This window comes from Zonotrichia leucophrys, chromosome 8 (assembly GCF_028769735.1).
Source record: "Zonotrichia leucophrys gambelii isolate GWCS_2022_RI chromosome 8, RI_Zleu_2.0, whole genome shotgun sequence".
In the NCBI taxonomy this organism is placed as follows: domain Eukaryota; kingdom Metazoa; phylum Chordata; class Aves; order Passeriformes; family Passerellidae; genus Zonotrichia; species Zonotrichia leucophrys.
In genome coordinates this window covers 21,919,628-21,988,572 of record NC_088178.1, presented here as the reverse complement: position 1 = coordinate 21,988,572, position 68,945 = coordinate 21,919,628, and the positions used below count along the sequence as shown (strand labels likewise).

The window sequence follows — 68,945 nt, the reverse complement described above, 5'->3', positions numbered from 1 at the left end:
CATTACTGAGGCAAATAATCTGTTTTAGTAGGAGGAGGGGCATTTCTCTTGCTACTTTACATGCTGCTTGTTGAAAGCAAAGTTGTCCTGATATTAGTCTGAGTGAGGCAGACTGAGGCCTCCATAACTGCCCTTTTTCTAGTAAAATCTCAATTGTTCTGCCATGACTGAAGTTCTCCTGTCCCCTCAGTGGTGGCAGGAAGGAACAACCTCCCCCTGCCCAGCAGTTTAATTCCTGACCCACACCAAATTGTTGTGCACAAAAAACATTGTTCAAGAGGTGATCAACTTCCTTATAGTGAGAGACCCCAAGGGCCTAAATCACCTCTGGGGTGAAGCAGGTCTCAGCACCAGGCTGTTTGGACTGGCAATAAGCAACTGTAAAGAAAAAGAAGGAGTGGGAACTAAAGGTCAGTCTACACCAAGGGCTTATAATGGAGCTGAACTTCTGGCCAGGGTTTAAGCTGCACAGCAGCACACCCTTGGAGTAAAGCAGCAAAATAAATGAAGTCACCGAAACAATCACACTCTGCAGCTTTAAGGTCAGGCTTTTCACACCACCCTCTCTCCTGTGTTTTGGCTTTCAGAGTCTGTTCACAGGTACAGAGAGTCGCAAACCTGCAAGGGGGGGAAAAATCCACAACAAAGCCAACAAAGCAGGGAAGTGACTTTTCCCGTTGCCATCTTCCCTGTCTCCCAGCAACAACCGTGTCTTCTCCACCTTGCTCCCCTTGCAGCACCTCACAGCTGGCAGAGATCTTAGGAACAAACAAGGCTCCCTGCAGCGAGGGCTGCCTGGCAGGGGCTGATGCTTCAGTCTAGCATGAGGACGATCTTTTCACCTGCAGAGGTGACAGCTCTTGGTTTGTGTCTAACCATCAGCCCTCATCCTCCATCTGCGAAGATTCCCCACCTCATTCCAGAGTTGAACAGATGGTGACAGTGTCTGGGCTGGTGCCCAAGTGTCAACAAGACAGCTTCTTGTTTCCACACAGACTTATCCCTGGGAAGTGGAAAAAAAGTGTGGGATAAGACACTGCCACCTCACTCTGTCTAAACAGTCACACTAACCCCAGGACAAGTTCTCTGGGTTTGTATCATTAATGTTCCTCCTCTTAGGCTGAGAGAGAGCTCCCTAGGGGGTGGATTTTGCTCCAAGAGACCTTTCTGTGCCTGTCTCAGGAGGGAAATTAGCAATCGGAGCCTCCTCCAGAGCTTGTCTTTTTTCCAATTAATACATGAATAATCAGCATAATTTCATGCCAATTGTTTTGTATTTTGACACCACAGATATTCTGTGCTCCTCTGCTACCCAACTCCTCTGCTCCTTTTAATGGAATTGATTAAGTGCTGAACCACGACTTCCACATCCTGAGAATCATTCACACAACTGGTGTTGTGACAGAGCTGGGCACGGGCAGAAGCACATCCTCAGAAGGACTGGCACATCAAAAGTCAAGCACAGCCAGTGTTTGAGGACTCTGAGGGCAAAGTTGTTGAGAAGAGGTTGTGGCTGGGTGCCTCTTCTGGGATGGCTCTGAAAGGATCCCATCAGCTTACCCACATGTGTGGTCAGCCATGCCTGCCTGGGAACAGCAGAATTTGACACTCCTATAGATGTGCTTTCCTGACATTTTCATCATCGAACACTGATCTCAGCTTCCAGATGGCTTGGAATGACTACATGCTGGGGAAAACCTGTTGCTCTGTACAGGCTCATGAAACCCATTCTGGAAACACATCTTGGGTGTCCATCCACTGCTTACTGGTCTTAGTGGTGATAAGGGACCAGGAAGCTTTCTTTCAGAGCACTCATGAGGAATTTACGCCATCCCTTTATCCATCCCAGGCAGGAGATAGGACAGCGTGCTCTCTATGCCATGAGATTTCCTCTAGAAAATTTCAGGACAAAAATCCACAGGCAAGGGTAGAAAAATGTCCTTGAGTAGATAAAGTCCATAGGGCCATTTAGGAGCTCAAGGATCCTAGATTAATCCAATGGCAAGATGAAGCTCTGTGTCCCCGAGGGCAGATCTGTCTGAACTGCTCTTCAGACTGCCACCAACTTTGGTGCCTTTTTGTGCCATCACAGACAAATCAAAACAGAAACGATGACCAAGTGCATTCAGCACACACTGGTCAGGCAGTGTTCAGCCAGATTCAGGATCACTGGGGAGCTTGGGAGCACCAGCAAAGCTGTGTTCAAAGGAGTTGTGATCCATGCTGGATTTATCCAGGGGAGCAACAAGGATTTATGGTCCATCATGAATATAGGGCCATATTTGAGTTTGCTAACCCTGTTTCCATTCCAGTGGCACATTGTGCTTGGATTCACAATCTCCCAGGCAAAGCAGGCTGGGCCCTACTCTTATTCCATGTGGGCTACCCCTGTGAAATTCAATCTCTTCTGTGCTGTCCAGGGATGCTGGATCAAGGCTTCCTTACATGCAGGGCTGCCACGAGGAGGCCAAGGGCTGTGAGCCATGAAGGCCCTGTGGTAGCCCAGAGCCACAGGCACTTAGAGGCACCACAGGCCTCCTCCTGACCCTTTTCCTCTGAGTGCAGAGCAGCAGCAGATTAAAGCACCAGCTGGGCTGGCAAAAATAAATCTTTCCAATCTGCCTGTAAAACCAGAGTGGCACAAGAGGACTCTTGACTTCCTCTTGGGTGCCCCTCTGGGCTCTGGGGGCCCTCCTGAAGGTTGTGGGCATATCCTCAAGCTGTGTTTACAAAGGGATTTCAGGCTCCTTTAGGATAAGACAGTTGCTATAGAAACAGCAGAAAGGAGACTGAGCTCACTGGGAGAAGGCCTGGACTATTGGTTTAAACAACAGGAAAGCCCATGAGGGGAATGCAATCATCTGGAGACTGAGCAGGGAGCACAGCCTGATTTAATGAACACATCCTCCTTTGGGAAAAGCAGGAAACTGAGTTTCCACAGCCCTCTACAAGACCAAAAAGTTTCCAGTGCACGGATAATCGTGCCTGACACAGGGAACAGCAAGAGACATTTTCCAGCCTTGAGGTGGGATCTCGAGCTCAACCACCCTGGCAGAAAACTTCTACCCAGCTGGAGCCTGGGCTCATGCCTCAGCTCTGCTGTCATCACTGCGTGGTGCTTCTGCTGCATGGCAGATGGGAGTGTGACTGGGACAGGAAATGCAGAGGACCAGAGGCAAGATGCAGATGGAGAATTGAAACCTCTGAATAAACCTGCAACAGGATCATTAAAAAAGGAACCAACTCTGATCCAGGTGAGAGCCATTTCAAAATGCAAGGTACAAACCAAGAAAACAGTAAGTCGGCCCCAGGCTCGCATCTTCCAAAAGGAAGAATCTGACCATGGAAGTCAAGCTAAGATATTTGGCTGCGGGTCAAATATTTTTCTTGTTTCTTCCTGCAGCTTCAGACAGGAGAGGGAATAGAAAAATATATATTACATACAAGCACACACACAAAAAACCCCAAAAAAACCAAAAAAACCAAAAAACAAGAAACCCCAAAAACAAAACACCGACCCACACCACCTGGAATAAAAACCTTCCAAAGAAAAACCTCTGTGCAAAGCTGCAAAGCTCAGCCAGGGCTCATCAGCAAAGGGCCATCATTAACTGCTGAAGTAGCTGGGCGTTTCCTTTTCCAAAGGCTGAGCTACCACACAGCCCTGAGAACACCTCTTGACAATCAGCCTGTGTTGAAACAAACCCAATCAGTGAGACACTGAGAACGAGTGTCCCTCCATGGATCCCTGCGGGGAGCTGATCTGATTACAGAGCGATCTGGGGAGGGACCAGAAAGCACTCAGTGGGGGGTTGTGGAGAGGAAAATCAGAGCAAAGACTCAGAGCTGAGAGCCTGTGAGCAATAAACTCCACTGGGTGCAAATAAGAGACACTGAGGGAGAGTCTGCCTTGAAAAAGCTGCAGCTGCACAGCTGCACCAGCCTCTAAAGAGGTCAGCTGGGAACAGGAGAGCACAGATTGTGATTTCCACACTGGCCTGAGTGGCCTGAACAGCTGAGAGCCCAAGGGATGAAAGCTCCTTCCCTGTTAAAGCCTGCTGATCAGCAAGAGAAACTTTCTGCACACCACAGAGGCTGCAGAGCCCAGAAGCACTCCCTGGATGGCTGGAGCCTTGGCATGGGCACTGGGTGGAGGTGGCATTTCCTCACCCTCAGGAGTAGGCAGGGTAGGGCTAAGAGCCATTCCCTGTCCCCAGTGAGGCTGGGAGGTCACCCCACTTCCTGGTGGGTGACAGGGCTCAGATGTAGTGCCAGCAGTCCCTGCCTCATGAGCATCTCTGATGTCAGCTCCAAGGAGATGCTTTCGGAATGAATTTGAGCCCAGGATGCACAGAAACCAGCATGGCACCGGCTGCCCTAGGATGAACACCGTGGCACTTCGTGTCTGCTGTCATTTGTCATTTGACTCTCCCCAGAATTGCTTCTCAGAATTTGCCTTCCCCAACAGCTGGGTTACCTAAACCCTGCCAAAAGTCCTATTTCCCCTCCCCCAAATCAAAAACCGGCTGGCAGTGGGGTCTGAGCTCAATCACAACCCTCAGAAGATGCCTAGGTCTTCTCAAAAGCTTTTGGATGCACTGCCTAGAGCTAAGCTCCAGCCTGGGACTGGTGCTTAGGATCATCCCCCTCTTTCCCTGTGTCAGACACCCCAAACAGCAGAAGGGGCCTGGAGCTGGTGACCCTGAGCCCCCTGAGTGTCAGGTGGCACCACACAATGCACAGTCCCTCCTGTCACACTCCTGTCCCTCCTGTGAAGAACCCTCTGAGACAGGCGCCAGAGGGAAGATGTGCAAGATCATCTGCAAAGCAGATGCAAATCTAATAATATTGCCAGCTCCCCAAAGGGAACAAGGAAGTGAAGCAACCTGGAGCAACTGTCAAAATAATACACTCCCCAGTGTGAATGGGAATGGGTTTCTCACTAGGTGCCAGAGTCACTGGTTTAACCTTTCTGCTCACCTCTGTCTTCTCACTTTAAAGTAAAATGCTTATTTAACACCAAGGGAAAGGAAAAAAAAAAAAAAAAAAAAGAGTAGAAAACAGAGTCAGAGCATCCCCTGGAAGTGGGGATGAAAGGACACTGGAGGACAGAAATAGACCTGAGAGAAAGGCAGGTGCTTTTGGGAGGAATGTGTGCTCTGCTCGGGGTCAGAACACCCTCCCCTTGGCCAGATCCCATTACAGGCAGCAAGACTGGGATATACACAGAGAAATGCAAAGATACAGTGATGGCAGCTGAACAAATCCTGCTGGAGTCAGGCAGGAGCTTTTCCCCCTGTTACTTCTGGAGTCTCAGACAAAGTCCCAGCCAACAGACTCTTAAGTGGAGCAAGGGACCCTGAAACACACTGAGAAACTTTGGTATGTCTGCACCACACTCATCTTTCTACTGCTTCATCCACCCCTCCATTCATCTTTCAACTCCTTTATTCCTGCCCAGTCTCTCTGATTTACACACCCATGCAATCAGAGCAGCACCAGAGCTGTTTGGCACAGTAAGATCAAAACTCAGCAAAAATTCCTTTCTGCAGCCCCTAGACATTCAGGGAACAAGGCATTCCAATTTTTCAAGTCCTGCATTTGAGAAAAACAACTTTCTCAGAGGAGAAATCAATGTCAGGGCCCTTGGGGAAAGTGAGATGTCTGTGGCCTTCCCTAGGATCATCTGTCTGCAGGCCATGGGGGCATGATCCTGCTGTAATTAAGAATATTCTTCAATGCTAATGGCACCAACAGGACACAGATGGAAGAAGCTCTGTTACATTGACACCAGTCCACCTGGAGAATCTCTTGGCTGAGATCAGCTCAGTTTGCTTTTCACACAGGGGACAGTTTCACACAGTTTGGGAAGTTTTGTTTGAGTAAAAAGACAATTCAGGCTTGTATCAGGAGGAAGATAAAAGCACACTTGTTCTTTCAGCTCCCAAGGAAGAATAACCAGCTTTGGAGGTCAAGGTCCAGGTGCTGCTCTCAGGTGAGGGGCAGCACAGCACCCATTTAACTGGTGAGAGGGGTTTAACCAGAGCTATATCAGGTAATGGGATAGAAGTAACCAAAAAAAGAGGAGGTGGAAGGACACTTAATCCCTTCAGTAAATAGTCACGCTAACATCTATATCTGTGCATTTGCTGATCACAATTCAGCTGGAAACAAAAGCAGACTGGGTGTCAGAGAGCACCAAGAGCTCAGATGCTCCTGAGGGAAGTGAGCTGGGAGCAGAGCTGGAGGGAGCCCCAGCACCTGAGCAGGTGCTGATATCAGGTCCATTGACAACCCAGTTAAGGCAAAGTGATAACTCAGGCCCAGAGAGACAAGTAAAAATAAATCTAAAGTAGCAAGGGGTGTTCCCAGATTTTTTTATATATCCTATTGCCTGCCAGAAATAAGAGCGAGGGAAGAATTCACTTCTTATCACACCTTCTCAGAGGTGCTGAGTAGGGTAATGAAATAGAAAATCTGTTTCCAAGGTACATTCAGCCCTGAAATGTGAACATATTTCCCTGGATGGTTGGAAAGGGAAAAAGAAATAAATTTTAGCTGCAGTCTCCCAAAATCATGGCAAAAATTGAGGTGTTCACTAAAAAAAAAAAAAAGAAAAGGGGGATATGTTACTGGAAGAATACCTCAATAGAACTGGTCATTCTGATATTTGCCAGGCAAATTCAGCCTGGGGAATGCCAAGGCAATGAGTAACTAGACATTTACTGTGGCTTAGCCATTGTTTGAAACAATACACTGGATCTGGGGATTCAGGGCAACACTTTCTCTCAGCTGAAGTAAAAGCCAATGATCAGATGCTCCCAGTAGGCTCTGTCTTGGACAGCCTGTATGACAAAACACACTGCTTGTCTGCTGAGCATGGGACAAGCAGCAAAAGCAGCATCTGACCGGGACTGTCCAGGCAACTTTGCCTTCACAGCCCTCTTGGCTTACACCTCACAGCTGAGACTGTGGAGTAGGAAGCAGGTGCAGACCCTGGAACAGCACCTTATACTGCACTGCAAGGACAGTTCAGAACTGGAGCTTAAGGTGCAAGATCCTCAAAGGCACCCAGACCTGCAGGCTGGAGCAAAGCTCCCAAAGGAGCACCTGAAGGTAAGGAAGGTATTACTGAGCCCGTGTGGGAGTGAGTTAATCCCAGTCTTCTTGCTGGCTATGTAAAAAAGGTCCTAATAGCAAGAAACCAAGATATTCATGAGCAGATCTTCACACTCTGAAAATCCCCTCCTGCTACCCCTTCTGCCAAAGAGGGCAGAGAAGCTCTGTACCCCAGCCCAGAAGCACTGCCCAAACATCCTCACCCTCCTTACACAAACCTAGCTAAAATTTATCATTATTTGGGCTCCATCCAGCCCAATTCCTGCCAATCTCTTCATAAGAAGAGATCAAACAGCCTCTTTGAGCCCCCATTGACTGCATGGGCACTATGGTGCCCTGTCCCCCTTGGACAGGTCTTCACCCTTTGGTTCTTCTCTCCCCTTTCATGCCATGTAGCAGGTTGCTCTGCTGATGGAACGTGCTGAAAAGCCCATCTGTCTGCCTGCAGGACAGGCAGCTCCTGACAGATGTGTTGCCACTGCCCACACTTCTCCATCACCTCCCTGTCTGCCACTGCCTCTTGGATATTAAAAATCACCTGGAGCGATGATTCCTCACTGCTGTGTGCTCCCTCCTCCAGTCTGTCACCGTGTAAGCCACTTGACAGGTGATTATTTGGTCACTGCAGCCAGGGAAGCCGGGCTGAAGGAAATTAGTGTCTCCTTAAATAAACACGGCGGCCGATTTGGGAGCGTTCCTCACCGGACAAGAAGGCTATTTTGAGATGGCACCACTAAGCTGCATTATGGCTTTGTGAGCAGACTGGCTCGGAGCAGCTGCCCTGCTGGCCTTTTGCACCCCTTGTTCCTCCCCTGAGGTGCTGCTGAGCCTGAGCCATGGCCCATGTCCATGGTTTTTTCATGCCTCTTGGTCAGACTGGGCTCTTCTCCCTGCTCAGTCACCGACTCAGTGTCCCTCTTCCACCACTGTCCCCTCCCTTATATAAGATGAATAATAAACAGCTTAATTTCCTTGGACATGCACTGTGTTGTTCTGATTAAGGCAATGCATTTTTTGGCTTTAGGAACTGATTTGTGCAGTGTTAGTCTCTGGTGGTCTGCCATCCCAGCTGGAGACACCTCTGCTCCCTGGCTTAGGTTGAGTTCACACCTGAGCAGAAGATCCCTAGGTCAAAAAAAGTGTGTAGCCATCCCACTGAGGCTGGTGAGTACATAACCATCTTCAAAATGGCCATGAGGAGCCATGCAAAAGCTATGTTTCCCTCCACTTCTTTGTTTAATGATCCCTCCAAACAAGGCTTCAGTGGGAGACAAGTACTCATTATGCTTCATAAAGCCCCTCTACATTCCTGGCTGTCTTTGCTTTGGGGTAGGGCACCATCTTCCTAACCATCCCTCAGAGAACCAGTGGGATGAAAGTGAAAAGATTACTTATAACACCATCCATAGGCTGATTGGATTCAAATTATCATCCCTTTTGCATTCAATTTCCATCCATACTTTTACTTGGTAGTTGGAGAGCCAGCCTACACTTTTCACTAGCTGAAGCTCCCACTTCCTTGGGCTCCCATTTGCTGGGAGAACCTGGCACAACTTGAGGCATTTCCTCTCATTCTATCACTTATTACTTGGAAAGGGATAGCAACACCCACCTCACCCTCTTTCAGGAAAAAAAAAAAAGAAAAAAAAAAAGAGGATATTTTGCATGGCGTGAGTGTTAGAGCCAGGGGTTGATTTTCTTGCTTACCAACACCAACCCATTCATTTTCCTGAGACCAAACCTCCCAGGAACTGCTGGGAGATAACCTCTGTCCTTCAGCATGAGCGTAAAGCAAGCCTGGGCATGGTCAGAGCCCTGCAAGCCCCATTTGAGCTGTTTAATCTCTGCCCACCATGGCCCCCCTGCCAGGTGAGCTTAGTCTGTCATGGCCCAGCTCCTGGAATCACTGATGTGTCAGCTTTGGCACTGAACATGTACACAACACCTTCAACTGGGCCTTGAGTAATTTTGTACTTTCCCTCATATCTGCAGTTGAAGGGTTTGTTCTCCCTGCAGATACAGTCTTGTGAGCAGTTCAAAGGGAATTTGCTCTGGCCACAGGAGTTGCTCTGTGGGTGGAGTCTGGATGGATTTCTGCTCTGCCCAGAGCTGCCACTTCTGCAAAAATACATTAAAAATTACATGAAAGTGAGCTGATTTGAAAGCCCTTTCCACAGGGACACTGTGGTGTGCCACCAGGGTTCAGATCAAATGTGATCTATTTTCAAGTGGAAAAGATGGCTCTTTTGCTCATATTGCTGATCACACTGGGCTCCTATGGGTCAGGTGTCACTGAATTATGCTCATTCCCATGACCCAAATGGCTCCAAAAGTTTGTGTTTGTAAATGGAGACACTGGCACTGCAGCTGAAGCTTCTTGAACAACTGAGCTGAACATTTCCACAGCAATCACAGTCAACAACCAGTTGCTTTTCACTCACCATCTGCCTGCTCTCAACCAAGGCAAAATGGAAACAAGCCCACCCCCATTCATCACCTTAACAAAACTCATCACTTAAATCACCCCTGACACAAAGATCTTATCCCAGAGCTGATGCACTGGTCTCCACACAAGCTGCAGGAGCAATGCTATCAGCTGCAGCAGTGGGAAGTTTGAAGTTGGGTGTGAGTTGGGCATCCAGGCATGAAGCACCACAGCAAGTTCCCTGAACTCACTCTGTGTCACATCACCCCCCAATACTCTCAGCCTCCTTGAACCTGACAAGTTGGTACCCCTGGTTTCTGTGATGTTCACGTGTTTCATGCTGTTCTCATGAGCATTTCCCTGTTTGATGAAAATATTTTGCTCCTTTCCAAATGATTGGGGTTTTTGGAAATAATCACCTGTGCCTCAGACAGAAGAACTAATAGCCAGGATTAAGGAACAGGGAAGGGAAAAAAAACAAGGTCATTCACAGTTTGATACTCTGACCTGCTTCTCCTCAGCTGTCTGCCTGTCATCCACCTCCTGGCCTCCTGATTTAGATAAACTTTGCCCTGCTGCTGCTATGCAGTCAAAAAAAGTCTTTATTTCCTCTGTCAAATTTACCTCCTTGAAAACTAGTAGAAATCAGCCAGGAAATCAGAGGAAAGGAGAATAATCAGCACTGTTTTTCAGGCTGGGGAAATCAAGGCTCAGAAAATGAAAAGTGAGTTTCCAGAGGTCACAGGGACTGTCAGTGGCAGAGAGGAAAGGAACCATGGGACTGTGTCCTTCCTACACCTTGGCTGTATCTCACAGCCTCTAGAGACAGACTTAGAGCACAACACATTTCTCTGACCCTCCTACAAAGTGCTTGCCTGCCAGCAGCTCACTTCTCAGGGAGGGAGTCCCAGAGATGGACCCACAGCAGAACTGGGGAGCTGTGTGACAGCAGGGCAGGCTCATTGTCCCTGGGGACAGGCTCCCCTGAGACAGCACACAGCCCTCCCTCTCCCCCTTCATTCCTGCTCTGATCTTCCCATTCATCTTCCCTCTCCTCTTCATCCCCAGATAATCCCATTACCTAAGCTGATGTCAAGCTTCTGCTAAGCACTGTCACCTCTGCCCTTGGCTGGGCTACAAAGCTGCCCCAAGCATGGCACACTCAAGAGGATGCTCATACTGGCATGGGCATTTCTAGAGTCAATAATTTGGCTTGGAAGCTTCCCTCTGGGGCCACGAGGGTTTGGAAACATGACCTTGAGTTGTCACCTCACAGAGAGATCCCAAAACTTTGAAAGAAATTGTCTGAAAGCAACCGATGAAATACAAAGCTGTGCTTCAAGGAGAAAGCCCTCTGGGGTCAGGGCAGTTTGGTCTCAGGTGAAGAGCAGATTGATGAGGACCACAAGTTTTTAATGGGACAGGGGTCCTGTGCCAGGTTTCTGGCTGTGAGCTCCTGGCCCACAAGCTGCCCACTACCCCTCCCTAGCCAGCTGCACATCCCCAGGCCAGTGCCAATTCCCTGAGCAGACCTGGAAGAGAAGAGGCACTACATAAAAGGCAGAAAGGGCTACAGGGGGAGAACATTAAAATGAAACATTTAGAGCTGCTTCTTTCTGCTGTGTCTTCCCCCACACTGTCAGCCTGGCCTTTCCTTGCTCAGCGCTGTGGGGGTGACTGGCTCTGATCAATTGCCCTTTATTTCCATATTAAGTGAAGCAGTTGGGGGATGAATATCTCTCTCTGCCATGCAGCCCTGTGCATAATTTTTGTTAAAAGGTTGTTAACTTGCCCTTTTTTTTATTATTATTATTATTTCCTCCTTCCAAAGTCTTTGTTTCTACACGCCATTTAGAGAACCATAGGAAAGAATTTTAAGAGTTGTGAAATGCCAAATTATGCTAAATAGATTCTGGATGACCTTAGCAGAAAGCTGGCACATTGACAGACCTGCTATACCACCCATTGTGTCCAATATCAAGTCAAAGTCCTATTTGAATCTCTTCCAGGAGTGCCACCAGCTCAAGGAATGGTCCCAGCTGATATTCCCTGGTGGATATCCCAGTGCACTGCCAAGATCAGGTGCTCAAAGAACCAGACCGTCCCTGCTGCAGTTACCCAGCTCTCCTGTCACTCCAGCACAGCACATCTGCCCAAACACTGCTCTGCAGACCTGACTTTCCTCAGTCAGGTGTGTGTTCACATGCTGGGGCTGGTGGGCTTTCCCTCCAGAGTATTGTAGAGGAAAGAGCTGCACCTTGTACCACCCCATGGCAGAGGGTGTGGGACAGCACAGAGCAGTGAGACTGCTTCCAGGGAAGATCCCTTCACCACCATCTCCCTGGCTAAGTGGAAAGCTCAGGGTGGGCTGTGGAAAACAAATATCTGCCCCTTAGCATGCCTGAGTGCTCTCTGTCATCAAGGAGGGCTCAGCATTCAGATGAGCTGCGTGTTTACATCTGCCACGTTGGCCCCGAGAGCCGCGCTGCACGCACTTGGCTGGGCACAACAAAAGGTCACCTGCTCCTGCTGCACGGGGACTCTGCACTCCTCCTCTGTGAGCCTGCCAGGGAGCCGGGCAGGCACCTGCAGGGCAAGGGCAAGACAGGCTTTTATGTCTTTTTCCCATGGAGGAAACAGCAACAGCAACCTCGAAAATCCAGGTTAGGAACCTTTTGGGGGATAATGCGGTTTTTCCCCATACCTGCCTGCTGCACTGGGAGATGTCACCTGCCAGCAGAGCAGCTGAAAGAGATGTGAGCATGGCTTCATTCAGGTCACCTTTGAGTGTCTTTGCTTGCAAGACAACAGCCAGCTGAGAGCTCCTTTCTTACTTAGCTGGGAGAGAAGAGCTTTACTGAGCCCGGCAACAGGCAAAGATGCAAAGACACGAGGCTTTCTTCCATGTACTAGTGCTGGGAAAAGGGTTTACTTCACAAAGCTCCTGGAGATTTCTTTTCTCCTCTCCCGTTTCAGCTGAAGATCAAAATCTCAAGCACCTGTGAAACTAAACAGAAATAAAGCCACCTGGTTTGGGTCAATTAAAATGTTTTGTTTCAGTAGCTTCTGAATATGCTGTTAATATCAGCTTAAATTGCAGAACAAGGGCATTACAAATTAGAAAACTAAAAATCTTGGTTGTCAAAGGGAGACTTTTCAAGAATTTGAGACCTCTTTTTTAAACCAAGACATTTGTCAAAACTGTTCTTTTTATACCCCCCAAAAAAAAAAAGTTTTCTCTTCAATAGATCTGCTAACTTTTAGACACAAATAGAGACAAGGAGAAGGGTAAGGCCCAAAACTGGTTGGAAACCAAAGTCATAACCAAGGTCACTCACTAAATCACCATCACATCAAAGGATTGAAACTATAGGATGACTTCTGTATTCCTCACTGGCATCTGCTATTGCCTTTTGTAACACCAGGATTTCACTAATGACTTGAAATCTCCAGCCCATCTTTCATCCTCAGGCATTACATGGAAGCTACATTAACTCTGTAGGAGATTAATGGAGCCCTATTGCACAGGAACTGGTGGTTCTCTCGTCATCCACACTGCTGATCCAGCATGTCTTATGACCACTGCACCTGGGCAGTTTGGATACGACTGAAGTGATAAATAACCACCTCTGCTTTGTGTGCAAAAAAAGAGACCCCCCCTCAGCCCTGCTTCAATTGCTAAGGCAGAGCAGAGGATGCTGTTGCTTTTCACAGCTTGGAACCCCAAGAACCACGCGTTCACAAATGGTGAACAAGCTCACTTCCGCACAAGAGTTAGCAGAGCAAAAGAAAATGCAAAGTTGGCTCCATGGAGCCACCTCTAGCAGTTCCCCACACCAGTATTGGGAAAATAGCTTCAAAAATATGTGTGCAGGAGGAAGGGATCTAGTAAAACAACAAAAAGAGATTTTTGGAATTCCTAGATAGCATACAGGCAAAATCCTATGAAGTGACAAAATTCCTAGAAAGAAAATAATTTCCTAGAAAACAGATTTTTTTTTTCCTACAAATAATCCTAGAAGAAACTGGGAAAATATTTGCAAAGTTCCTGATAAGCACTCGAGGACATTTCTAGAAAGCAAAACAAGAAATGGCTTGAAAACAACATTGACATGGGAAAGCAAAGGGGAGATTTCTAGCAAGCAATGTGGAAATTTCTGGGAAGAAACACACGAAATCCTGGAAAGTAATATGAGAATTTCTAGAAATCATATGGAAATATTCCTTGGAAGGAACCGAAAAAATTCCATGGAAGCATCCTGATAATATTCAAAAGAAATCAAAAGAGAAATTTCAGGAAAAGGAAAGTTATTGGAAAACATCCTGGGACATTTCTGTGAAGCAGAGAATAAATTTCTGGAAAGTAGCGCCTATGGAAAAATGTCTTGAAAACATTAGGAAACTATCTAAAGTCAAATGTGAAAATCCTAGAAAGCAACTGGAGACAATCCTAGAAGGCTGAGAGAAAATTCATGGAAAACAACCTGAGAACTTTCCAGAAAGCAACACTTTTGCAACATTTTCTTCCTAGAAAGAAAATTCAGAGAAAACTTATGGAAACTCTGGAAAATTCACAAAAAACTTATGATGTGTTCCCAAAAAGCACTGCAGAACATTAAAAAAAACCCAAAAATAAACAAGCAGAAATTCCTAGAAAGAAAAAAAAAATAATAATTGTTGTTGTTGAAATTGCTTCAAAATTGCTAGAAATCAATGGGGCATTCCTGGAAAATGTGCTGGGATATTCCTAGAAAGCAATGTGGAAATTCCTGAAAAAAAAATCAGGAAAATTCCTGGATAATGTCAAGAGAGGAAATGTAGATTCCTACAAAGTACTGGGAATGTTGCTGGAAAGCACTGGCAATGCTGATTGTGAAGGGTAGGAACATGTGATGGTGGCAGCAGACCTGGAGAGGGGGTCAGGGGAGTTTGAGAGAGGTGTGATATCCCCAGGATCCCAAGAGTGCTGAAGGTGAAAGGCAGAGGAGCAGCACTCAACCTCAGGAAGGTCCAGCTGGGTGCTGGGAGGCAGGAGACCAGGAATGTCACCTCAGAGACCAGGGCTCACACATGAAGGCACACAAGGCCACATTAAGTCTGCCCACATGGGCCTGATCCACATTCATCTAGTCTGTTGCCAAAATTCTCCAGTGAAGAGTAAAAGTCCTTTTCCATGTCAAGGCATCTCTGTATTTACCTTCCCATATTTCTGGAAGAGCTTTCTTTGAGGGTGTTCAGCCTCAGTCTCTGAACCTCCTCTTTCCCTGTCCCCTCGGGCTCTGACAAGGATGTGCTCCTAAGGCCATAGGACAATTTGAGTGGAAAGGCAGCTCAGGAGGTCTTTAGGTCCAACTTCCTGCCCAAAGCAAGGTCAGCTCTGAGGTGAGACCAGGTTGTTCAGGGCTTTGTCTGCTCAGGGCTTAAAGTCCTCCAAAGGGTGAGACTACACAGCCTTCACAGTGGGGCACCTGTCCCACTGCTTGACTGCCCTCACATGCAAAGTTTGTGTTGTATAAGGAGGATGTGCACATAACCTAAGGAGGATGTGCACATAACCAGCCTGAACCTCTCTTGTTCCACAGGATATGAGCATGGCTGCTCATTCTCCTGCTCTGTTCCACTGCAAAGAGCCCAAATTTGACTTCCCCATCAATTCCTTTCAAAAGCCTCCTGAGCACATCCATGGTTGCTCACACTGCCCAGTCAGCCCTCCCTTTCTTTTCAAGGCAGATGATGGGCCCATCTGCCCAACTCCCTTAAGAGCAGCTTTGTTTTTTCCCCCATGGCTTTTTCAGAAGCTGTTTTTCAGACCATTTCTGCTCAGGAAGAAGGAGAGATCACAGAGGAATTGGTGACATCACTTCTGTGATGTTCCTCTCCCCAGCTGACTCAGCTGTCTGGGAGAGAGCCTGGCAATTATCTCCAGTAGGCCTCTGCTCATCTGATTGACTTGCCTTTGCTTTCATGCCTGGCACTTCAAACATCAGGGACAGCAAGGCAGGGGGAAAATTTTCCTAATGGAGTGAAACAAGGGCTCCAAAAATTACAGCTGCCTCATCTGGAAAGCAGAGCATGTCTCAGCCTCCCCACTGCACTCAGACTGCAGGTTATCACCCACACGGCCAGGCCCAGCAGCACTGACAGTAATCATTTGTAAACAATTAATTGTAGAAGTAGAAGAGATAGCACCCCCATCACTCACTGAAACGCAGCATGGAATGTCACCTCAGAAGATGAAATCCACTCTTGGAGGTTCCTGTTAGGTGCGGAGAGGGATGTGACACGTCCTCAAAAGCCTGAGATCCTCTTCCTGCTGCTGACTGCAGGCAAGTCCTTGAACTGGTTTGTGCCTCTGTTTCTCCACTGTTTCACCAGGCAATGGCTCCCACTGTGCGGGAGGAGGGTATTTAGCACAACAGACCCTTGATCTGCAGCTACCCAAATAAAACAGGCCTAGTTCTGGTTGCTGGCCAGTGGCCATGATACAGCCCCCATCTGAGGGTCAAGCCAGAAGCTCTCTCAGAGCCAGGTGAATTCACCCATATTGTCACACGAGAAGGGGTCCTGGCCTGCCTGTCCCCATGGCTGGGCCGAGCCACTGGCCAGAGGATGTTAACTGGGAGCAGTGATGGAAGAGGGCAGACCACTGTGGGCCTGTACCCTGGCTCTCCCAGGCCTGGTGTGCATATGGCCACCATGGCCCCTCTGGGGCAGTCTCTCCACCCTGAGGGTAACAGGAGGTTCCTGTGTCTGTCCCTGCTGCCCAGCTGCAGCTCACATTGCAGGTGTCCACCTTGGGCTCAGGAAGAGCTGAGCTGAAAGCAGCTCTGAGGGAAATGGTTACAGCATGGCTGTGTTCAGTCTCTCCCACACCACCTGGGCATCTCTGTGGGGTGGTGGCTGCTCTCCAAGGGAATTCCTGCTCCAGCAGAGTGCGGGTACTGCCTATGAGATGACAGCTGCTGCTGGGGCAGAGCCACACACCCACATGCTGTCTGAATAATGAAAACAAAAATGCCTCGCTCCCACTGGATGCTGTTTTATTGCCTGACTGGTGGTTGCTGCCATGTGAGTCACTTCCAGGGGAGGCCACCAGGCACTTCTGCTGCAAAAAGAAGAAATTATGCAGAGCCCAAGCAGCTGTGCACTTGGGAAAGCAGATCAATACCTGATCAGCAGATCAATCACTGTCTTGGGCAAGGGAATTCTAGCTGGAAAGGCTCTCCTGCTTTTTCTGGGTCATTAGGAGAGCCCCCTATTCTAAAGCAGGGCCTCCATCTAACAACAGTGCTCTACTTGATTAATGCTGATTAGCCCTGCTTTGCTTGGTACGTTGATTAAAAAGCAAGGTTCATTTCCCAGGTTTCCTTCCCAATCACATTCCCTAATTTCTTTTGGCACTGCCACAACCTCTTAATTCTTCAGTCCTTCAAGCAGCTCATCAGACAAGGACAATTCTGAGGCAGTAGCAAAGGTCAGATGTGGGTTATAGCCAAAGGGAAGCTCTCTCCTGGACTGTGTTAATCTTGGTAGTGGGTTGGCTAGTGGCATTGTCATCTTAAAATGTTGCTCATGACAACTGTGAAGGCAGATCAAAACCCACCACCACTCAGGATGTTCCTACATACAGTTCTCTTCAGACATATCTGCTTGATTCCCAGCAACTGTAGAAGCAAAGGGCCCCATATTGCCTTTTCTTCAAATTGTCAGCCAAATTGCTGTTGAAATTACTTCATGGCTTATCCAAATGGCCCACCCAGCTTGTTCAGTGGCTGCAGCAGATGCAAAGAAACCCAGGGCAAGAGGGCACATACAAAGTGGTCTTGGCCCACTCTTCCCATCTTTGGTGGTCTGTGGTTCAAGGGTCTTCATCACTTCAAAGCCATACTCAGCTTATGGGGTTTAACATTCACCAATGCATTGTCAATTATCAATCACACTCCGTGGAATGCAAAAGGGACTTGCTTCAGTGAGTATCAAATCTACTGCTTGCCAGCTTTCAGAAACACCTAGTTATGGGGAAAGAGCAGCAATCATTCCCTCACAGCTCCCTACTGTCCATGATATGAGAGGTCTCTGTCATTGTCCCTTTAGGCATCTCTTGTTCTAGCCAGGGGGTCCTCCCTTCACACAGAACCAATTTTGCAGCTTATTGGAAGTTGTTTCAATAAAACAACCAGGGCTCAAGAAAACAAACATCCCATTACTGCCTCTTTCACAATAAGAAAGTGGAAATCCAGATTAATCTTTAAAGCACAACCAAGAAAATAACAATTTGAAGCAGAGAGCAATGAGTTAATCTTACATCTGAATATTCACTGCTATTAAGATGAAGACTTGCCTCCTTCAGCTCTTATGTAAATAGAACTCATCTGCGATGCAGATTTTATTAATTAACTGGCAAATCGAGAAAACCCCAATAGGCTGTAATTGAACTTCGTGTTGATGATAGATGAGGAGACACTCACAGGCCATCAGCTGTGTCTGCACAGTCACTCCTGGATCTGCTGCCATCCCTGCCATCCTCACAGCAGAGGGGCTGCCCCATCCTGAGCAAAATCAAGAATACCTGAGGGGCAAACGCCTGGAGCTGATGGGATGCCTGGAGCTGATGAGATACCTGGCACACATTCTTCCTGAAGCACCCTCTGGCTCGTCACATTGCTTTTGTTCATATTTTCTGCAGCTCCCAGATGCTATCAGGAGGCAGGCACCAGCTGCTGAAGCTCCAACAGGAATGAGGATGCTCATAGCTTTGAGAGGACATAATCACCCCTAACATGAAGAGGGGACATTCGTTGATGCTGTGGAGAGCTGGGCTGGTCAGGTGTCACCAGGAGTCCCACGTAACCCAGGAAATGTAAGATTTCCCTAAACCTGGGGATGGTATGCCCTATAGAAACACACCCCAAACCAAGACTTGGTGAAGCACAGACAGTCAGATTTGTGTGTGTCCCAGTGGTGACTCCCTGCTGGGTTACATGGATGGTGGCAGAGCAGCTGTGTGTGGAAGAGGCAGCCCTAGAGCCCTGCAGGAGCACCATGCTGCCCTTCTCCATCGAGGCAGCATGCGGCAGAGCCCAGCGGGGTGGAGATTAAGGCATTATTGATGTAGGAGGAGAAGGGATGAATGAAACAACCCCCTGCATGGGTGCTTTGCAGTTCTTGGAGGGGAACTAATTTTGCTTTTATTTTGCTAGAGAAACAGCGAGGCAGCAGCAAGGAGCCCTCCCTCGGAGCTGCTGAAGCCTGGGTTCCTCTCAGCGCGGGAAGAGGAAGTGGCATTTGAGGCACTGAGATGTGAGAAGAGTTTCATTATTGCTCTGGATGGCCCTTTCATTAGAGGAAAACACAGTATTTAATGAAGGGGAAAGAAAACTGGAGCTCCCTGCTGCGTCCAGAAAGCCGTCTCTTTTCAGCTTTGCTTCTTTCCCGTTATTTATGGGACTGAGGGAGGCTGGACCTAGCCATCCCTGTAGCAGCCCATCCCTGGATCTCATGAGGGATGCTCCAAGGCCACCCAAGTGAAGATCTCCCTGCAGGCAGGGACCCACAAGCAGAGCCTCTGCTGCGCTCCCTGCTCTTCAGCTTTGGGATAACTCCCTGTGCCCACACCCTGGTGGGCAGAGGCTCCTGGCCATGGGTGCAGATATGGGATCCCAAAATCTACCCCCCTCCAACCACACCCACACCCCCCAGGAGCTCTACACCAGAAATTCAGTGCCATTAAGGAGAAACTGAGGGACGGAGGATGTTTTACACACACCTATAAAGACCATGCTTGATTAAAAGGCACAGGGAATGCCTTCCCCATGGCTTCCTTGCAAAGTGAATTCAGATTACCAGGGAAGGACTTGGTTTCTCATGACTGGCTTAACAAACCCAACATGGGATTCACATGTCAAGCTAATTCTTCCCAGCTGGCACCAATTATTTGCCAAGGTAGTTTTGATCTCTCAATTACACCCTATGAAGTTTTCAGCATGGAAAAGCAGAATATCTTTTCTTTCTCTTTCTCCTCTCCTAATAATTGGGTTTTTTTATAGCAACATGTCAACAGACATCAGGAGTAGAACCGGCTCACATTCCCTTTGCTGGGACAACTCTAGCTCTGCTAGGAATTGAGATAAAAGGAAGCTTGCTTTCATCCCAGCATAAGCAGGCAAGAAGTGGAGCATGAACAGAGAGAAGACAAGCAGAGAAGCGAGCACTATGATTTTATTCTGAGTCTCTGCACCTAAAGCTGTCCTTAATCACCACTTATGACTCATTGCCATTTCTTTCACTGGGAGCTCCAGACAGGGTAATTTGGTTTCAGAGGAGCAGAGGCACATTGGCTGCAAGGGACCTCTGGATGTCTCCCATTCAACCACTCATAATTTGGTCTCAGAGTTTTCTTGGGTTCCCTCATGATCTGTCCTGTTCCCAAAGTGATGAGCTTTGAATGTGTCCTGAGGTGAGAAAGCTTTCTGCAGCAGAGAACATGTTGGAGGAAGAAGAGTAGTTTCAACAATTGCCTGCTGTCTTGTCTGCTCTGGAAAATTTCCCAGTCCCCTTCACCATGTCAGCTGTGCCAGGAGATGGACTCTGGGACCTGTGTGGATCAGGGTTCTTGGAAGACAGCAGGAGGAGGGGATCCACAGGATCTCAGGAGACTGAGAAAAACAAAAGGACAGGGGACAGAGCTTGCAGGAAGCAGAGAGGTTCAGGATAAGGTCAGGAGCTGGAGAGGGGCTGGGTGTGTGAAGGCTGGATAACCACAGACTCGGACCATCAAGCCCAGCCATCATCTGACATTAATCATTTTTTCCTGCTTGATTCTCAGCTGCAGCTGGAAGCTGGACTGAAGTTTGACTGGAGCCAGGATCAGAATCTGCCTGCTCTGCCTGCTTCAGAGACAAACTCCTTCATTCTGGGCCTTCCTGCATTATTTACAGAATCCACAGCCCCTTTCACCACCATCACCAGGACATTCCAGTGATTTCCAAGCAAAAGAGCAAGTTTCCTGTAAATTACATTTCCGGCAAGCGTCTCTGCTAATTAAAGATTATGAAATGAATTTACCATTGCATCAATTAAAATCCATTCACAGCTAATACCTTCCTCCTTTTCAACGTCATTTATTTATTGAGGGTGGGGAGGAAGGAACCGTGCTCGGAGTCTCCAGAAGTTCTCTGGATTTGGAACAGACTTGGCTCTGCCTCGTTACATGGAATAGGTCCCTGGAGAATGCAGACTGATTGCAATCTAATTTATGGCATTCATCAACATATGAATTAATGCTGGGGTCTCAGATATGAGATCTCTCTATTTGCCTCTCCCTCCTCGCACAGGCTCGGCAGCTCAGTTCCACTGCCATGCTTCCTTCCCTCCCAGCACTGCTACTCTCCTGCATTAAAGAAACAGCCTTGGTTTTGGTTAGGAAAGCTTGTTTATCATGCACAAACTGGGCATCTCACCTAAATTTCTGGGAACTGAAGTCAACTGAAACCAAGGAGAATTTAATCCCTGTTTTGAATGAGTTTGGACTGTGGGGCTCAGCTGCTGTGCACCTCAGCCTCCCCATCTGTGACACGGGGACACTGTTCCCAGCCTCCCTCTGAAAGCCACAGGGAGAATAAAAATACACTCGTGCTTTGGAGCCCTGCAGAGAAGTTTGCAGAGGGCTTTTGTGTGTTTTACTATTGCTTCTTTGTATTGTTCTTGGCTTTGACCTTGGACTGAGCTGAAGCAAAGAATAATCAAACAAAGCACTTACATTTCAGGTGCATGTTGGACACTTGTTAAAGAAAGCCTAAAAGTGCAAAGTCTTCTGGTAGCAGCCATCAACCCCTGTGGTGACTGGGAGCCCTGGAGGTGCTGGCAGGGTTATAAATCATGCAAGGGGTGGATGAAGGGCCGAGAGGCTGGCACAGACAAAACACAACAGCAAAACAAATCTGAGGACAGGAAGTCAGTGTGCAGGATGCCTTGGGGCAGGGAAGGCAGGTCAGGGAATAGGAGGAGATGTGCAGAGAAGCAGAGTGCACTCAGACATTGAAAAGGGAGAGTTCTGCTTCATTGGCATGAGCAAGCAGTAGTTGCACAGGGTAACTGAAGCAGGCATAGCTTAGGATGGGAACTATAGGATGTCCGTCTGCTGGGATCAAGCTTCCTTTCCTTGGGGCACAACTCCACAGACAGAACTGGTTTTGAGACAGAAACCTCCTCATTTGGGCTCTCTCACTGTCCAGATCCCAGGGTCACCTTCAGCAGAGTTCAGTTCTGGAGAAAAGGTCTGGTGCAATGTCATTGAAGCTTAGCATCACCATGAACTGCTGTTCCATCACTCACCTGCTCTCCCTGAATTGTCTGAATATGCATGGACTTAGGGGATGTGGCTTCATTTTTTTGCTCTTCTCTCTGATGAAAGAAATACAGCATGTAAAGTAATTTTTAGACTTATCTATAGATCGTTCTGTTTGTCAAAATCATCAAAGAGTGCTCCAGGGAAGAAGGAAATATGAAGTTCCCTGTGCTTGATGGGACAGATAAGATGTGGATTCCCATTGCAGTGAAGAAGACTCAAGTTGGATTCACCAGGAAAAGCCATAACTCAATACTGAAGGACAGGAACCCAGTGCAAAGCTCTCACTGATGGGAGACCTCCTTCATCTGGGGAGCAGCAGGTTCAGCCAGAAGAACACACTGTGCAACCAACATTTTAAAAAACAAGAGCTTTGGTGAGCTGTGGAAAATTTCATGAAGCATTAGTAAACATTTAATTCCTTCATAGCAGTAAAGTGCAGCAGTCAAAGGATTCTGTCTCCATGTAGTTAACAGCCTATGCTAAAAAAATCCTGCCCTGCTCATTAGGAATGTCACCTTCACTCTTAATTTCAGACTTTTTCTGGGGATTCAGCTCAGACTTCAAGTGAACGTTTCCCTGGCTAAATTACTCTTTGGTAGCAGTGAAAAAAAAAACAACAACATGCCTTATTTCCATCACAAAATAAAAAGATGAAAGGGATGCAATCCCACCTCTGGTTGTGCACAGGTTAAAAGTGGTTTCCATACTTGTTGAAAACATTTTTTTCTTTTCCTGGTTCTGCTCCTGAGTTTCTCCTATCCCAAAGTAATCAAGTGTTTTGCTGCCACTGCCAATCACAGCTGCGTGCTGCTGACAAGAGAAGCTTGCTGCTAGGGCTGGAGCACCACGGGATGCTCCAGGCAATGCCCCTGCTGGGATGCTGCAGAGCTCAGTCCAGACTGGAACTGTTTCATGCTCCTGTCATTCAGTCCAGGGCTCCTACAGTTCACCAGGAGTTGGCTGACCTTGCCAGACCTGAACAGAGAAAAGGGATGCTCTCAGCCACTGTCAGCCTTCCATCCAGGAGGGCTGTGCCCACTTCTCTCCTCTATTCCAGCACCCACAGTGGCTGGATGTTCCCATCTGGGATCCAGCATCTGCACATGTGGCTTTGGAGCACAGGAAAAGGAGTGTTACCCACTCCCATTCAGGACACAGGCACATCAGTTCCTTTGACGTGAGTGTGCCTGTTATGGCAGGGATGGCCAGGACGTGTCCTCAGGGGCTGATTTCCTACCTGTGAAGCTGGGATCAGTCTGCAGACACAGTTACAACCTGGGGCTCAGGCATGCAATGAATGCACTGTGAGACACTGAATGAGTGCCTGGGAAATAGCAGGTGAGGGTTCTGAAAGGTGCTGGGGAGAGGGCACGGCGGGAGCACAATCTGCAATGCAGAAGAGAGCACTGCATCACCTCTCGTGTGAGGTGGCAGATTAATCAGGAGTCACAGAGTGCATTTGTAACCTGCCTGGCAACCCAGCAGCGCTTCTCAACCCTACCCAGCTCTCTCTCCACACCTGAAAAACCAGCATAACTTTACATGCCACTCGTTAAAACAGGTCCTGCTCTGGGAGGAGAAAATACTGGAGCAAGGATGTGGTGAGGGGCAGGCAGCAGAGCCCCTCCTGGGTGTCTGTGGGGAATGAGGACTGACATCTGGGGAGGTCTCTGCTGCTGTACCTCTGCCTGCAATGAGGGCAATATTTCAGGGAAGGAGGTAAGTTTACCTGTTTGCCTTGCTCAATCCCTTCATTTCTTCCTTTCCTGTACCATTGTTGATGCTTAAAGTTTCCTCCTGAAGCCCAGATATCTGCAGATGGACAGGAATCTCAGTCCTGCCCTTTCAAGCTCTCTGAAAACTCCAACAGGTTTGCATCCATACAATTTTTCTCCATTTTTCATGAAAGAAACAGCAGGCGAGGGTTTTTTTGGGGTTTTTTTGGATCTACATATCCAGATTAGATGGCAGAGAAGATAGAAAAATGTAGAGACTGCCAGCTTCTCCCTCCAGATCCCTTTGAGAGGCTTTGGGAGGTGTCAGATGTTCACCTTCTCACTGGATTTCAGGACAGCAAAGCTGTGAGTGGAGAGAGATGTGGAAAAACAGTACTTTCCCACCTGTTGGGATGAGGCCTTCCCATTCTGCTTTTGTCAGACTTACCCAGATAACTCCCACAAATGCTTTTCAGCTATTTTTACCTATTTTCTGTCCAAGCAGCACTTTCTAGAGATGCAAACAAAACATGTAATTCATTCTTCTCACCTCACCTCCACTGCAACTACTCCTGTTGCCCTGGGTTTGTTTATTTGGGAGATGTTCCCTTTTCTTTCATGAAGCAAGCTTTTCATGCTGGATAATTTTGTGCTTGCCTTCAGCCTCTCAAGTCCTTTGAATAAGCCAAGCTGTCCATGAGATGGTGCCACACGCAGAGTTAAAACCCTACTTAGCTTACCAGAGACAGCAGACAGGGAACAGTCTTCCTAGGCACTGCATTTAATAGGGCATATTTATTATGTCTATTATTATTATAATCTGGACTCTTTCAGCTTTGGATATATGAATAATACAGCATCAAAAAAAAAGAGAAGTTTTTAAAAAGGTGCTTTTATATATAGATAGATAAAGATAGCTCGCTGTGATTCATCTGCTAAAAATTGCTGCTGCTCCTTGTTTGTTTGTTTTGTTCAAGCAGAAATTGCTGGGCAAGATGAATGCCAGGAATGGGAATACAGGATAAGCCTAAATTTCACAACTTCTTGTCATGCTGGAAGGTTGCTGTCAAAACTTTGGTGCAGGTCTGGAATTTGCTTAGAGATGAAGTCGCAGCTCCGGATGCAGCGCAGCAGCCGAGCACAGCCAGGCAGGGAGGCAGGGAAGAGCATCTGGCCCATGCAGGGATGAACGAAGGTCACTGTGCCTCCTCCAGGGGAAGGCTGCAGGGACTGGAGCAGGAGCTGTGCAGCCCCCACGAGCCAGCATCTGGATAGGAATGTCCCCCTGCACAGCTAAAATTTGAGTGGTTTCAGGGAGTCCTGTTATGTGTTTTACCTTGTGCCATATGAGGGTGTAAGTTGTTGTGCCTGTTCTTCTGGCCAGGTGCAGATGTTTCTCTGGTGGGGATCAGGGTTTGGAGTCGTCAGCCAGCACAGAAAAGAGACACTAAAAACCCTTCAGGCTGTAAAAATGACCCTTGAGCAGACAAATGTCTCACTCAGAAGTACAGATGGAGGTATTGCTGCTGGAGCTGCACCTCCTGACTACATTTTGGGCCAACTTCTGCATAGCTGTGAGCCAGGGAGAGACACAAAGCCCTCCCAAGCCACAGCACAGCACACAGCAATAAACTCCAGCTCTGCTCTCCACCCCTACAGCTCTGTTTGCACCTGACAGGTGCTGCCACATCCACGGCCTGTGGCCTCCTTGTCCCTCACGTGTCACAGCAGAGGACACGCAGCCAGCAGTGGAGCTGGGAGCAGCATCAGATCTCCACATCTGGTGTGGAACCTGGGCTTCACCTTCTGTAGAGATCCTGGGGTCTGGTCCCAGTCACAGACAGGAGTCCAGACTGCCTGCTCTGGGCATTGCTAGGGATGTGTCAGAGTGGTTTTTCAGCTCTGCATGGGCACAGCCATTACCAAAGTCGAGTCCCAGTGGTCAGTTGGATCCTGCCTTGGTGGAAATAAGACACCAGTGCTTTGTAGCTTCACAGAGGGTAAGCCATAAAATAAAAATACTAAGGAAATAGCTGTAACAAACACTTGACATCCATCATGAGGGACAAGATCTGTCTTAACCCACTAAAACATTATTTGTTCTTTTTCCCAGGGGCCAAAACACAGCTCTTCTGCATGAGATATGTGTGTCATTGGATATGTGTGTATCCCTAAATTTAATTTGTCCAATTGCATTAGGACAAGCAGCTAATTCCAAAATTCATTTTGTTTCCATAATCAACCCCTCTGCCAAATGGCATTTGGGTGGAATTGTGGAGATTGTGATTTTTATTTAAAGTGATTTATTGAAATCATTAGCAATGTTCCCTAAGTGGAATCCATGGCAATCCTTTTAATCTTCCCCCCATCACAGTAAATGCAAACTTTTTTTTAATAATAGAGAGATTGAAATATAAGGTTATTAAAATCCACACTTGTGTATCTCTCCATGCTCTCTCCCTCTGTAATGGGCTGGAAACCATAACTGTGGAAATAAAGGCTCCCTTTCAGAGCAGAGATGCAGAGAGTGTATAATGAACAGTTAAGCATCTATTTAGTCACTTTGAATTGATAAGGGCGTTAATGAAAATGAAAGGAGCCAACTTGATTTCCGCTGCAGAGAAATACAAATGGTGGGGGAGTGTTTTTGTGGTAGTGCCCTAAGCCCCTTTAATGGAGTCAGTGTCTGCAGCAGAACTCAGAGCTTCCCCAAGTGCTTTTCCAGCCTCTTCCCACAAGTACTCAGTGGAGCTCTAGGAAACTGAGGGGGTTTGCTCTGTGTCCCGCTGCAGCAAGGTCTGGGCTGTTGTCACCAGCTGTCCCCAGGCACAGAGAGCTGCCCTGTTGCCCCCAGCTCTGATTAATCTCCCCAGGTACTACACCTTTGCAAACCCTCTGCCTCCCATCACTCAGCTCCATCCCCTCCTGGGAACACAGGGGTACAACACGGTGGGAGCCTGCCTGGGACAGCCATGGCTGAAGCCAGGCACAGGGATGGGTCAGCTGGACCAGGTGCTCTCCTGTTCCCTCTGCTTGATGCACTGGTGCCATGGCAACTGCTAGCACCAAACAGCTGTGGTGAAAGGACAGCTTTGGAGCAGCTTCAGTCCCCAACGACCAGTGGCCATGTCCTGGGGGTTGTTCTCTCTCCTAAGAACATCAGGCAAAGGATGAGCAGAGCAAAGCCAGACTGCACTGTGCCACCCTTGCACTGAGCCCAAAATTCACTTCACATTGAAAAGTTTTTATAAAAAAAATAATATTGCCATATTTTCCATCTTGGAAGGATAAAATCTGGCGTGGAGAATCTGACAGAGAAGCCATTTGCCCTTAGCTCCTGACTCCTGCCCTGGCCCTCAAAGCATCTCTGCAGCTTCATGCTCTGGAGGCAGAGTACCAGCTCCAACTCTGAACATCAAGATGCTGGGGCAGGGAGACAGCAGGACCTATCCCTTTGCAGGATATGTATCCATGCAGCTGCCCAGATATTCTTCTGTAACCAGTCACAGCTCTGTCACTTGTGAGAAGAAATTTTAGGATGCTGTTCAATGGTCCTGGGCACCAGAAATGACTGTGACATGGTCCATGCACATTCCAGGGAGAAAAGCTTTTTCCTCAGCATCTTCTTTGCTCCTGGGCTGGTACACTCTGTCCATCACCAACCCAAACCCTGGTGATATTATTGCACAGGAGATGTTGCCATTTTATTCTATACTCTTCCAACCCCCAGGCATCTGGCAGGATTGCTGCTGGCTGGTAACACACACAGACACACACACACACACACACAAAGTTAATCTTTTGCTGTTATTTCTCAGAAGCTCCATTTGGCTGCTTTCAGGCTTATTGTGGTGATTTTCTTGCCCCCGTGACAGCTGTTTCTCACATGGGGAAGCAGCACAAAAAAACCCCAACAAAACAAAAAACAAGGGGGCTGTGATTTATTTTCACCTCCAAATATAGAAAAACAATTTCCCCCTCTCTGAGATTTCCTCCTCTTTAAATATGTCCCACTGCCTTTAAACCAAGCCAGCAACTCAGTGATCGCAGCGATCCCACCACTACACTAAGGCAGATGAGCTGTATTTGTAGGGAACACGAACCAGTTTAAGACCATTATCAAGGTGACCAAGGCGGCTGGCTCTTACCAGTTGGCACAAACAGCTTAGCAGGGAGGGGACGCGGTGCGGGAGCTCAGCCTGAAACCCTCCGTGCTTTCTGCAAAGCAGCCCTCCCTCCAATGCCCAAACTTTGCGGGGCTGCGGGAGCGGGGCCGCGGGCAGCATCACTCCTGCGGGATGCCGGCGGTGGGATGGATGATGTCCGCCCCGCTGCCGGCAGCGCCCGCCCTGTGATTCCCGCCTGCCGCCGGCTCCGCTCCCAGACAAAGGCTGAGCTCAGCGCCCGCGGGCGGCTGGACCTGGGCTACCCACGGCAGCGCTCCCCAGCTTCCCCTGCACCTCCCCGCGAACACCCCGCCGACGGATCAGAGCTCATCTTTTGTCACCGCAAGGATTAACTCCCCGGGGAGCGGCGGCGGAGGCTGAGCCCACGCTGCCAGCCTGCTTCCAGCACGCTCAGGAGTTTCGGAGCCAAGCTCCCGGCAGCTAATCCCCCTCGCAGCCGGGGCCGGGGAGGATGGGGAGAGCCGGCAGGTGAAGGGACAGCAGGGAAGAGGACGGGAGGAGTGTCACACACACACACACACACCCCGCACACGGCAGCGGAGAGGATCGGATCGGATCGGCGGCTGCGTGCGGGGAGCTCCGCAGGGACCCAGCCCGCAATGAAACCAGCTGGAGCATCAGGAGAGAGGATCTGCTCGCTTGGATAAGTCTTTAAGGTAAAACCCGAGACCGGCCGCTTCTGGAGCGGGTGCTGGGCTCTCTGCCGGCATGCTCGTTGTCTCTGACTTGGTTGTGTTTTTAAAGGAATCGATCGGGAGATGCCGGTAGAAGAAGTTGCCGAAAGCCAGGCTGGAATGGGCCGGAGCTGCGCGCCGCCGGCCCCGTCGCACAGCGGAGCAGCCGAACTTTGTGGGGTCTGAGCGTTCGTCCCCTCTGCGAACGGGAGAGCCAGCACCGCACCGCGGACCTGGAGCCTGACCGAGCCTGGGGCAGAGCCAAGGGGGCATTTCTGTCTCAACAAGGACCATCGCCTCTGAAACAACAAAAAAAAAAAAATAAAGCTGGAGAAGGGCAATTTATCTTTGTTTTCCAGATGACTGAAAATATCTACAGGATCCTGTCTCTCCGGTGTTCATCGGTGAGTAGCGTAAGGGACAGGCGGCTGAGGAACAAAAATGATATCGGTCAAAATCATTCCAGCACCTACTTTTTCCTAAGGAACTTCATGCCCATAGGGGTTTTCTGCGGGCATTTCCAGGAGTGAGGCGAGGTACCACAGATGCATCCCGACCGGATCATGTAAGAATTTGCAAATGAGAAACGTACCCCGTCCAGACCTTCTCTGCCCGCTTTGCAGTACATGGTTTGGTGTAAGCACAGCAATTCTCACCTCTTTCTCTCCCTTTTAAGTCTCTTGAGCTTGGAGACCTCTTTCCTCATTGCAATTATGATTATTTGCAACATCAGTGCCATCAAAGATTGGAGCACTTTCCTTTCCCAAATCCTCCCCAGCGTTAACAAGACTCTGAACTTGGTACAGCAAGTGGAAGCCACCACCAGCTCGGTGGTGAGTGTCCTCCAGGACCCTGAGCAGGACAACTACCTGTCCAATAGCCAGTCCATGAACTCCAGCAACTTCACAGCTGGCCTGGACCACTTGTTCCAGTACTCATACTCGGACAATGACCAGCTCTACAAGGAGTACAAACCCCCTCCTCGAGATGCCATTCCTCTGCCCAAGGCTGTCCTCTACCTCCTCATGGCAGCCCTGGTGGTGGTGGCAGTGGCGTACGCCATCGTCGGGCATCTCATCAAGGACCTCATCTACGACTTTGTAGGTGAGTGTGGGCTTCATGCATTGTGTGCTTGTGGCCAAAAAGAGCCTGGTGCCAAGGCTGGACGTGCTGCCTTGCGTGTCTCCTTTGATTTGGGTGGGTTTTAGACCAAGCTTTGACCCTTTCACATTTGCAAGAGTGTTGGTTAATTTAATGTGCTGGGTTCTCCAAACTGAGTTCTGTGTTGACCATCTTCCCAGAGAAAATCCTTGGGTTTAGCCCCCTTCCTCAAGGAGCAGATCTTGTGCCTGTGTACGTGTGCATAAATGTGTGTCCGTGAGTCTGGGTTGCCAAATGTCTGTAAAATCCCTTGGCCAGTTTCAACTTGAGCTTGGACATTAGAGGTTTCCAACGTGAAAAGTTTCATGGCAACAGCTACCTGAGCACAGGACAACAGTCCACTAGTGCATAGTGAAAGAAAATCTGCCATATGAGCTTAACCCCTTATTAGACACCAGTGAGTCTACAAACTCCTAGGAAACACAGATCAGCAGCCTGGTTGCCTTAGAACAGTCATCACAGCCCTGCAACAAATCCATGCAATGACAGCCCAAAGAGGGTATATTTTTTGAGATTTGCCTTCCTCCTCTTTGGTTTCATCCAGTTGCTGATGAATGCTGTCCCTCACCATCAGGGCTGAGAGCACAAACACTGCTGGCTGCTGTGGTCAGGCACAGGTGCTTGGCTGCTTATGACAAGCTTTCAATGATACTCTTGCTCTTTGCCCCATAATTTGTAAGGCTGGTCGTGCTGGGGAGTGCAAATGTGCCCAATTCTCATTTGAACCCCTGGTACTTTTGGCCCCTACACCCTGACACCCATTGTGTCCTTCTGAGGGTCAGGGCCCAGTTTCAATTACAGTTTTCCAGCTTGGATAGGGATCCAGAAGGGATCTCCAGAGGGATTTGAGCTCCTGGCTCCTGCAGATGTGCACAATCCCCAAAAGCTCTGGGTACAATGCCCTGCACAGGGAAAGGAGGCTGAAATCCCTTTGCACAGCCTTGCTCTGAGCCTGACCCCCAGCCAGGGTAGAAGCCCAGCAGGTTCCATCTCTGCAGGAGGAGGGAGGTCACACTCATCTGGAACAAAATCCACGTGTTCATTCATGATTCCCCTTTATCTCCCTGCTCCTGGGACACAGGAGACACAGAGCAGCCAAAACTCCAGCCAGTGCTTGGGGGTGGGCAGCACCCCTGCCCTGCTGAGGGGAGAGCAAACCAAGCCCTTTGGGCAGATGGTCATGACCAGGCAAGGGCCAGCAGCTCCAGGACACAGGGATTTAGAAGGGGGTTATTTGGGACAAGAAAGGTCAAACCTCCTGGCAGGAGCAGTACTTGGGGTCTCACATGAGGCTGAGCCTAGAAAACTGCAGGATGCTGCTGCTGAGGAGTTTTTCTTTGCTCCAGATGGAAGGAAACGGATATATTGTCTTAAAGTGTTAAATTTAACACTTAATCAGCAGCTTGCTGGGGCTGTGCTCATCTGATTTCGTGCTGCCTTCCCCACAAAGGTAGGCAGTGGGGACAGCACCTAAAAATATCCCCACTCCTGCCCCAAGAAGGTCAAAGGACCGGGTCAGGTCAGGTTAGAAACTCCCCCGAGGCAGGGGCAGCCCAGTCCCAGTGTCCCCACAGAGCAGACACCCCTGTCCCCATTGCTGTGGCCCCTGATGCAGGAGAGCAGAGATGTGGGTGCTCAAACCACCCTTGGGTGGGTGCTGCAAAGCAGGGCAGAATCCACAGAAATGCCCTGTCCCTGCAGGCACAGAGGGGCTGCAGCTGCAGTCAGGGGCACCTGGGCCCAGGTGTGCTGCTTCCAGCTCGGCACCAGTGTTCCCTGCTGACCTTTAGCTTGAGCCTCTGCGTGGGATGAGGTCAGCAGGGTGGCCCTTCTCTTGCAAAGCCCTTTGCAAAGGGACTGCCACAGCCTTTCACAGCACCAAGCACGGCGACAGCACTGGGGTCTGCTTGCTTCCTGACACTTTGGAAGAAGCCTTTTCCCAGTTTAACACCCCTGGCTGCAGGCAAAGCATCCTCCCTGCCCTGGGGTGAGGTAATATCTCTCCAAGTTACGGTCAGAAATCCATATGTGAGCTTCTTCCTCCTCCAGGCAGAGAGAAGAAGGCACTTCCCAAACTCCAGCGGCACCCCTCAGTGCTGAAGGCTGCCTCCAGCTCATCCTAGTTAGCACTCCAGGCCCATCTTCCCACAGTTTTTACACTTAAAATGAGCCAGTCCTCGGAGGAGAGTGGATGAGACCATGTTTGTTAACACTGCCAAGAAACAGCTTTTAAAGAGAAGAGGTTTCATTTGAATGAATTTGCATAAAATTACTCTAGGGACTGGACAGAGAGACCAAGGGACAGTAAATAAGAATCTGCTCTATTAGCTGCCTTAACACAATGCCTGGATTGATATACTCAGCAGCAACTCCAGCCTCTGCTATCAGCATTTCTGCACTAATCATGTTCAGAAATACACAGGGAGAGATGGAAATAAGATGCCAAAGGGCTGGAGCCTGTTTCAGGGAGATTAAAGTGGCAATAGTTAATCGCTGCTTTAAACAGTCACTGGGAGGCAGCAGGGATGATTGTGACTCCTCAATACCAGCTTGTGGGACATGGCTTGGGGAGTCAAAGCATCAGCCAGGCCCTTGCTCCCACAAGAACAATGAGAAGCAGGTGCTAGGCTCAGTTTTGGATGGTGAAGGGGTTCCCGGGATGCTGCCAAGGTTTTCTCCCTGCGAAATCTGAACGGGTATTTGAGACACCGACACCTCTCTTGCAGATCTTATAAAATCAATTAGAGTTTGCCCAGGCATCCCTAGGGGGACATGAGCACTGCTGTGATGCCCAGCAGACTGGGGAGGAGAGGAAAATGGGAACTGCATAGGAGAAGGAGGAAAGATGCATTGTCGGAGAGCAGGAAGGCAAAGCACCTGGGTGTGGATAAGAGGGCTCTGAAAGAGCCCCTGTTCAGCTCTTCCTGGAGAGCCCCAAACACCTTCATTTCTCTCCAGTCTCACGTTTGGCTTTCCCAAAACTCATCTGATGTCTCTGCTTGGGGTTGGACGTGAGTTCCCCGAGGAGGGTGGGAGGAAGGCTCCTGCGTGAGCAGGCTCAGACCCCACCAGCAGTCGAGGCAAATTGGGTCGAAGCGTTTGGAAAGCTGCTTAACTCTGAAGCGCTGGAGAGCTGCCAGAGCCGGCGCTGCGGCGAGGAGCGGGCTTGGCAAATGACAAGGCTGTCACCGCCGTACGAGGCGCCTAATTACTGCAATCCCGGGAATCTGCCCGCCCTCCCTCCTCCGGCCCCGGCAGCTCGCTGAATATCGCTCCTATTTGAAATTTATTTTTTAAAAAAAGGAGGAAAAAGGGGGGAAAAAATAAAAAGTTTGACTGGAAACAAAGGTGTTGCCATGGAGACTGCACGCGTGTGGTGGCCGGGAAAGGGGACAGCATCATCTCCTGCACGGGGAGGAAGGCTCTGCTGGGCTGCGTGGGAGCCGCGCCTGGCAGGAGACCTTGGCTGCTGTCCCCCGATTCAGGCAAGGCTCCTCCGGGCTGCTCATCTCCAGAGAGGCCTTGGAGGGAACTTTTCCCTCGGGAATGGGCCCAGGGCAGATGCCCAGCAGGTTCATTGGCACTGGCAAGACTGTGCTGGTCGATGGCTTTGGCGCTGCTCAAAGCCCTACGCCATCCTTGGAGCAGGGTCCTTCTTTTCTTTGCCCTTTTGACCCACCAGCCATATTTTTGTTTTTCAGCCTTATCTCCAGCCACCACATTTCAGGCTTCTTTAGGAAACGGTCTCCTTGAACAAAGAAGCTGTGCATGAATGTGGCATTGCTGAAAATAGCTGCTGGGTGATCCTGCAGGGACACGGGATCCACTTTTAATTGCTCCACACAGAACCACAGGGCTCTGAGGATAATTCAGCCCAGGCAGGGATTGCAGACAGCATCTTAGGTCCATCAGAGAGGACTTATACCTCTTCTTTTCCAGCTCTGTTTTGAGGATAATTCCTTTGCCTGCCAAAGTTGTGGGAAGTAACCACGTCAGGTTCCCTTCTGCTTTTCTATCTTGGTTCTAACCCACCTCTCACAGTGATCCCCTGCCTGTTTCCCTTCTGGTGCATGGGGGTGCATCAGGAGTTCCTGAGGTGTTGTTTGGGGAAGCAGTGGCTGCTGTAGGAAATTCACCACTCCCCTCACAGGCTGGGGCTGGAGGGGTGGTCTGCAAAGAGGGCCCACTCCAGGACAGCTGCATTTGAGGCCAAACCTTTGGAGCTCAGAGCTGGAGGAGAGGAATGGCTTCCAGCACACACTGCCAGGCACTGACCAAGGCCTCAGGGATGCAGCATCCCACGGCAGCTTTCCCATTCCTTCCATCATGTGGTGCAGGGATGGGCTGTGTCAGGTCCAGGGATGGGCTGTGCCAGGTCCTGGGGGCGAGGGCTGGGTTTGTCTGCTGCCCTGCAAGCACTGCTCTCCCTTGAGCTGAGACCCAGCAGGGCTCCTCACTCTCTAGTCACCTTCACTCTGCCTCTGGAAGACATGGACAGCAAATATCCACCCCCAGGACCATGCCTGCCTCCCACCTACCCCACCTGAGCCACCACCTCTCAGAGACCCATTCTCTGGAGCTGCAATGCTGCCGGATGGGTGGGACTGGCATCAAATGCAGGCTTGGTCCAGGGTTGCTCTGGTGCATGCAGAGAAGCTGTTTTTAAGAGAATATCATAATTAATTGAGTGCCTTTTCCATGTCACCCCTTCTCCCACCAGATGCCTCCTGCTGGTGACAGCTCTGCAGAGGAGCAGTGTCCTTACCTGTCCATCAGCAAAACAGAGTGCTCCCCATGCTCTTTGGGGTGCAGGACAATTTTGACTCAGCCAGCACAGCAAAGCTGAGAAATTTCTGCAAAGCAGGGCAGGAAGAACAAACCCTAACATCAAATTCATTTAGAAAGAAGTGAATCTTCATTTAGAAAGAAGTGAGGGGAAAACAGGGATTTCTAATAAATTACCGTTGCTAGGGGCAGACACAGATTTTCCATCAGAACAAACCTGGGAGTTATCTGTTGATTTTGCTAATGGATAAGTAGAATCTGTCCAGCAAATGAGACAGCTACAACATCCAGCTGTGACTGCTGCATCATGTCAGAGACACGAGGGATACCCTTGAACTCATCTCCATTGGGAATGCTCCAGCCAGAGCTGGCCCTGCCTTGCTGCAGAGCAATGTGATTGCTGGGTCAGAACTTGTTTCAAAGAAAGAGGTGCTTTCTGCTCCTGCTGATGGGAAAAGAGCTTTTTTAGCAGCTGCTTTCACACCCAGCTCCATTTAAAGCAAAACTAGAGCACGAGTTTGATTGTTCATCGAACATGTCGCCCCTTCCTTTCCTGTTTCCATCTCTACAGGGACTGTGAATGTCTCACTCACCAGGCTGCATTTAAATTTCAGCCCTTTCTCCCACCCCCTTCTGCTCTTCTGTCTGGGATGTCTCTTTTTCAGCAGCTGAAGTGCCTCACAGAGATCCCACCCTGCCACCAGTGAATGCAGGGGACTGTGCCACCCCCTTGGGGTGACACTGGGCACAGGGCAACCCTGTGCCCCTCTGCACCCAGACAACAGGAGGCTGCTCCCTGCTGCCTGCCCTGTCAGGGCTTTCTGGGCAAGGACCAGCTGCTCATACAAAGGGCACACTGTGACATCTGGGCATCCCCAGTGTTTTTGTGTCCCCAAAAATACAGCAAATCCCAGAGGTCCTACTTCCAGGGGTGCTGTCAAAAACTGAGAGACAGGCAGGTGCAGGGGCATTTTGTGCCACATCACTCTGCTACTTGGGGATAATAATAATAGTAATAATAATAACAGAATTGCTATTCCACAGCTGCTGATTTGCCCAGTCTGCTCTATCTCCTCTCTCCAGCTGCTTTGGATCAATCACTCCATATCGATCTCACCCCACCTCTCCACTGGCTCTGCAGACCCCAGCAGGCCCACTGATCCTCAGCAGCACCTGACCAGCAGGAAGAGGTGCCTCTGGGTTAGATGCTGCTCCTCAGCCTGGCTGAGAAAGTCACTTTGTTCCTCTCTTTTATCCACGACATTCACAACACACACACCTGGACATGCCCTGGATTTTGCAGCATGTGTTATGAGCTCCTTCCAGTGGCTGGGTAGGGACAGGCAATGCTTCTTCTTATCTCCAAAGTGTGACTGTCCTGGGTGTGGATCTGCCACTGCCCCAGGAGCACAGTGTGGGATCCCTCCTCACCCCAGCTCTGCCTGTAGCTGTCCCAGATCCATTAGGTGTCTTAGGTTCAGCCTAGCTTTTCTCACCTTCTGGCTGGAGATTGTGTGAACTCGTATGTGGACTTAGACCCAAAAGAGGACTTTGTTTTCCTCTGTGTGTATATTTTTTGTGGCTCATGCATCCCCCTGCCAGCTGTAAGGGATGGAGAGAGAAATACCTGACACAGTGCTGAGGGCTGCAGGTTCCTTTGGCCAGTCACCAGCACCCCTGGGCTTCCAGCCCTTGGCCATCCCCCTTACCCAATTACACCCCTGTGCAGGGTTCATTATTCAAGATTTCCAGCCTGTGTTTGCACATGACATGAGGCTGTCCTTCCCATCCCCTGCAAAGTTCCTTCCGCATCAGAGCAAGATTTAATCCCATTGACGCCAAAGATGTGCAGATCTCCTCTCTCTCCTCCCTCATCCCTCCCCAGACACGCCATGGGTGCCCCCAGGAGACCTCAGTTCCTCCCCCTCACACTGAGAGGAGCCAGAGGGAGCTGCTGGGGAGGATGGAGCCTGGCTGGGATGGAACTGGCAGCGCCTGGCAGGGGACACGAGGGCGGTGACATTTTTATGGTTGTTTCTCCAGGGTCCTGCTGGCAGGAGATCCTCTGCCAGCTCCACAGGGCCTCGCTCCCCTCTTCCACACATGGCAACACGCTGAAGTTACAGGCCATAAATGGCCACAAATAACATGTAATTGTGTAATTACTTCACTCCTTACTTACACAGTCAAATCATAAAGGCATCGCAGTAAATACCCTCTAATGACAGCCTAATTACATCTTCCTGCAGATTACTGGGTAATTAGATCCAGCAGGCTCCAGAAATAATTCCCAGGGAAGCAGTGGTTCGGATTAGCACTCACAATCCAGCCTGCTCTCACCCAGGACCTGGACTGTGGCAGCCCCACACAGCCACATCCCCTTTGGTGACAATGCATGTGTCACTTCTCCCATGCCAATGGCTTTTGCTGGTGCCCTTGGTGCTGTCCCAGCACACCCACCCCCTGCATTTCTCTGCCTTTACCACAGTGCCTCATCCAGCTCTTGCTTCTTTTTGTGCCTCCAAATGTCACCAGGGGTCCATCATCTGGCCACCAGATGCCACTCACCCCTGCTCACAGGCATGCAATGCTCTTTGCTCCTCATTGCACACAGCAATCCTTCTCCAGCGGCTCCCGGGATATTTGAGGACCCATCACTCCTTTTCTAGAGATTACTCCCCTTCCTCCCTGCAGCTCCCACTGGAGTTTTACAGCTGACGTCAAGGAAGGCGAGCTGAGAACTGTAATAGTATTTGTAGGAGGCAATCCTGTTACTGCCTTCAGCTTCTCCTCACGGCAAGCAGCTCTCTGTGTGGGGGCTGCAGCAGCCTGCAAGGTCCTGGGGCCAGGAGGCTCTGTCTGGGATGGAACCAGACCACAGAGAAGGTGGTGGAGTGTTTGGCCTTCAGTCCAAACCCAGTAAAGCCAAGCAAAATCAAAGCTGTAAAGAAAAAAAGCCCCAAATGAGCCGCCTTCTGGGCTTGGCTGATTTTCCTTGGGGAAGGGTTGGGATGGGGAGCCCAGCCTTAGGTGGGTTACACAACTGAAAGCTAAATGTCCTGGTTGGGACTCAGGGCAAACTCAGGGCTCCCCAAAAACCTTTGGACCGCTTCCTTGCTGAGTTTCCCAATCCCTCTTGCCAGCCCAGTGGTGGCTGAGGGAGCTGTGGTGGTTCTCCTGCCTTTTCTGTTGGACAGCCAGCAAACCCTGCTGGCACAGTGATGAAGGTGAAGAAAATAGGAAAACCAAGGAAAAGCTGTCACTCTCTGGACATGTTGCCAGTGCCCAGTGTCACCACAGAGCTCTGCCCTCCTGGGAGACAGCCCTCTCCTCCAGCCAGCCCATGCTGGCAGTGGGGCACAACCCCTCCACTCCCTGTCCCTGGCAGGGTGGTCACCTACCCTGGCTCCAGAGCATGAGCATCACCCTCAAAGTCATGTTCTGCTCTCTTGGGGATGCTGTGGCCAAATGGCTTCAGGCTGGGGAAAAAAATCAAACATTGCATAGCAAAAACAACAAAATTTTTGGCTTTTCTTAAAAAAAAAAAAAAAAAAAAAGGGAGAATTTTTGCGTCTCTCAAAAAAAGCCCAAATTTTGACTTGCAGTGCACACACGGAGCATAGAGAGGCCCACAGGTTATTCCTGTCTCTCTGCTCACACCTGAAGAAATGTCTGGCCACCACTGGTGAGCTGAGAAATGAGATCTTCCATTCAACTTCACACCTGGCATCCCACCCTGCCATTTGCCATTATTCAGTCCTAGTTTTGCTACAAAACTCTTTTTGACAGCCCATAAGAAAGACATCTCACTGGGATGGCATTCCCTCTACCATAACTGGAATGTCCTGTGGGGAGAGAAAACACCCCACAGCACAAAGGAGAGAAATTGTATTCTGTGAGATCCAGGGGCAAGTAAGCAGAATTCCCCAGGGACAACAAAATCAGGCTGGTCCTTCTGTCTGCCTCCTGGTAGCCTCTGCTTTATTTTGGTAGCAGAGTTAAAGCAGAGGAGTGCTGGTGCTCCACTGCCCACAGCCACAAGGTTTTGGGGCTGCTCTCCCTCACCTGGATTTCCCCAGCTTTGGTTTCCTCATTGCAGGTGCCTTCCCATCTCAGTGGGCTGTGGCCTCTCACTGCCCAAACAGCCAAGTTTTTTAGAGACAGCAGTTTGGGGAGCAGCACTGCCTGCTTTCACTCAGCTGCCATCCATTGTGCTGCAGGGGATGTTCCAGTCACGCTGCCATCCAGCAGTGACACTGCGTTTTGGAGGGACATCAGTCACCCCCAGGGTCGTGGATCAGCTCAGAACCAGGTCCTGGTGGAAGAAGCACAGTCCTAAAACTGCCATGGAAGGTTTGAGGCCCTGGCATGGCTGTAATGTAGTCTCAAGGCAGAAAAGCCATGTCCCAGCCACATCTCCAGCCCCATTTGGATGACACATTTAATCACTTATTCTCTCTGAGAGCAAAATCCCACTTTAGGAAATAGATTGCTGGAGACCCCAGATGCACGCTTCACTTTGGAGGCACTTCACTCTCATTTTTGGGATTAACAGGGTGATTTCATCTGCCTAAGCTGGGAGGGCTTCCAGAAACCATCAGCCTGAAAACAGCCCAGAGCTGGGAAGAGCAGAGATCCCAGCACCAGGGGAGTGGAGGGAGCTGAAGGGGCAGGGATGGGCAAGGGACACTCCTGGAGGGGAAAGCACCCAGTTAGAGGTAGGGTGTAGCTGAGGCAGGAATTTTCACACAATTTCAGAGCCTTGAGCTCTAGGCAAAGAGCTGGAGGTAACCAAGGGCTTGTTTTGTGCTTTTCCCTCCTCCAGACTGGATCTTTGGCCCCAACCCGGATGACAACAGCAACAAGAGCGACATCAACTGCATCAGCAACAGCGTCAACGAGATGAGCGAGTTGCCCGAGGCGCCGCAGCGGCATCCCCGGGAGCGGCAGCCCCAGGACGTGGTCATTGCCATCAGCGAGACCTGTCACCTGCCGCAGCAAACGTGACCGGCGCCACGCCCGGGCCGGGCGGGATGGAGCAGCGGGATCGGCAAGGAGCAGCGGGATGCACAGCAGGGATGGAGCAGCGGGATGGAGCCATGGAACAGAGCAGCAGCCTCCCCGCAGGGCCGGGCGGGGAGAGGATGGGATGGGCAGAGCCGGCGCCCTGGAGCAAAGCCCTCCTCCCCCTGGTTGTACCAGCCTCTAAGGACTTTGTGGGGGTGGGTGGCATCACCCCTTCTCCCAGGCTTGTCAGCCCTTGGGTTTGTGACCCCCTCTTTGTTCCCTGTGAATAGCAAAAAAGAAAAAGCAAATGCAAAATACACCCACCAGACAAAGCTTGCAAGAGGAATGAGCTGCAGAGAGAGGCCAAGCAGTCCTTTGGCATGTGGCTGTCATGGAATGGTGTGGGGAAAAGGGCAAAGGAAACAAGGAGGCTGCAGAGAAATGTGGTGTCTGCACTTCTGGGGACAGGCCCAGGGCACAGCAGGGAGCTAGGAGCTGCAAAAAGGCACAGAAAGGTCGGCAGGGGCCAAATCCCCCAGTACATTGGTGATCTGCCTGGGCCATCACTCCTGCCTTCAGTTCTGCAGCTCCAGCTCACAGCCCTTTCTAGCAGGTGTGTCCTGTGGCTCTGGGACAGCAGGGTGACAGCCCAAGCTGCCCAGGGAGCCTGATTGCTCTGGGCCTGTAACCAAACCAGGGCCATCACATTCCCTCCAACACACCTCTGCTTGAGCCCAGCACCCCCTGGCAGGGAGCAGCCCTGTTGAGACCAGGTACAATCCATTTTTCTGAGGAAGGTTTCTGGAGAGGAGATCAGGGACCCATTGCATGAAATCCAAACTCTTTGTGGGGGAAAATAGCCCTTGTATGTCTGCATCCTTCAGACCCATCCCAGTGTGAGCACCTCCTACATCACCCTCAGAATTCCTGCCACCCCAAGGGGTGCTGGTTTTGTACTGGGGTCAGCCCCACGTGCAGAGATGGAGCAGAGACACCTCCCTGTTCTCCCTGGACACCTTCCTCTTCCCAGCCAGAGCACACCAACCAAAACTGCCCTTCTCTGTGCCCAAAGACATCCTTTCCCATTTGTAGATCCCTGCTCCTCACTGTTTAAGGGGCTCGGGGGAAGCCAGCAACAGCAAATGTGTGGTGCAAGCTCCCAAACCACGTGGGAAAAGGAGCATCCTGATGGCTTCATTGCTGTTTTAAGATCAGCTCTTCAAAACCTCAATACAGGTTTTAAACCAGGATCCATAATTTCTCTGTGTAGCACAGTGGAGGCACTGGGACCCAGCTCATTCCTTGTGCCTCTCCTTTATGAAGATCCCTTTGCTCTCCACATCTTCCCTGAACTTAAACAAAAAGGTTATGCTGGTGTGCCACAGAGCCAGTCCTGAGATGGGGCTGAGATCCAGACTTGTGCATTCAGGGATGCAAGTCCTGCCTTTTCCCAGCCTGCAGCGCCCAGCACAGCACAAACAGAGGGGCCAGAACAGCATCTTCCCCTTCTGAAAGTGCTTACGGAAAATGAATGTGGTTTCAAACTCCTGCTCCAAGGGCTTTAATGAGAGCCATTATCAGCAGTCCCACCCTGGGCTGGGGCTTTGTCACTTTTCAGCAAGTGACAGTGAGGACAGTACCCCAGACCTCCCCCCGTAATTAACCATTTCCGATCTGACAGTGTTCTCTGTTTTGCCACCGTCATTTTTCTCTGTGGTTTTTTTTGTTTGTTTGTTTGGGGTTTTTTTTGTTTTTTGGTTGTTTTTTTTTTGTTGTTGTTGTTTTGGTTTTTTTTATTTGAGTCCTGGGTTTGTGGCGTGGCTGCTCTGGCACCTGCCAGGCTTCCTGGGGCTGGACAGGGATACTCCATCAGCACAAGGGGGATGCTGGGGCATGATCCCCCCAGTGACTGTCACCCCTGCAGTAACCCCCTGCAGCACCAGAGCTGGCTGTGGGCTGGGGAAGCCGGGAAGCTCCAGATTCGCGGGGTTCAGCAGGTTGGGCAGGGAGGGATTGGTTTGTTGCTCCCTGCTCTCTCAGCATCAACAGGGTGGACACCGGGGTCACGCAGGTGAGGGACAGTGACACACCGTGTGTCACAGTGGCACTGCTCACCATGGGGACACGCCACTCCTGGGCACAACCAGTCCCCCCATGGCTGCACCGCAGCCCCATCACCCATCAGCGGCTTGGAATGAGGTGGAGGCTTCCCTGGGCATGGAGGCAGCCCCCCTGCACTCCAGCCGGGCTCTGGCTCCCTTCCTGAGACCTTCGGGGTCCCACAGGACGCGGTTTGGCCCCAGGAGATGCTCCCGCACCGAGCAGCGGCTCGCACGCTGGGCTGGGGAGGCTGCTCCGGAGCAGGAGCCGAGGGAAGGAGCCCAGGCGAGGGAAGGAGCCCAGGCGAAGGAAGGAGCCGAAGGAAGGAGCCGAAGCTCCCTCCTGTGGCCGCCGGAGCCGGGCAGGGCTGGCAGGGAGCGCCCCGAGCCCTCCGCTCAGCCTCTCTGAATTCCCCCTTTGCAGGGGTGCCAGGGGGGTCCTGGGGCTGTGCCCATCTCCAGGAATGACCAAGCACTGGGTGATGCTACTGCAGTGCCCACAGCGAGGGGAAACACCAAGCTGGGCAATGCCACAGCCGGGGCTGGCACCAGAGCTCTGCGGGACCCCGGGGCTGCTTTCGGAACTGACCCCACTGGAATCTGCCAGGAATGGGGGAACACCACAGAGGGCAGCTGTTCCCCACACCACCTCCCTTCACATCGCCCCTTCCCTGCATCCCTGCCATCATCTTCCCCCTGCTTTGTCCCCAAGCATGTCACCAGAGCCCACACCAGTGCTGAGCTCTGAGGCTAACTGTGAGCCTGCAAGAGTCCCAACATCACAGAGCCTTTTTGCCAGGCACAGCATGGCTTTGGGCTGCAACCCCTGTCCTCCCAAGACCTCAGTGTTTTTCTATCCAGCCATGCACCCATGCAGCTGGCTGCATTTTGGAGGGCATCACCAGTACCCTCAGAGAACCTTTGAAGCAGGGTGGACAGATGAGTGAGGAGTGTTCTCCATTTTTTTGTTTGGGGTGTGCTAATGGTAGAGCATCCTTGTGTGCTCTTCTCACCCACCAGAACCCCCTCTGCAGGCTCAGCTGTCCTCCTCAGCCCTCTCCTTGCCCTCTGAGCAGGGGACAAGTTTCTGGTGATCCAACAGCAGGGACCCAGGAAGAGCATGGAGGGGCTGCTTTGCCCAGGGGAGGATTTTTGGGGATGCTGAGGAGGAGGGGGTCTCATGAGTGTGCCAGGCTATTCTGACTGCACCTCTTTAGTGCAGGAGGTTGCTCTTTAATTCCCTCCTTCCTCCCCTAAGCGCCTTAGGGAGCAGAGAGGAGAGATGCTGCTGCTTTTTATAGCAGCCATAATCCCTGCTGCTCACACTGCCTGCACCTCCTGCCCCGAGACACAGGGCTGAGCCTCCAAAACGGGGCTGCTGCCCAAAAACTGCCTCAAAACCCTTTGGCTCCCAGCACTGCCTCTCTCCCAGAGCACAGACCCCAGCTGGGGGTGGGTCTGGACTCAAGACCCCTTTTCAGGAGGGGTGGGACAGCCACAGGTGCTGCATTCTGACACGGAGGGACAGACAGACACGTACAGAGACACACGGATGAGCACCAGAACAACTGCCTGGCCTCCCTGCTCTCCGCCAGGACTTGTGGAACAGGAACCAACCCCACAGCACAGCCACAAGAAAGCCCTCAGGCACAAGAGGAGACTGGGGGTTTCTTTCCTTTCTATCTCCCCAACTTTACAAAAGGGAAGCTGAGGCAGGGAGGGAGCAGGGTTAACCCTAACCCTGATGAGGGTAGGCAGCTGATGAGCTTCCAAGTAGATGAAGCCTTTCTTTGGATGTAACCCCCAGGCTGTGAGCTTCAGCATTTTGTCAGGATCATTTTGGCGTTGGGCTGCCTGGTTTCCCTCACCCAGCCTGTGCCTGCGAAGCCACAGATGGCATTTGAGCCATCATCCCTGGGCATGAAGGGACTGAGGAAAAGGGATGTGAAGTGGGGCAGTGGCAGGTTTGGTGTGGGGCAGGAGAGGCACATTTCACCTCCTGTGACTGTCCTGGTGGTCAGTGCTGTCCTTGCAGCCAGCCCCATCCCTGTCCCCACCCCAGGACCACAGCCACCACGGGAGGGCACGGGCACTGCAGCTGCTTTGTTCCCATTGCCACTGCTCTCTCCAGCAGCTCTGCTTTTGCTTCTCTCCAGCCAAAAGTCCCCCTGACTCTGCACTCTGCCAGGAGGAACCCAGCACAGCTCTTGACCTTTCACTGTTTCTGTTCTGCTGCCCATGCTTGGGCAGATGACATTTTCTCTGCCCACCCACCCCAGCTCAGAGGGTCTCAGCAGTGGGCAGCCTGGCAAATCCTGTCTGAAACCACTTTGTCCTGCCGGAGGTCTGGCCCCTGTCTCCCACAGCTTCTTTGCAACACATTTGCTGTAATTTTCCCTTTAAACACCCCACAGAGGGAAAAAAAAAAAATCAACCCAGGGCGGGGTGGGGGGGGGGGCGGTTCTTCTAGGTCAGGCTGAGCTAAGACAGGGAAAGAAGATTAATTTCTCAGCAGAGCAATTCAGATTTTTCTGCTGCTCCCTGCTGGGGACTGAGGCTGGTGCCAGGAGCACACTGATCTCCTGGGCACACACGTGTTTTGGTTGTCACCCCTGGGGTGGCACTGAGCAGGACGTCCCCAGATCCATGTCCTGTGTGGGAGGTGTAGGGGGATTCTCACCAGCAGTGGGTGATGGAGGTGGGAAGAAGGTGGAATATCAGGGATGCTGAGGGCCAGGGGGGTGCTCAGCACCCAGCGAGGAGGAAGGGGACAGCTGTGCCCCCAGCTGGGCTGGGACAGGCAGGGAATGAAGCCCTGAGCCTGCCCTTGTCACCCAGCCGTGCCCACACACCCACTGAGCAGGCCCTGAGCAGTCACACTTGTTTTTCACTCCCCAGGAGTGCTGGGAGCTCTAAAGCCTGCGGATTATTCTCCAAAGCAAAGGCCTGGCCTGCTGCCAGCCCCTGGCAGGGAGCAAACAGCCTGGGGAGGCATTTCCCAAAGGCTCAGCTCCTTCCTGGGTCACACTCTGACTTTGTACCCCGTTCAGCAGCCTCACACTCACTCGGTGCAGACACCAAGAACCTCAGGAGAGGTTCCCAAAGGTGGGGAGGAGGCAGGAGGTTCCCAGGAGACCCCACTTGGTGTCTGAGCCTCCCTGGGCAGAGCATCCCCTGCCCAGTGTGGCTTCTCCAGGGTGTTGTAGGGATTCAGCAGAAGACAGGCACAGGGAGGGAGATGTCTCTCGTTCTCCTCTTTGCACAAAACCTGTAGGAGGTTCTTTGGAGACCTGTGAGCCTGGGGCAGTGGGAAGGAAAAGCTGGAAGCCAGCTGGAAACTCAGGACACAAGAATCCTACACTGGATTCTTGTGGTTCTTGTGGATTCTTCTTAAATCCTGCAGATTTAACCCAGCACTGGGGGTTCCTGGTGTAGGTTCCAGTGTCCCCTGGGCACTGTGGGGAGCTGCCTGGAGGAGAGCTGGCTGATGGGGCCAGCCTGGGTACCATGCCCCAAAGGAGTGGACTGAACTCAATTGCCCTAAACTGGAGGCAGCTTTGGCATCATGGAGCTCTTCCTGGGGATCTGGGGATCACCACTGTGCTGGGACCAGCACCAACACTTCAGCCGTGCCCAGGAGAACATCAGGACATCCCCACTGCCAAAAGCAGGGGTTGGGGGCTACACTCAGCCTTTCCTGTCCCATTTATTGGCCTCTCCTGCCCCACACTGTCTGCAGTGGGTCAGGCAGCAGAAAACCAGAGCTCTGCTCACAGCGCTGCTCCCCAGGAAGGTTTAGAGATAACCAGGTCAATCTGCAAGGAAGAGGAGGGTGGGGACACTGTGATCCAGCCCCACAGGCTGTGCTGGCACCCACACACCCCCTGCACCCACTCCCAGGGTCACCCCACAGTGATGCTCCCCGTGCCACAGAGCCCATGGGGCGGTGTGGGGCCACCAGAGCAAAGGACACGGAGTTCAGCCACCTCCCTTCCGACCATGGGGACCTTTTCCCCTGAGAAAAGGATATTTTCATGCTTCCTCCCCACAGGAACTAACAGAAATTGCTTAAATGGCTGCATGGCTCTGGGGACAGGCCCTTTCGGAGCTGAGCTGCACGCAGGCAAGGGAAAGCCCAGGGGACATTTTAATAACAAGCAAGGAGAGCTATTGAAGTGTTTTACTGCCTCGTTAAGGCACTCTAATCTCTGTGTATATCTGGAAAAAAAAATTGGCTGGCTGATGTTTTTATTGTAACAGAGGTGGGTGTATTCTGGCACGGCTGGGATCCCGCCTGCTTTATCTGCTTGTTTTCTTACCTGATACCAGCAGTGAACAGCCCAAGAGCAGCTCAAGGGCAGCAGCAGCAGGGTCAGGGCCAGGCAGGCCAGGAGGAAGGCTGAGGATCTGTGCTGTGGGCTGTTTCCTACCCACACGTGCTCTGCACCCCATTGCTGCACCCACCTTTCAGCCAGACGCAGGTCCCCAGGTGTTTCCCCAAGGGAAGTTTGGGAAGTTGGCTCTGCACATGCCTGGGATCCCTCATCCAGGCAGCCCAGAGACAGAGCAGGGAGACCACAACAAGGTCCCATACACCCCTCCAGCTCCAAGGGCTGGGATTAGAGGGACACACAGATTTTGCGACAATGGGCACCTTGGATTGATATAAGCCAGGCTGACGAGTCCATGACCAGGGAAGCCCCAGCAAAAGTTCTTCTGCAGCAATACAGGGTCATGCAACTGCTGAGATCTAGGTTTGTAGGTGGAGTAGGATGGGCATTTTATGTCTAAGGTATTCTTCATTATTCTATTTTTTACCTCAGCCCAGCAAAAACTGGGGAAATCCTGCTGAGTCCTGCTGGCTCCAGCATCCAGCTCCCCCCTTGCAAACACTCATGGTGTCGAGGCCATGAGCTGGAAGGGATGCTGAGGCTGGGATGGCAGGACTGGGTAAGCTGATTGCATTTGCTTTGGAAAAGTTGATGTTTGTATGAGCACTGGCTCCAGTGGTTCTAAAGGGATCCACCCAGGAGCAAATCCCACCAGCTGATATCAGAGCTGTGCTGCTCCCAGCCTGGCTGGCCTGGAAAAGTCTCTGCTCTACACCCAGATCCACGCTGGGTGGAGGAAGCCATGGGAGCCAAAGCTGCCACTGCAGAACACAGGAAGCAAAGACTCCAGCACAGCTAACAGGGCTGGCAAACACCTAAAATGATCTTCCTTGGAAATACGGGGCAGGAAGGGTGAAGGTGCTGTTTGACACATAGTCCAGCCGACAATACAGTCACCCTTGCTCCCAGTAGATGTGCCCTGGTACCCAGCTGCTTCAGGAAAAGTGACTTTTAGCACTGATGTGAGAAGGGACAGATGCCCAGACACTTGGACTGTGCCTGTTTCAGGGCTGGGGCTAAACCTGCCCTCCTGCAGGGCTGCCAGAGGCCCCAGGGCATTCCACCCCACAGCCTCTCCCTTTTCCCTGGAAACACCGGTGAGCTCAGCAAAGCACCGACAGCGTGCCTGGGAGAAACACAAACATTTATTAAGCCAGCTATGTTTTTTTTTTTTGAGAATTATTTTAACAGTGCCAGAGGACTTACCCTGTCTCCCCCAGGGACCCTCAGCTGATTCATTGCATGCAGGGTTAGCAGCAAAGCAGGGGACAGCCAGCCTTGGGGACACGGTGGCTCAGTGTCAGCAGGGAGCCACGAGCTACTCACAGGCAATGGCAAGGCAAGCACAGCTACTCCAGGGCAGGCAGATGGATGCTTTTCCATAAGGGAACCCACTCCCAGTTTGCTGGGATCCACCCAAGTCCTCAGCAGGTACCATCTCTAAGAATTTTTGGGTATTGTCCTGCTCTCCACATCCATCCAGGGGGGTTCTGAGGATCTGCAGGGGAAGGGAGGGTGCTTGGGGCTCTCAGAACAGAGGGTAAATTTCCACCGAAGGTGCTGCTTCAGAGACACCAAGCTGAACCTGCTGTGCACCCAACCACCTTCCCAAGCACAGCCAGCTCACATCTCTCATCTGGAAATCACAGCCAGTCACCTCCCTCTCTCTCAGCTTCCCACTGACATCCTGAGACCTTGTCCTCACTCCTGCCATCCCAGCATGGACAGATCCAAGCTGTGACCCACAAGGCAAGGGAACAACAGCACGAGGGTGAGAGCAAAGCTATCACAGCATTGGCTGGGGACAGATGTACCCGTGGGTTCTGAAGTCAGGACACCCCAGGCTTATCCACAAATGTGGAAGAGCTTGGCTCCTTGGATCAGGATGCTCAAGTCCTTTCCTCCATCACCTGGTGAAGGCAGAAGGTCGTGCCCAAGCTCTCACACAGCTCCAGCTGCAAGCCATGCTCTACAAGCCAGCGAGGGGTGTGCTGGGGACAGCAAAAGGCACAGGCAGAAGCCAAGGCTACAAAGACAGAGATGTCTCCAGGGCAGAGTCACTGCAAATCCACCCCAACAGAGCAGCCTCATGTTTCTGGTTGCTGGCAGAAGGCAGAGACCTGGCACCATTCATCCCACAGATGGAGAAACCCAGCCTTCCCCACCGTGTCAGGGGAAAGCAGGAGCCCCCCTGAGCCTGAGCCCTGCAGGCTCTGCCCTTGTGCTGCCACATCCAGGGATCCTGCAGGACTGCTCCCAAGGTGGGAGACAGTCCAGGAACAGACTGGAGAACTGGATTTCCATTTCCCACCCAGTGCTCTGTTGTTCTCATGCCATCACATTGGGAAGCCTGCACCATCATCCTTCCTCTGCAGAGCATGGACAGAGGCTCCCCAGCCCCACCTCAGACTGGATTCACAGAGGCATCTAAACCAGGCAGGGCTGCACCTACAGGGAAGGGTTTTTTAGCATCCACCACGTGCTGGGGACAAACCCCAGGTCTTCCCTGCCCTGGATGGACACTGGCCTTGAGGACAATGATGGAAATGAGCAGATCCAACAGGGATGCCCTGCTGATGGTCCTGCCCCACACTGAGCATGCTGGTGCCACCAAGCTGTGGCTGCACAGCAGTGCCTCCTGTCCTCTCAGGGTAGTCATTTTGGGGGAAGGGTCCCCAGTTTTTGCACACATGAAGCTGAGGATTAGAGAAAGAGATCCCAGGAACACCACTGTCCCAGGTTTCCCCACCACCACCACCAAGGTCAACAGAGGGGCGTCCAGCCACCTGCAAGCAACACCCTAGAGCAAAGGATTAAATCTACCAGGACCCACTTCACCCCTCCTCTCTCAGAAATGTGCTGCAGGGCAGGCACCCATTCCCCTATGGCTGCATCACCAAATGCTGTTTGGGCCACCAGAGGAACAGTGCAACCCACCAAGCCAGCCTGGCCCCCCTTTCCAGCCACCCCAACTCTCCCAAGCACAGAGAAGTGAAGCAGAGTGGGCAGCTGGGAGAGCTGGACTGGGAAGGCAAAGCCAAGGGCTATAAGAATGTCACATCATCCTGTGACTGGAGCCAGCGCCAGTGGGCATCGTACTCCAGGTGCAGTTTGCTGTTGAGTTTGCAGTTCTCAAGGTCAGCCTCAGCTTTCCAAGCCTTCCCATCTGGATTTCCCTTCCCCAGCCTCTCCCTGGCCCCTGGTGGTGATTTGGTGTCTCTGTCTGCCTCCAGAGAGGGGGACTGCTGGCCCAAACACCCATTGGCCACCTGGGGCTCCTTAGCCAGCCACTGATCCTGGGGCAGCCTAGGCGGGGACAGGTCCACGTGGGGCCACTCGTGCTCCTCTGCCTCCTTCTCCTGCTTTGCAGGACCCCTCTCGAGGTCGATCCTGACCCAATCCTGCTCTGCCCTGGCCAGGGCTCTGCCTGCCGTGGACGCAGCGGCGGTTTCAGCGGCGCTGTGCGAGTACTCGTCCATGTCATCGGCCAGCGTGTCCAGGTAGCTGCCCACGGAGATGCTGTCCAGCCTGTCGTTGGGGTCCTGCAGGCTGTCCCAGCTGCCCCGCCGGGAGGCCTCCTGGCTCTCCACCAGGCTGTACTGGCTGCTGGCCAGGCTGCTGCAGCGGCTGGTCAGCGTGCTCCGCTCCTCCAGCAGCCACTTGACCGCCTCGATGCCCTCGTTCACCACCACCAGCTGCTGCAGGATCTTCACGTCCACCGCTCGCAGGTACGCCTGGGGGGAGACACACAGCACAGGGGGGTTGAGGTGACCCAGGGGCCTCGTGTCCCAGCCCAGCTGAGGTGTCACTCTGGTGGCCACAAGTCTGCTAAACGATTTGATAAAAAGCATGGTATGGGAGAACATCTCGTGCAGGGAACCATCCCTGTCCAAGACCTGGGGACATGGCCACTGGTGACCAATAACTTATGGCTCCCACCAGCCACCAACCCCCCCAGGGAAATAAATCCAGGGCACTTGTGTTGATATCTTCTATGGGAACAAGGAGTAAGCAAGGAACTGGAGGTATTGGATGCAGGTCTGATCCCAGAGCATCCTCCAGGACCTGGGAGGCTGCTGGCAGGGCAAGAGGCTCAGGCACTGCTCAGTGCAAGTGTCTGGCACTTCCCCAGGCTGGTCCCTTCATGCCTTTTCTTCTCACCTTCCAGGGTCTGAACCAAGCCTGGTGACAATGTCACACAGCAGGATCTGGAGACCCAAATCACTCCCAAAACAGGAGGACAAGGAGGACAGGCATTGCTGATCACACCACTCGCCTCACCGACTCCTCCTGCCCCTTGAGCCTGGGGAAGCTCTTTGCAGACCTCAGCTGCTGCAGAAACATCTGTTTTCCTAATGGAAAGCCCCGTGTGCCAAGACATTCCTGTCTGTATGATACTGGCCGCCAAAAGCCACTGGATTTCCCCTGCACAGGACACAAATATTTTGCCAGGAAAGGAAATAAGGCCACGATGGGGGAAAAGGGAGAAAACCCACTGCGGGGCACTGCAGATGCTCATGGACTCTTTCACAAACACATCCTGCGCCCAGCATCAGCAAGCTGGGACAGAAATCCATGCAGAAATCCATGTGCTCCCCAGGGATCCTTTTTAAGCACAGTCCCTGATTCTCAGCATCCGCTACCCTGGGAGTCACTTGCCCTCCCACGGGTGACCCCACAGCCTCCTGAGACCCCTGCCTCCGGTCCCACAGCCACAGCAGCCACACAAGCATCCGAGGAAGGAGCCTGGGAAAACTCCAGCCAGGATCTCAGCACGTGACACCTCTCACTCCAGCCGACAGAAAAAAAAAGGGTCAAAGATTTGTAAAGACCCAGCACCAGCCCTCCCACCAACCCCCTCGTGCTCCTCAAGCTGGGTTTAAATAAAAAATAGCAGGGATGTGCCCGGATTGGGGCAGGAGCCAGCTTCCAAGTACAGAAATTTCCTTTCTAGGCAAGTTATTTCAAAAACTGCCTACAATGGACTTTTCTGCACGCACTGCTAAAGCATCTGGCCTTGGCAGGGAGACGACGGAGGAGGAGGAGGAGGAGAGCTGGAAGCCCCTGGTGGGGGGTTCCCCATTTTTCTCTGCCTCGTGCAGAACTGCAGCTGTCAGAGATGCCCGGGGCGCCAACCCAAAAGCAGAGGGTGGGATAACACTCCCTTGCTTTCCACACTGTTTGCTGGAAGGAGTTAGCCATCAATTTGCAGCTAGTTCTCACCAGCCTGACCTCCCCTCTGCACTCCAAGAACCCCCCTCTCCAGCAAGGCCTGGTTACTGTGGGAGGAGACCCAGCACAGGCTGCTCTCTGTACTCCTCCAGATGCACTCAAGCTCACTGCACGACCTCGCAGCAAGGACGGGCTGTGCAGGGGACTCTCACACTCCTCCTCATGTTCTCCATGGGCAGATACAGCCCTGCTCCCCTCCCCAGCACGCAGGAAACCTCAGGCGCCTTCTCCTTTCAAGATACCTAGCCCTAGGGATAAATCTTCCTCCTCAGATCAGGAGGCGAGAGTGGGAATTTGCTAAATTCTCCTCCCACCGCCCACTCCCAGGCCAGCTTATCCTCAGAGCATTGAGGGTTTGCTGGTTTCCTGCTGCTCTCGGAGAGGGGGTGGAATTCTGGTCCCTGTTCATGGGGATGGGGCGATGAGGAGAGCCCTGCGCTGGGTTTTGGCACCTGGGTTCCAATCCCAAGCTGCTGACCCGAGTGTGAGGTGTCCCCAGCTCCTCACTGGCCAGCAAGGAGAGCCAGGGCAGGGCAGGGAAATGCGTTTCTGAGCCAAGGTGAACAAAGCCCGGCCCAAGGCAGGCCCTGCTGGCCATAGGCTGAGGCTGCTCGCACCTGGGCAGGGCGAACACACCGCACTGCCCCAGAGACCTTTCTCCTCCGGTCAGGGTGCAGCCTCCTGCGGAGGGAGGATGAAAGCAGAGAGAGGATGAAAGCTCCCGCACCGATGGGAATATTGAATCAGCCAGAGCGGAGGGCTCGGGCTGGGTGGTGCTCCGCTCCCCCGGGGGCACGCAGGGATGCGGGCGTATTTAGCCTGTTTCCCTATGGAAACAACGCTCATTCCCACCCGCTCGGCATGTTGGTGCGTGGGAGAGTCCCTTCCCCCAGCTGCACTTGAACCCATTGCCCAACCTCGCCACGTTTCCCGGAGGCGCAGGCATCGCCGGTCTTTGCTCCCTCCACGAAAGAGAGGCGAGAACGCCGCCACCGGCACTGCCCCGGTCCCCGGGAAGGGCTGCCACCGCAGCACGGCCCTTTAGAGCCACCCGAGAGCCCCAAACCCCGGGAGAGCTCCCAACGATGCCTGTGCCTCGTCACCCTGGGGGTCACACCCGGGGGACACGACATCCACCACCATGCCCTTGGCGAAGGTCCCTGCTCTAAATTCTGATCCCGGACACCGCGATCCCGACGGAGCCGGCGTTGGGGCTGCGAGGGGGCAGCACGGAGGTGGCCGAGGGACACCCCGGGGGTGGATCTGCGTGGGCCGGGGCAGAGAGCGGCCGGGGAAGGGGCTGTGAGCTGGGGGCTGTTAGCGCGGACACGGAGGAGCAGGGGGGGTTCCCCGGAATGCAGGCAGAGCGCGGGCAATATCGGGGACTGTCACCGGGGGCGGCAAGCGGCTGCCCGAGGCGGCTGCGGTGACCCGGGGTCGGGCCGGTCAGTTACCGGCAGCGCTCCCGGTACCGCGGTACTCACCAGCTCGAGGCGGAGCGTCCGCAGGCGTTCGGCGAGCGGCGGGTGGGCACCGCGGGCCGGTGCGGGTGTCGCGGGCGGCGCGGGCGGCGCGGGGGCGGTGTCGGCCCTTAGCCCCCGGAGCAGTACGGCGGGCGGGCGCCGGCCCACCTTGCCCGCCAGGTCCCGCAGGTCGGCGGGCAGCGCCTCCCCGCCGCCCTCCATGCGGGTGGGGCAGCGGCGGCCGCGCTGTCACCGCCGCCCGCGCCCGGCCCCGCCCCCGCCGAGGCCCCGCCCCCGCCGAGGCCCCGCCCCTGGCCACGCCCCCGCTGCCACCTGCCCGCGCACCAGCGAGAGCCGCCGGGGCGCGCAGAGCGAGGCGGGGCGGGGCCGGGGGCGGGCCCAGCGCGGGCCACGCCCCCCCAGTGTCGCTGCGGCGCCGGAAGCGGCGCGGAGGGAGCTCGGGGCGGCGGCGGCGGCACCGCCGAGCCGGGACCGGCCCTGCCCTGCCCGCCCCAGCCCGGCCCCGCCTCAGCCTCCCCGTGAGTAGCGCGGCCGGCACACGCCTCCCGGCCCTCCCCGCGGTCCCCAAGCGCCTGGGTCCCCCTCTCCCCGCCGCCGCTCATTGCCGCCCTCACACACCCGGCTCTCCCGCTCGGCCCTTCGCCACCTCCGCCCCCCGAGTGCCTCTGGGCCCCTGAGCGCTCCTCTCCCCGCCCTGCCTGGCCTGGCTGGGGCGCGCTGTGCTTCAGACAGGTCCCCGGCCCTGCCGGGGCTCCACAGCCCGCCCAGGCCCAGCGTTTGCTCCCCGCAGGCCTCCCGCTGGCACCGCTCCTGTGCCCGGGGTGCTGGAAGCTCCCGCAGGACGCTGGGCCCGTGCTGCTCCCCGTGTCCGGCTGGCTGCACCCCCATAGCGGGCATGGGTTGTTGGTGGGCAGGGTGTCTCTCTAGCAGGGACCCCTGGCACACGCGGCCACTGAGGCCCATTCCATAACAACTGATGGATCTGTTGTCTCCTTGTGGCTTTGGGCTGCTTTTCTTCCCCAGAGCGTGGGAGAGGGCCCGTGGCACTGCAGCAGCCTCGCTGAGGGTTTGGCCTGGAGCAGAGACAGCCCCTGGCCGATGAGTTCAGGGGCTTCCCCTCACCCTGCAGCAAAGCCTGGCCTCCTGCACTGCTCCCAGCAGGAGCTCTGCTCCAAAGGGCTTTTGCTCATAGCACATCAGTGCACTCCACGGCCACTGCCTGTGCCAGGCTCTGTCTTTGCTGGGGAGAGGGTTTGAGGGCAGCTCTCTCCCCCCGGCAGGGAGCCCCGATGGACATGAGAGGAGAGCAGCACACATCCTGACCCCCGCCCCTGCCAGCCCCGGGACTATGGAGGAGTGGAAGCCCAACCCGCCCGTGAAGCCCCACAAGAAGCGGAGCTGGTACCTCGCCTGGAAGTACAAGCTGATGAACCAGCGTGCGCTGCGGAAGCTGTGCCAGGTGAGTCACCCGCGGCCCTGCGGCAGATTAGGAGGGATAATCTACAGGATTTACAAGTTTATGCAGCAGCTGCATGGGTGGAAGTGCGTCTGTTGGCAGTCTGGGTGACCTGACATGCTGAGGAAGCATAACTTGTTCCCCAAGAAGCTGCCCCCAAGTGCCTGTGTGTGGAAGGGTCTCCCATGTGTAGCAGCTCCTTGCAGCAGCCAGCAGACCTGTTGAGACCTGGCTGTGGGAGGAGATACAATTATCCAGGTGGCCTAGGGAAGCTCTCAGCTAGAAACCTGGCTCTGGACCCATGCTGATTGCTTCAGGGCTCAGCCTTTAGCAGTTTGATTTGCAAACCAAGCCTGGTATAAGGCACAACAGGTGGACAGAGAAAATAGGGCTTGGTAATAGGATCTCATGCCCCAGAGGCAGCTGGTGTCTGGGAAAGCCTCAGGCTTGGTTGCTTGTGCTGTAAAACAGCTAATCCTTGGTGGAGACGGCGTCCTGGGGGGAGTCTGGGGCTGTAAGGACAGGAAGGTTTGGCCCCATGGCAGCAAAGCACTGAAAAGAGGCCTTTCCTGAGAGGAGCTCATGAGATCTGGCACTTGGTTGCTGTGGGAGGGAGCAGGGGAGGGTTTTGCACATGTCTGGGAGGATAAAGGGTCATGAGGGCTACCTGGGCAAGAAGACTGTTCAGTTCTGTGTCTGATAAGGTGTTGAAGGCTTGGGAATGGGTCTGGTCATTCAGACAGGCATTGCTCACCATGCTGGGGCAACGGGCTAGAGCCTGCACACATCTCTGTACTTTGTGGCACTGCTTAAAACACAGATGAACATTTGGCTTACAATAGACATTATAAATATTTGGCTCAACCAGAGCTGCAGGTATGGATTAGCCAGGTCTACAGCAGCCAAGCATTCATTAGTTAGCTTTGACCAAGCCAGCTCTGCTTGACCTGGCTGCTGGTCTTGCCTAATTCTTATTCCTTGTTGCCTTATTCATTCTGGTCACCAGGGCTGTTCCCTCATGCTGATCAGGGCAGAAGGTCTGGGCAGGTTGGTGAGGTGGCCTTGCTGCCTCTCCATGAGCCCACGGCTGTGTTCGTGCTTAATTAAAAGCTTTCTGTGCACAGATCCCAAAAGGTGCTCATAGTCCTGAGTCAACAGCAAATTAACAAGCCAAAATGCCATAGTGACATTTATACCGTGGTGTTGTCTTATTGCTGGTTTTCCATTTTCCTCGGTTACTCCTTGGACCTGCTTGGCAGGGATAGCAGCGGCACAGAGCTCTGAGGCAGTGGCTGGACAGATAGGGCAGAAATTCTTTTAGTGCCTCTCACCAAGGGCAGGCCAGTGTGTGATCCCAGCCCCATTAATGACCTCAGAGAATCAAGGGTCTGTTCCACAGCCCCTGGACCTTCCCAAGCCCTCTGTGTCAGCATCCACAAGGGTTGCAGTTGAAGTTTGCTGCAGACAGCAAGGCTGCAGGCTGGTCTGTGCAGCCTGTGGTACAGTGCAGTTTCCTGAAATCAGACCTCAGCTTCTTCCCTTTGTTTGATTCAGCTGCACAGCGTCTCTTCTCCTCTGAACACCCTGAGTGCCTCCTCTGGTTCCAGAGGGATGGGTGAGAGTAGTGATGCTGCAGCAGAGGCAGAAGTTAAGGTTACCCTGGGAGCTGTAACTCTGAATTACCAAACTCTTTGCTTGCAGGGACCCTCAAGCTTGATGCAATAATTTAGCAGGAATCTGCTCACAGATCTGGAAGCAGGAATACGTTGGATGGAAGTGGGTTAATTCTCACATATCAAGGAGTCAGTGCTCTCCAGGTGATGAATGCATTTCATCATGAAACTCAGCCACCTGTATTTCTTTCTCAGAAAAAATCAGGGGAAATGTCAGATGCTTGTGATCCCATGCAGGATCTCCTTGGGATGCCCTGCAGCCCATGCCAAGGCAGGCTGGTTTTGGGGTTGTTACTTACAAATTTCTAATACAAAACATCCTGCATTGCAGACAGGTGCTGTCCTCTTCCTGCTTGTGACTGTAATTGTGAACATCAAGCTGATCTTGGACACCAGGAGAGCTGCTTATGAGGAGGAAGAGGAGTCTGCACAGGACTATGGTGAGGGGCAGCATCCTTCTGTGCTTTGAAAGCAAGGAAACCAAGGGTTTCTTTAAGTAGTCAGGGCTAACTTGTGACCAGCCACATCATGAAAAACAAGTCTGTACATGTGGGTTAAACAAAAATTAATAGAAAATACTGCTCCCTTCCTGGTCTGTTTACTGAAGGCTTTAGCACATTTGGTTGCAGAGATCTCTGTGGGGTCAGAGCTGTTGTCATTTGGTATTTCCCCTTACCTACCATCCCTGTAAATTCCCACCCATGACTCCTTGGGCTGGGGTACCTGCTGGGCACACCCTTCTGGATGGGCTAGCATGGAGCAGGGGCGAGCTGGAGGTGCCTTGACTGGTTGAAACTGGGAATTTCTCTGCTGTAGATGATGAGATGCTGAATGTGGAGGTCCCCAGGCACCCTGTCAACAACAAGAAGGTCCTGGATGTCGAGGTGTACTCCAGCAGGTCGAAGGTCTATGTGGCTGTGGATGGGACAACGGTGAGTGGCAGGTGCTGGCTGTCCTGTGGGCAGAGCTGAATGGATAAATTCACAAACAGCAGTGGTGAGAGCACTTCAAGGACTGGCAAGAAGTTCTGCTTCCAGGACTTCTGCTCTGGCACCCATCACTGCCATCAGCAAAGCCAAAGAGATTTGCCTCTTGTCTGGGGGCTCTGCTGCAAAGAATGGGCAGGGAATAAGCAGAGGTCTTGGCATATGATTCTCATCATTTATCCACTTGCAGGTCCTGGAAGATGAGGCTCGGGAGCAGGGAAGAGGGATCCATGTCATCGTCTTAAATCAGGCCACGGTAAAACATCCCTGTGTCTTTCTAAACTGGGCAGCTTGTCCTTGCTCTTGAACTGTTTGTCCTTGTCTTGAACTGTTGGCTGCCTGAGGCCAGGGGCAGCCAGGAGGGAGGGAAGGCCCTGAATGCTTTTTGTGTGCAGCTTGCAGAGCATGGCACAGGCATCCAGAGAGTGCTGTCCTTGGGGAGCGGGCAGGGCAGGAGTTGTGGGGCTGGGTGATGCTGCCCGTGGATCTCTGTGCAGGAAGGCCTGAGGGCTGAGCTTGCCTGGGGACAACTCTGAGACTGACTCCCTGGCATTCCAGAAAAGCCACTCCCTGTGTTGCTCAGGCTTCCAGGGCCTCCATATGATCTCCATAATTCTGTGTGTCCATACCATGTAGTATTTAAGCTCCATCTGACGTATGAATACCAACAGGGACATGTGATGGCCAAGAGGGTCTTTGACACCTATTCCCCCCATGAAGATGAAGCCATGGTACTTTTCCTCAACATGGTTGCCCGGGGCAGGATCTTAATCTTCACCATTAAGGTAGGTGTGACCCTAATATAAAAAAAAAAGTCATCTGGAGTCAGGATGTCCTGAAGCTCATTTGGGCAGTAGCCTCCTAAATGGCATCAAGCATTCCCAGGACTAAATGTCACATCCCTATGGAGCTGTGACTCCCTGTCCTCTTGCTCTCCCTTCTGGCTGCAGGTACAGCTGTGCCCAGCAAAGCAGGAGAGCAAAAAGCAGATGTGTCAGAGCCCACAGCAATAGGCAAGGGGTTAGGTGGAGAATGGATGTGGGGAAATATAAGGGTGTGGTGGGATCCTTCTGGCTCCCAGTTCCAGGCTTTACAGGGGACCTGTGGACTGTGCTAGGTCTGAGCTGCTGTGCAAGCAACACTGTGCTGCTTCAAGATTTTTGTGTTTAGCTGTGTGAAGTGTTGTTTAACACATGGCCCTGCTTGAGAACAATTTGGTCTCAAGGAAAGGGAAACAGGTGTTCATGATTCCTCTGACCAGCCTGTGGGCCATTATGAAGCCACTGACAGCTTTAGTGGCACAGAGACCCTGAAGGTTTCTGGCTCAACTGGTTCAAGGGTAGGAGTGGGCCCTGTGCCCCTTTGGTATTGATGGGAGACTTCCCTGTCAGGAGCCAGACCTCAGCTGCAGGGTTGTGTTTTGTTCCAGGATGAAGGCTCCTTTCACCTCAAGGAGACAGCCAAGAATGTCCTGAAAAGCCTGGGGAGCCAAGTTGCACCTTTCCTGAGCTGGAGAGACATGTGGACATTTGTGGGCAAGAAGGGGGGTGAGTCTTGCACAGGCTGGGAGAGGCTTTGTGGCTCCTTTTTTTGGGAGAAGCCAGGTGAAGAGAAACTCATCCCATCCCCAACAGGCTCTATGAGCAGGGAGCAAGTCCCAGAGAGTGGCAGCTCCATTCCTGGGGATGAGGATGGTATACCTGGGGGTATGGAGGCAGAGCATGTTCCTTTAGCAGTTTGCCAGAGGCCAATGGGAAAAGGTGCCAAGATGTCCCCCAGGCTGACAGCCCCTTGTCATGACATGACAGAGTGGGGTTGGGCCCTTCCAGGCAGTCCTGACCCTGTGTTCCTGCTCCAGGAGAAGTGTATGGGGAGAAGCATGCCAAGTCACCTGCCCTCTCAACGTGGGGTGACCCCGTTCTGCTGAAGACAGAAGTTCACTTGACATCTGTGGAAGGTAAGAAGTGCAGTCTGCTCTGTGGTGTCTCTGGGAGACATCTCCCTGCTGCCTGGTTTTAAGTCAAAACCATTTAAGGCTTTTTGAGGTGATGATGGTAACTTTTAAAATGGGCTTGGCTCCCTTTCTTCCTATTTCCATGGCAATTCCAGGCATGGTTGTTGAGAAAGGTGAGGATGGAGAAGAGGGAGCATGGCCAGTTGTCACCTCTCCAAACCAGACCTGGTCTGGTCAGTTTTCTGGCTGTTGGCCTTGAACAACTCGCTGCTGCTCAGAGAGGCCAGAGATGGGGTTGGGCTCTGAATGGCTCCTGGGGTTGTGTCTGGTATCCAAAGCATTGCTTGCTCACTGCCAGGGACTGGCTTGCTGGCTGAGCCCAGGGAGAGCCATGTGTGTGGTCTCCCAGCCTGGAGCAGCCAGGGTGGGTGTGTGAGGGTGACAGGTCTGTCTGTCCTCCTTGGTGCCCCCAGATGCTGAGTGCCACTGGCCCGACACGGAGCTGAACCGGCGCCGCAAGCGGTTCTGCAGCAAAGTGGAAGGGTACGGCAGCGTCTGCAGCTGCAAGGACCCCACACCTATCGAGTTCAACCCTGACCCTGTGAGTGCAGGAGGGCTCCAGGAGGGAGGGCTGGGCTGGACCAGGTGTGTTTTGCAGCTGATGTAGAGCCCTGGCCTTAAGCACTAGCTGAGTGATGCAAACTGCCCCTGGGCAAGCCCTTAGCCCCAGCAAAGGTGGGGTGAGTACCTGGGGGCAGGTCATGCTGGGGCAGGGAAATTCCTTTGTTCTGAGTTGCCAGGAATAGTTACCCTATTCTAGGGATATCAGTGTAAGCAGCAGAGCCTGAATATCTACACACAGAGCAGCTGTTGTGACTTTTGGGCTGTCCATGGGGCTGAAGGGTTCAGACACAGGTCTCTGAGTGGATGCAAACTGGGATTTTGGAGCTGGGTCAGAGGTGAGGTGAAGAAGGGAAGCTGGTAGGGTTTTCAGTTGTGCTGAGGGTATCCTGGTTGGTTGGTGTGGCCCTGAGCCGAGAGGAAGGACTGTGCAGCTCTGCTGTCTTAACAGTGGGTCCCTACCCCTTGGATCCTGCTCTCAGTGGCGTACAATCATTTTGGTTTGCATGGTCTCTCCCACCCCCACTCACACACATTGCTCTCTTCCAGCTGAAAGACAATAAAGTCTTTGATGTGCCAGTAGCTGTGATTGCAGGGAACCGCCCCAACTACCTGTACAGGTAAGCACTCCCAGAGGGCACAGCTCCTCTGCCCCCTGCACAAGACCAGGCATGGCCTCGGCCCTTCCCTCTCCTGCTGGCAGATCCAGCCTCCTCCTGGGATTATGTGAGCACCAAGGGCAGATCCTGGGGGAGGGGAAGGGAAAGCATAGGTGGGTCCTGTTCCCTAATGGTGCACACTTTGCCCATCCCAAGGGATCCACACCCTCTGCTGAGGGGCCTGTGCCCCCTGGGGCTGTGCTGTGCTCAGGCCCCTCTGTCTCTCCACAGGATGCTGCGTTCCTTGCTGTCGGCTCAGGGTGTCAATCCACAGATGATCACAGTCTTCATTGATGGATACTACGAGGTGAGAGCATTGCCAGAGATCCCTGTGGCCAGCTCCATGCTGGCCCAGTCCTTGGAGGGTGGCAGGTTGAGAGCTTTGTCACCTTCCTCCTGCTGTGCGTCACGCTGCTCCTCACCTGCTCCTACACAAAGCCAGCCAAAGTTAGCCAAGCCATGGTGTGGATAAAGCTGCCTTGGCCTTTCCCAGAGCCCAGGACTCATATCCCCATGTCAGGAGGGAGTTGGTGTGCAGGAATGGCACGTGGTGGTCGTGCTGGGCTCTCCTCATCCCCTTTTCTCACTTGATGAGCATTGCCAGCCCCTTGAGCAAGCTCTGGGTGTAAGACCACCTGTCCAGCTGCTTCACATGGAGAGGAACAAACCAGTCCAGCCATGCCTGTCCAGCTCCATTCTCCGTAAGAGGTGAAGAGACACAAAACAGTGTTTTCCCAAGGCTCAAAGCTTGAGGTTTATGAAGGCTGTGGCCAGGTGGAGGAGAACTGGCCCTTTATAAGCAAAGGCCTTCCTCTCACTCAACCCTGTATAGCCCTGGAGAGTCCCACTCAAAGCCATGTCTGTCTGGCAGTGAAATGTACTCTGGGGCAGGCATGTGGGATCTTAGTAGATCTCAGGAGCTTGCTAGGCCTCATCTCTGCAGCATCCAGTGAGGTCCTGCCTGGTTGCCTTGGGATGGAGACAGTTGTTCCCTTGCAGGTCTCTCACCACTGCCACATTGTGGGGCTGGGGGAGGTGGTTTGTTTGTGCAGGCTCTTGCTGCACCACATCAGAGCAGTTAAAGATAGCAGCATCCATTGCCATGGCAACTGGAGCAGCATCCCTTAGCTACAAGGGGGCAGCCTGGATGCTCGAGCTGCCATGGTGGATACCTGGGGAAGGGGGAAGGGTTGGTACAATGGGAGCTCCTTCTCTCTTTTGTGGCCAGGAGGTGGGATGCACAGTAAGGGGATGGAGAAGGCCTTGGTGGCTCCTTCTTGGGGCAGGGATACCTCAGCCCAAATCTGGATTACTTCTGACCCCTGTCCTTGGTCAGAAAGGTCTTTTTCTTGGCAACTGTGAGAGAAAGTTGGTTTGATTGTGGTCTTGCCATGAAGCAGCTGTTAGGAGGTCCTGGCTATACCTGTTTGCTTTCTGTACTGTCTGTGGGAGGCTGGAATTGGGACCTCCCAAATATTCTTGGATAGAACTTTGTGTCTGCAAAAAGTGCTGACAAAGTCATGGTGATACTGAAGGGCTGAAGGGCCACAAGGATTAGGCAAGTTCTGTTCTGCAGGGTCTGTATTGAGCCTCACTAATCTCCAAGAAGACAGCCACATGCAGGGGATGCTCCTGCTGTCCTGGGAAGCTGACACTGGCAGGGGAGAGGAGAATGCCCCACACATTTGATGAGCTTTGCACTTTTCCATTGCAGGAGCCAATGGATGTCGTGGAGCTGTTTGGCCTCTCAGGAATACAGCACACTCCCATCAGCATTAAAAACGCCAGAGTTTCCCAGGTGAGAGAGCTTTCAAATCCTGGGACAGTTATTTCCAGGGACCTGGAATAGCATTTGAGGGAGACAGGCTTAGCCCCAGATCTGTGCCAGGTTGATGCTAACACAGACAATGATTATCTTCTCTTGTAGCACTACAAAGCCAGTCTGACTGCAACCTTCAACCTGTTCCCGGTGAGTGAGGCTGCTGCAGCACAGCCTTCCCCTGGTGTTTGTGATCCCTGTCCCACAGCAGCTGGGATCAGTCCTCCAGGGCAAGGAACCTCACAGACACAGCACACTGCTTGTGTCTCTGCTCTGTCCTGTTCGTCTCCATCCTTCTGATGTTCTCCTTGCCCTACAGGATGCTAAATTTGCTGTGGTTCTGGAGGAAGATCTTGACATTTCTGTTGACTTCTTCAGGTATAGTTGGGGGTTTCTGTGTGGGATCATTTCCTGGAGGCTCTCTGGATGCTCAGGAGAGGCCAGACCCCTGCCAGCTGTAGCTCTCTTAGCTAAGGCTGAGCAGACCCCTGGCAAAAGCCATAACTGAGCTCTGCCTTCAGTCTGAGGCCACTGTCCTGGCAATCAGTGCAAGGTGACTTCAGGGCTGGGGATCTCTTCCTGGTTGGGTTTTTGGGGACGCTGATCCATTCTCATGGGTGGAGCTGCCCCATAGCCAGAGGACAGGAGCGGTGTCTTATGAGGCTCCTGTTCCTTCTTAAGTAGAAGAGACTGATGGACAGGAGACAATGCTGTCCTTTCCCCATGGTGAGATGCAGCTTAGCTTGTTTGGGTGCTCCTCCCATGGTCTCCCACCAGCATCAGTTATCTCAGGCCAAAAACTGGGATAAGCAGTTCCAGAGATGGGGGTGGCTCATCTCTTTGTGGAGGGTTTGCCTTGGTTTGCAGGGTAGAAGGGAGGTTGACATGGGTCAACTCTTTCCTCAGCTTCCTGAGCCAGTCAATACACCTGCTGGAGGAGGATGAGAGCCTGTACTGCATCTCTGCTTGGAATGACCAGGTGGGTCAGGGAGGGATGGTGGAGCAGGGCCAGCTCTGCCCTGTGTTGTTTCTGTGTCAGACTGGGGTCCAGGTTCCACCTTTAAAGCAGGGTGTGTGTCCCCACTGTCACCCTAAGTGGGTCTGTCTCCCCAGCCCTGGACTCTTCAGAAGTGTCCCTGAAAATCACCCTCCTGTCCCTGCCATGTGCTTCCCAGTGGCTGTTCCTTTCTTTACATAATGAGGAACTCAATGGAGCACGATGCCTCCCTTTTTTTGGTGGGGGACAGGGTGCTGAACACTCCCCATAACACTGCAGGGCTATGAGCACACAGCTGAGGACCCATCACTCCTGTACCGTGTGGAAACCATGCCAGGCCTGGGATGGGTGCTCCGGAAGAGCCTGTACAAGGATGAGCTGGAGCCAAAGTGGCCGACCCCAGAGAAGGTGAGTACCTTGGAATGACCCTTTCAGCTACACCCCCATCTCTGCCCACCATCAGGTCCTGATCTTCAGCCAGTCCCAGGGTGTACAGCTCCTGGAGAGGCTGTCCCTGTGCTTATACTGGGAAGGATGCCCAAGCAGAATGGATTTGGGACAGGCAGTGACTTGAGGAGGCACATAACCATCCACAGCACTGGGGCCAAAGGGGCTGGACCTGGTGTGGGCACCCAGAAAGGTCCCTGGATGTCCCCAGAGCTGAGTGTGAGCTGCAGTTTCCCCTCCCCAGCTCTGGGACTGGGACATGTGGATGCGGATGCCCGAGCAGCGGAAGGGCCGGGAGTGCATCATCCCGGACATCTCGCGCTCCTACCACTTCGGCATCGTGGGGCTCAACATGAACGGCTACTTCCATGTGAGTGACCTCTGCAGCCCCCAGGCCCTGTCCTGCTGCTGAGCTCTCACTCAGACACCTCCCCAATACTGGGGATGCTTGAGGTCATCTCCAGGTGTTGCTGTCCATGATCAAACCTGGTTTTCCTTCCCTACCCTCTCTCTTTCTCCCAGGAAGCCTATTTCAAGAAGCACAAGTTCAACACTGTTCCAAATGTCCAGCTTAAAAATGTGGAGAGGTGAGTGCTGGTCACAATGAGACCTTGATGAAACAGTTGCTTGGTCTGACCCTTGTCTCCTTGTGCTGGAGTCATCTCCCATCTGGAATGGCCATAACATCCAGCATCAGCACACTGGCCTCTGCTGGGGAGTTCTGGCAGTGGTTTTTGCAAGGTTGGGTTTGGCTACCCTGTGCTCCTGGTAGACGTGTTCAAGGATTGTGGTTTTGCTGCCACATCTCAAGAATGTGTGGCAGTCCCTGCTCTCCATTTATTGGTTCCAGTTGCCTTTAGTGTTACTGTGGGGCAGTCTTTAATTTGGAACAAAGTATCTGACTCTGCCCTGATCTCTGTGTTCTCTCCTCCTTCAACAGCTTGAGGAAGGATAACTATGAGACTGAAATTCATCGGCTCCTGGGGTGAGTGCCTGCTGGAAGGTGGAGAGACCGCAAGACACACTGGGTGAACCAACCAGAACAGAAGGAAGGATGGAGGTGGCCCTGGTGGCCCCAGCCACATCTTGCATGTCTGAAGTGGGAAGAGGGAGAAGGTGGGGTCCCCTCTCACTCCTTGTTCTGTTTCCACAGTGAGGCTGAGGTCTTGGACCACAGCAAGAACCCCTGTGAGGACTCCTTCGTGCCCGACACCGAGGGCAAGGTCTACGTCATGTTCATCAGGATGGAGCAGGAAGCGGATTTCACCACCTGGACTCAACTTGCCAAGGTGAGAGCCCTGACATGGCCTGTTCTCAGCCCTGCACTGATCTCTGTGTCACTGGGAAACACCTGGCTGTTGTTCTTGGGTTTTCCCATGGCAATGACACAGCTCACCAAATGGGTTCTTGCTGTCCCTGGGTGGTGATGAAGCTCTGGGTGTGGCTGGAGGGATGCAGCCCTGTGCCACCCTGGTCTTGGGGTACAGCTGTGTCTCAGGACAGGGATTGTGGTTCTTCCCTTGCCAGGGGACGCCTGGCCCTAGTGTCCATCCCCAGGCTCTGATGCCTTTTCCTCCCTCCTCACCATCCCAGTGCCTCCACATCTGGGACCTGGACGTCCGCGGGAACCACAAGGGGCTGTGGCGGCTGTTCCGCAAGAAGAACCATTTCCTTGTGGTGGGGGTCCCTGCCTCCCCCTACTCGTGAGTACCAGGGACACAAAGGGCTCAGTAGTGCCCCATCCTTGTGGCACTGTCCCCTGCCTGGCACACACCATCACGCACTCTTGTCCCAGCCCAGTCCTCGGGGGATACCTTCACTCCTTAATCAGTGTGGTGGGAAGGGGGACGGGATACATTCCCAGGGCAGGAGGATGTGGGAAGGAGATGATGCCAGGCAGTGCTGTTGGAAATTGGGGTCCTGGGGGGGCCCATCAGCTGTGCCTGCTCCCATCCAGCCCCCTCACCTGTAGGTCCAAGAAGCCCTCATCGGTGACACCCATCTACATGGAGCCCCCTGCCAAGGAGGAGGGGGCGGCGGCAGTGCCAGCAGCAGCAGCAGCAGCAGAGCAGACGTGAGGCTGGCAGCTGGAAGCAAAGGGGACCAGGGGAGCACAGGGACCCCCACGGTGCAGAGACACAGCTGGCAGCAGCTCTCACAGCCTGGTGACTGGATACAGCCTCCTGTTTGGGGCTGCAAAAGCAGATGTTGGGCTCCCTCCAGCCCCCTGTTGTGGTCTCCCTTTCCCTTGCACAGGACAGGGTCCTTCCCTGTAGATATGCCACCTCAATCCCAGGAACTTGGTTTTTTTAACACAGACACTCTACTAACGCTGCTCCTTTTGCCCCCTGGCTGGGCGAGGCTGGAGGAAGGAGATGCTCAACTGGAGCCTAGAAGGGGCCTCAAAAAACACCTCTGCTCTCCCTTTTAGCCCCGAAGTCCTGAGAAGGCAGCATGGTGTGAGTGCTGCAGCCTGCCAGCTGGGTGTTATTTATTAACTCTTGCCTGCTGGCTTTGTGCCCCATGGTGAACACAGTGCTGAAGAGGGGATATTCCAGCATCTCTCCTGTTACCTGCACGATGGATGCACCTTGAGGACTGTGTTCTGGTTGGACATGTTCCTGCACACGGGCTTTGCTGCGTGGGCTGCAGGCACTGGTGCAGCCCAGCTCACAGGAAAGGGAATGCTGGAGAGGAGCTGGACTTGCTGCAGACACAGAGGGACACCCACACCCAGCATGAGGGTGGTCAGTTCTGGAAGCTGGAGGTGACTGTAGGTGGAGTGGACCAGGCTGTGTGCTCTGGCTCAGACTGTCCTCACCCACCTTCTGTGTGGGGAGCAGCCCTGGGTGCTGGGAGAGGGGATGAAAGTGCCTTGCAGAGTGGGAAGGGAGCAGCCAGCAGGCATCACGCCCTGGCTGCAGGGGCTGGGTGGGCCAGGGTCACCTGGAGCAGGAGATGCTGCACCATGGTCCTTGCCTGTGGTACTGTACCCTGCCTCTCCATCCTCCCTGCCCTGGTACCCCCTGCTTCTGCTGAAGGCAGAGGGAGTTTCTTCTCCTGAATTCCCACCCTTACTGGGGTAAGTTGCTGGCAGGGAAGCTATGAGCTGGTCTGGGATGGGCAGCCTGGCCCTCTCTCTGTGGTACACCCTCGTGTGGAGGGAGAGGGAGGGGGTTCCGTGCCTTAGGAAGGTGCCAGGGCCCCCTCCCATCCCCAGCCATTTGGTACTGATGTCCCTGCACTGTGGGGGGACAGTCCTGGTCCTCTTGCTCAGTGCAGCTCCTCCTCATCTGTGCAGCAGGAGATCCATCCTCTGCCCTTTCCCTGAGGTAACAGGGGCTCTTCCCCTTCATTTTCTCACTGTGAACTGAGCATTGGGGTCTACACTACACTAACTTATTTATTTATTGCTCCTGAGAAGGGATGGATCACAGGAAGCAGCAGGGAGAGCTGGCAGCCCCCAGCCTGCACAGGTGCAGTCATGAGACGTTTGTCTCTTGTCCCCCTGGCTCCACCCTCTGCTCCCTGCTTTTCTCCCTTGCCCAGAATAGGAAGGCAAACTTGTGAAGCAGGGAACTCCTCTTGGCCAGGATGGTCCCAGTGTGGATGCAGCACAGCTCTAGCATGACTGCAGGGACTCTGACCCTCACAGTCCCTAGCACACCTGCCCCAGCAGCAGGGATGGGATGGGATGGATGCAGGAGGGAACAGAAGCAAGAGTGCAGAGTGGCAGCCTTGAGGCTGCAGTTCAGGTCTGGGGCTCAGCCCTGCCCTCCCCAGTGCTGCCCTTCCATGGGACTGTGCTCTGGCAGCCAGTGGGCAGGTGGCCCCTGTGCTGGCCCTCAGGGTAGGGCAGGGCTTTTATGAGGATGGAAAAGGGATTTTACTTCTTTCTGAGGAAAAGTAGCTTGGCCCCATGCCCTGCTTTGGCAGAACTTCCCAATGGCTCTCCACTGCCCTTCCCTGGCACCTCTGTTCCCAAGGCTCAGTTTCTCTTCCCTTGGAAACTAAATGCATCCTCTTGCCCTTCTTGGGTAGGGCTCAGGCCTGGCTTCTTCCCAGCTCCTCTTGGGGCTGGGGAAGGTGGTCCTAGGGATAGGGGATGGCTAAACATGAGTTCCCTCTCCTCCCCTGCCACACAGGGCTGTGGCTCCCTGCTCTCAGTGACAGCACGACTCAGCTGGTGGGCTTTAGGCTCCCCCTTCTCCACACACCATGCCAAGCCCACGGGGTGCTGTTCTCCATCCCTCCCTGTCCCCCAGCAAGGCTCAGGAGTGGCACCGTGGCAGGGCTGGGTGTGTGGCATCACCAGGGTTTGACGCTTTCTGAATGGAATTATTTTTTCAAGAGTAAACATTGCAAAGCTGTTGAGCCTCGTGTGTTTCATAGCTGGCCCTGTGCAGGGTACAGGGCTGGGGTCCTGGCTCGGGGGTCCTGCCTGGAAAGGACAGACCCCCCTCTCCTCTGGTGGCTTGCTCTGCCCAGGGCTGCACAGGCGTGGCTGTGGGCTGTGCCAGCAGAGGTCCCCTGTGTGGTGCCATGCAGTGCCAGCAGGGCTGGCACAGGTTTACAAGCTGTTTCCTCCTCAAGCTTTATCACTTTTATCTTCATCAACTGATGGAAACTCTGACGAACTGCCTGGTGACTCGTTCCGTGTTCCTCCTGCCACCTCCAGCTGCTGTGTCCTGAGAACGACAGCCTTGTCACACTCTTGACCACTCCAAATGTCTGTCCCTGTGGGGTAGGGAATCCTGGAGGGCTGGGACTGCACCCATTTCTGGGGCAGAGACCACAGGACTGAAATAAAGTGGTAATGGGAGAGTGTCAGCCACCAGCATGGACCTGCTGCCTCCTGCTCCCCTGCCTGCTCCCTGCAGCCAGCCCGGGCTGACAGCCCCTCCCCAGGACCTTTCTGGCAGGGCAACCCCTTGGCAGCAGTTTGTTACTCAGTCCCAGGGCCTTGGTGAGGGGCTCTCACCTCCCCATCCGCCGCCTGCTGCACCAAGCCCTGCGGCACCGGCTCTGTGCCAGGGCACCGTGGGCGAGAGGCAGATCCACCTGCTGGCGGCAGAGCCCTGCAGAGCACCTGGGCTCAGCCCTGACACCGCTGCCTTTATAGGAGCCTCCCCTCCTGAAACAGAGGCATGACAGCAGCAGCAGGTTAACCCCTTGAAGGGGAGACCCTGTGGAGGCTGATGGAGAGCCTCAGCCCTCCAGGTGCTGGTGTTGCCAGGGTTCATCACCCCGGGGTTCTGGTTAGATGAGCTGGGTCACTCATCAGCCTGATCTTTTGGGGGTCTCTCACTTCCTGGTGCATCCTGCTGGTGCTGGAGCATTCCCAGCAGTCCCAGGAGCTGCCCAGGCCACTGTCCCCTCACCTGCCCCCCCTGAAGTCCGACCCAGTGGCTGCCCCAGCTCAGCCCCATGCAGCAGCAGCTGCAGCACGTGCTGCTCGAGCTGCACTTCTCACCCAGCCCCTGCAGCCCCCCCAGCCCGGCCTCCCTGGCTTTGTGCAGCCCTACAAAGGAGAACCTGTCCGGGCTGCCCCACCTCCCAGGAGCTGGCTGATAATTAAACAAAAGCAAAATAGTGTTGGCATGAAACTTGACCTTTCCCGAGCTTGTGGGGGATGGGGAATTTTGCATAGTTTCCGGTGGTGTTTATTTTTATGCATCATAGTTTTTTGTTGGAGATCTGAGGAA

The 68,945-nt window shown here is 52.8% G+C and overlaps 3 protein-coding genes across 5 annotated transcripts; 2 read left to right on the top strand and 1 right to left on the bottom strand.

Moving 5' to 3' along the window:
* The first annotated feature begins 27,645 nt into the window (after window positions 1-27,645).
* LOC135451243 (uncharacterized) lies at window positions 27,646-39,755 on the top strand. Its single transcript, XM_064720239.1, has 3 exons — window positions 27,646-28,451; window positions 28,540-29,573; window positions 39,241-39,755. Exons 2-3 carry the CDS (start codon window positions 29,096-29,098, stop codon window positions 39,420-39,422), a joined length of 660 nt encoding a protein of 219 aa, XP_064576309.1. The 5' UTR covers window positions 27,646-28,451; window positions 28,540-29,095; the 3' UTR covers window positions 39,423-39,755.
* A 7,284-nt stretch (window positions 39,756-47,039) lies between these two features.
* On the bottom strand, window positions 47,040-52,868 carry LURAP1 (leucine rich adaptor protein 1). Its single transcript, XM_064720516.1, has 2 exons — window positions 52,629-52,868; window positions 47,040-49,646 (listed from the first exon to the last, which is right to left on the bottom strand). The coding sequence occupies exons 1-2, from the start codon at window positions 52,827-52,829 to the stop codon at window positions 48,957-48,959; spliced, it is 891 nt and encodes a 296-aa protein (XP_064576586.1). The 5' UTR covers window positions 52,830-52,868; the 3' UTR covers window positions 47,040-48,956.
* POMGNT1 (protein O-linked mannose N-acetylglucosaminyltransferase 1 (beta 1,2-)) lies at window positions 52,285-67,614 on the top strand. 3 transcript variants are annotated; one of them, XM_064720515.1, is made up of 22 exons: window positions 52,285-52,300; window positions 53,909-54,087; window positions 56,089-56,197; window positions 56,574-56,689; window positions 56,934-56,999; window positions 57,415-57,528; window positions 58,173-58,290; window positions 58,602-58,700; window positions 59,171-59,298; window positions 59,868-59,938; window positions 60,209-60,284; window positions 61,692-61,775; window positions 61,905-61,946; window positions 62,116-62,174; window positions 62,703-62,775; window positions 63,073-63,201; window positions 63,485-63,610; window positions 63,763-63,827; window positions 64,181-64,225; window positions 64,394-64,529; window positions 64,834-64,943; window positions 65,213-67,614. In XM_064720515.1, the coding sequence occupies exons 2-22, from the start codon at window positions 53,977-53,979 to the stop codon at window positions 65,316-65,318; spliced, it is 1,983 nt and encodes a 660-aa protein (XP_064576585.1). In that variant the 5' UTR covers window positions 52,285-52,300; window positions 53,909-53,976; the 3' UTR covers window positions 65,319-67,614. The 3 variants fall into 3 exon arrangements, with proteins under 3 accessions (XP_064576585.1, XP_064576583.1, XP_064576584.1); XM_064720513.1 differs by lacking the exon at window positions 52,285-52,300 and adding an exon at window positions 52,363-52,379; XM_064720514.1 differs by lacking the exon at window positions 52,285-52,300 and adding an exon at window positions 53,046-53,146.
* The last annotated feature ends 1,331 nt before the right edge of the window (window positions 67,615-68,945 follow it).

Excerpts from the sequence above, each read along its gene's own strand:
- LOC135451243 (XM_064720239.1), top strand. The coding sequence starts at position 29,096 with ATGGTTTGGTGTAAGCACAGCAATTCTCACCTCTTTCTCTCCCTTTTA. Across the intron at positions 29,574-39,240 it reads CCTCATCTACGACTTTGTAG|ACTGGATCTTTGGCCCCAAC; the intron begins GTGAGTGTGGGC and ends TCCCTCCTCCAG.
- POMGNT1 (XM_064720515.1), top strand. The coding sequence starts at position 53,977 with ATGGAGGAGTGGAAGCCCAACCCGCCCGTGAAGCCCCACAAGAAGCGG. Across the intron at positions 57,529-58,172 it reads TCTTAATCTTCACCATTAAG|GATGAAGGCTCCTTTCACCT; the intron begins GTAGGTGTGACC and ends GTTTTGTTCCAG. Across the intron at positions 58,701-59,170 it reads TCACTTGACATCTGTGGAAG|ATGCTGAGTGCCACTGGCCC; the intron begins GTAAGAAGTGCA and ends TGGTGCCCCCAG.
- LURAP1 (XM_064720516.1), bottom strand. The coding sequence starts at position 52,829 with ATGGAGGGCGGCGGGGAGGCGCTGCCCGCCGACCTGCGGGACCTGGCG. Across the intron at positions 49,647-52,628 it reads GGACGCTCCGCCTCGAGCTG|GCGTACCTGCGAGCGGTGGA; the intron begins GTGAGTACCGCG and ends GTCTCCCCCCAG.